General features: G+C 37.7%; 1 protein-coding gene across 2 annotated transcripts; it reads left to right on the top strand.

Annotated features, from left to right (window-relative positions):
* Positions 1 to 14514: 14514 nt before the first annotated feature.
* On the top strand, positions 14515 to 48979 carry Smp_170800.1 (putative cysteinyl-tRNA synthetase; the record flags this gene model as incomplete). 2 transcript variants are annotated; one of them, XM_018793849.1, is made up of 16 exons in its annotated part: positions 14515 to 14644; positions 14686 to 14792; positions 14826 to 14914; positions 14952 to 15048; positions 15090 to 15188; positions 23551 to 23814; positions 25240 to 25328; positions 32093 to 32447; positions 33189 to 33422; positions 37656 to 37797; positions 40441 to 40569; positions 40681 to 40839; positions 42181 to 42273; positions 43973 to 44334; positions 46785 to 46895; positions 48860 to 48979. In XM_018793849.1, exons 1-16 carry the CDS (start codon positions 14563 to 14565, stop codon positions 48977 to 48979), a joined length of 2532 nt encoding a protein of 843 aa, XP_018648321.1. In that variant the 5' UTR covers positions 14515 to 14562. The 2 variants fall into 2 exon arrangements, with proteins under 2 accessions (XP_018648321.1, XP_018648320.1); XM_018793850.1 differs by having other exon boundaries at positions 14515 to 14792.
* Between the last annotated feature and the right edge of the window lie 16390 nt (positions 48980 to 65369).

Here is a 65369-nt window from a genome sequence, read left to right as displayed (position 1 = left end):
TTGTCTCCAATACATAGCCAACCGCATTTCTCTGTGTTGAGCTCTAACCCCCAATGTTTGCACCAGTTGTCTACTTTGTCGAGTTCATGTTGGATTGTTTGCATAGTACTACGTACATCGCCATTGTCAGTTTTATAGATGACTTTTAAGTCATCAGCGTAGAGGTAGGTCTTACCTGTGGTAAATCACTTAGTAGTACTAGTAAGAAGGTCAAATAGTGAATGAATTATTAATTCCCTGTTAGACTGTGGAAAACGAACTGATAGAACCAACATTCCCATAGAAGTCAGTTGTAGGAGGAAGATGATGTAACAATTTAAGTTGTGTGGTTAAGAGTTGGCCAAAAGTATGAGTAACGTCAAAACTTACAGCTTGACTACTTATTTATTTCTCTATGTCGCGTAGGAATTATATTTTTTATTATCCTATATTTAATGCTAAATACTGTGTTTTAAAGCATAACCTTGCACTTCAGTTGTTCTGTTCCACGATCCGAATAAAAACACATTGGTTTCTTTAAAATACAAAACGAGAGGTTACTACCAACCACAGAATTCTATATTCATTATCACGGAATATTTCATTTTCAATTTGGAAGTGGCAAAAGAGTAGATGACTTGTAATGGTCCTAGCAATAGTGGACTCTCATTTTATCTAACTTCCTTTTGAAAGCATCAACAGATGGAGCCTCAGTCACGTAACGAGGTCATCAATTTCATTCACTGATGACTCGAAGGAAAAGTCGATATTCATCTGACAACTGATTTGTTTCGGGCTTGAAATCATTTTTGGAGTGTTTTCTCTGTCTTGAAATACAATAAAATGGAGGCATATGAGATGCAGATTTAACACTAAGTAATTTAAAACTGAAAAATAGATTTACTTTGGCCAGTCGAGGATCATACAGTTGCTTTACGAACCAACTTTTAGGGGCAATCAATAAAGTAGTGAGAGAGGAATAACCTGTTTCAAAGACATGCTGATTTTCCGAAGGAACCCGTTGTTCGTCGAGATACTTGGACAACTCCTTCCGAATAACCTTTTCCAAAATTTTAGCAACCGTGCTAGTTAGACTTACGATTGGATAGTTCTCAGGTTTATGTTTCGTACCTGTTTTGAAGATAGAACTTACTATAGCGTTTTTGATGTTGGTTTGTTCTCTGAGCTAGATGGTTTGGTCGTGGAGCTTTCATCGTCCTTCTGAACGACATCATCAGCACAAGCTTCGAGTAGAAGTGAAGTGCTTGAATTTCTCCACATGTGATTCACAGCTTGTCCTCTGCACCTCGATGTTGATTGGTTCTTATTGACCTTAAATCTGTCATTGTTTATTTCTTTGTTTTGGTTGTATCTCCTATTGATTTGATTTTTGTTCTTATGTTCCTGAATAATTTTCCTGATTGGTTGATAGATTGGATTGATTTCAATATGTTTGTTTATTGCTGATTGACCTGAGTGCCAAGCTTCTAAAAATTCTCTGGTATTTTTGGAATTGCCTCTGTCCAAAATCTGCACATTTTCCCAGTCGAATGTATGTCCGTAGTTGTCCACGTGTATTGATATGAGTGAAGAAATGTCGTGGCGTTTGACTGCTAATTGGTGTTCATGTAGGCGAAGATGCAGGGGGCGTCCGCTTTGTCCAATATAGTGTTTATTGCAGTTGGTACAATTTATCTTGTAGATGATGTTTGTTTTGTCCTCTTTTGCCATTTCATCTTTTGGTTTGCATAAGATTGAGTGGAGGGACTTTGTTGGTTTGTGGGCTACACCTATTCCGAAGGTTTTCAGCAGCCTTGTTGTCGTTTCCGATATGCCCTTTGTGTATGGTAGGGTGATCCTTTTGTTGATTTTTATACTTGATTTCGTTTCTGATGGTGTATGCGACTGGTATTTTTTGATGAAATTGATTGGATAGCCATTCTTTTGAAGAATGGTCTTCAGGTGTTTTTCTTCATTTTTTCGTGCTGTGATTGTATTGCAGTGTGTTCTCGCCCTCTTGAACAAAGTTCGTACACAGTTGATTTTGTGAGTTCTTGGGTTGTTGCTATTGTAGTTGAGGATTTGATCGGTGTGGGTCGGCTTCCTGTGCACTTGAGTCTCTAGTTTTCCTGTGTCAGTTCTGGTGACTAATACATCTAAGAATGGTAACTTGTTGTCCGACTCTTGTTCCATTGTGAACTTGATGTCGTTGTTGATCTGCTTGTAGGTGTTTTCAAATTCCTCCTTTTTGACGATGACGAATGTGTCGTCTACATAACGAATCCAAATTTTTGGTTTGATCACTGGTAGAATCGTGGTTTCTAGTCGTTGCATTACTGCTTCCGCAATGAGTCCTGATATTGGTGATCCCATTGGTGTCCATTTTGTTTGTTTGTAGATTTTGTTATTGAATTGGAAATATGTTGTTAGACATAGATTTATGAGCTCAAGTAGGCTTTGACTTTGAAGTTTCGTGTATTTCGTGAGGTTTTCGTCATTGGTTAGAAGCAAGGACAGAGTTTCTTTTTCTATGTTTGGTTCAATTGAAGTGAATAGTGCTGTTACATCGAAGGATATCATTAGTTCGTCGTCGTTGATTTGAATGTTCCTAATCTGATCAAGGAATTGTGTGGCTGATTTGATGGAGTGGTTCGACGAATCTACTAAATGTTTCAGTATTCTTGAGATTTCTTTTGATAAATTGTACGTTGGTGTTCCTGGTAGTGCTACAATTGGACGTAGTGGGATGTTTGGTTTGTGTATCTTTGGTCTGCCGTAGAACCGAGGGATTACTGGTCCATTAGATTTCATTCTCCATTGATCTTGCTTCGTTATTTCTCCTGCTTTGACGAGTTTGTTTAAAGTTTTTGAAATGCGATTGTCTAGTTTTTTGACTGGATCTATGTCCATCGGTTTGTATGTACTTTTGTCCTCGAGTATTTCCTCGACTTTCTTGATGTATTCTTCTTTGTCCATAATCACCGTGGTGCATCCTTTGTCTGCTGGAACGATGACAATATCTTTTCTGGTTCTGAGTTTCTTCAAAGCTGTTTGTTCCTGTGACGTCAGTTGGTTGTTGCCCTTCATCCGTTGAGTTAGTGATACTATAGATTGTCTTATTTCCTGTTGCGTTTCCTCACTTATTCCTGAAGTTTTGAGTGATGACTCTAGTGCTGCGTAGAATTCTAGTTTTGAGGCATCGCTTGTATTGTAATTTAATCCTTTTCGGAGTAGCTGTTCTTCTGTGTTTGTTAGTGGTTGTTTTGATAAGTTGACCACGCTGTTGTTTGTGTTTTTTTCTATAGTTGGTTTTGAGATTTTGATTATTTTCTTTTTAAGGATGTTTCTTCTTTTTTCTCTGTGTGATTTGCATAATGTTTCGATGGCTGTTGTCAAGGTTTCGAAGTGTTCTGGTGTGAGTGTCTGTTGTAGCTTCCTCTTTTGGTCCTCTATGACATGTTGGTATTTGCGGATCCTGTAATGTGCGTCCGTTATCATTAGATGAACCATTTTTCTTCCACTTTGCTCAGCTATTTTCCATCCTAATGGGCAGTTGATTGCAGGTCTGTATCTTACACTTGTTGGCAGAACATGCTGGCGAATGCACTCGTGGAGAAAATACAGTTGCTCTTGAGTGGAAGCTTGCCTTTTGGCGAAATTCTCCCATTTTCGAACAACGAGAAGCGTACTACGCTCGTAAGATTTTGAGATGGTGGAGAAGATTTGTAGCTCAGGTGGGTGATTTTGATGTTGGTTTGTTCTCTGAGCTGGATGGTTTGGTCGTGGAGCTTTCATCGTCCTTCTGAACGACATCATCAGCACAAACTTCGAGTAGAAGCGAAGTGTTTGAATTTCTCCACATGTCATTCACAGCTTCACAGCTTCTCCACCATCTTACTATAGCGTTCTTCCAGTCTTTTGGTAATCGACCGTGTGTTGCAGATAGATTTAAACACATGCTCAAGGGGTTCACGACGAAATTTAATAGTTCCCTTGCTAACCTATCACACATTTCACCGAGTCCCATAGATTTGTCTACATCAGGATCGTTTAACAGACCAAAGACATCGATTTCTTTAATGGTCACAGTGTCCAGTGTATTTTTGTTTAAAGAAGTATGTATGAACTGAAGGGCAGGGTGTCTCTACGGCATATCTATTGCCCGGGTACTTTGGGAATACCTGAGCTTTACGATGGTCGTCCTCCACCAGTGATAAAGTTCTACTGTCGCCCCATAATGCTGAAATATATTCTCTCATCTTAGTCCTTTTGTTTCTGTGCAAGTATTAGCGTTTAATGTATTCTATAGGTTCCTGAACGAGTTTATCCCCGTACAACCTTCTAGACTCACAGAGGATCGAGGCACGAATATTTGGAGTTTCTCAATATTGAGATTTTGTCTCGTCAGTACACAATTACTTAAATCCCTCCCATATTCTCCTCTTACGGCAAAGATTGCGAACTTACTTTCCGAACTACAGTGGAGAGTTTCTCGGACCTCTTAGTGTTGTGCAAGGGATAGGCGGTGCAGTGGCTATTATGTACAAATTTCTGAAAACATCCCAAGCCGTTTCGATAAAGGATTCTAGTTCTATTGACCAATCTACTGAGGATGTTGAGTGCATGACATCTTGTATATCTGCCTTACAAAAGTTTGATCTGGGTTGGGCCGACACATGCCCGTTATTGAAAACTATATGAAAATCGAAGATTAGGACTGTATAGTCACTTTTACCCGGATGTGACATATAATGGAGGTTTGTGATGTCATTCTTATAACGGGTCAATATGAAATCTAGTAAGAATGATTCACATTTCGGGTCGTACCTGGTTTCTTCCTTCACATGTTGTACTAGAGCACATGTGATAACCGCGTCAACTAGTTTCTGTTGGAAAGAATTTTCTCACTACTCAGTCCCCAGATTTTTCCAGTCTACCGTAGGTTCATTGAAGTTATCTAAGGTTAAATATCGATCACCTTGTGACCAATTATTGAGACCACACTCACCTCACAGTTTGGACTGAGGTAGACCAAACCAATCAGAAGCTCCTGTCATTTGCATTTCACCGGCAACTAAACAATTCGCACGCCCCATTTTCATGGGATATGTTATCAAAAACGACAAATGTGACGGTATTTCTAATTGATAGAGCTACTTCTCCTTTACATTTCTGGATTCTATCGACTCTTATCAACTTGAAACCTTCAAAATCAAGTTCCCTGCTGTTTGTAGACTACATCTTGGAAGTTTCTTTGACTGTGATTACATCCGGCTTGGGAGTGTCAATCTGTGCACCTAGGTCCGACCGCTTATTGAACAAGTTCAGGAATCTGTGCCAAAGATCCAAAGACTATTTGAATAGCCTCGTGCTGCACCAAGTGGAGCCTCGGCATCATTCTCCGTCAAATCATCACCACCCGAAAATTTGCAATCTTTAGGTCCTTCTCTCCAGTATCTAACTTTATTTTTTCTTCTCGTTTTTTTATACGGTCCGTGAGCGGCTAGTCTTTACGTACAAAATTTCCTGACCCCTTTAGTTTATGCCCATTCTGTAGGAAGGTGACTCCGGAGATATCCTGAGGCATTAGCTGGTTAACTAGATTTTTTATCGGCTCAATGTCAACCCCAAAGAGAGTTCTGGGTTCTTAACTCTAACTCTCCTTAACTCTGTGAAGGACAACTGAAATGTTGCTATGATGACCCCTCGGTTTCTCAACTAGTGCTTGAGTGGTTGGCATTTCGTTAACGACACTGGATAGTCTCTTAATCTTCATTATCCCCACTTATTAGAGTAGCGATCACAGTCGCTCTATACACACTGTGGGATCTTAGACAATTATCGCTTACTTGGATGTTTGGGTTATTGCTTTCTTGTTCGAAACAATCCTGTCCCTCCTGCAAGGTTTCTTGGACGTTTCCACCTGCTGCCATTTGAAAAGCAAGAGACAGAAGGAGCTTCCTTTCTCGAGCTACTATTTCCAGTGGACCTTTTAATAGGTCGTCCTTGCTCCCTATGTCCATGTAAGCCAGTCCGCTTTGAGCTTATTTCTAGTAACTTTACATCAACTTGTGTATCGACTATGTGAGTGCTGTTCGATGTGTCTTGATTACGCTTGCTAATGTTCTGTTTAGCAGCATTCATCATTTTAATGGCTTCGGATAGCAAGCTGTTTGCGTCCGAGCAGTACTGCTGACACAATCACTCGCAATCATTTTCACTAAACTACTTGAAAGCTACAGACGTTAGATTCGTGGCACCATCCTTTGTACTCGTTGCACTAAACTCCACTTTCCACAGGGTATCGATTGCCTGAACGTTGATAATTGCTTTCTTTAAACTGTTCAGTTATCAGTCAGAGGTTTTCAAGAGAAACTAGACATAAACAATAACCAGGGACAAGAGAAACTGATGACCATAAAAAGTGAAAAATTTTAAACTGTTAGAACCAAATGTGCAACCAAACACAGAAAGAACCAATGCACTCAAAAGTACCAACGATAAGTTACTTTCGAAAAAGAACGACACTTCAGACGAATATCTTAAGTGAAATAAACTCAGTTAAAGTGAAAGCAGTAGTATTGATGAGTAGTAAAAGGCAAAAAAATTAAAATTAACTCAGTGAGTAGAAATGCCACTGTCCCTTTTAAATGTCGCGCGTGGCTTTCGCTTATTTTTGCGGACTGCATACAAATTAGACTACCGATTGCCCACTAGTTCAATTCATTCAAACTTATGGGTTGATAAGAACATTTAAAATGATATGTAATTCATTGTTATTACTCTAGATGTCGTTTAATTAGTGGTTGATGAATGAATTATTTCACTCCTGTGGTTTTGTTTTTTAATTGGCGGTTAGCAGTCTCGTCAGGTTTCAACAAATGACAGGTAAAGGTATTTCAATGTCACGACAAAAAGTTGTATTGGCGGAAGGAATTACCCTACAATTCAGCTCACAAACCTCAGAAATCTGCCTTGTTTCAAGATGCTATACTTTTCGAAAAGGTTTATGTGTGGGTGCAACAATACAATCAATAAGAAATTTGTGTCGTCCTCGGCATAGTTCAAGTATTGACATTAAATAATCACTTTTTGGCGTCTGAAGTGAAAATTCACCACACCGTTTAAAAATGCAGTAGTTTTTTTCAGTTCTCGAAAAATACGAACATACTCATGATATCGTATGTACCTCGTCTGTATGAACGTTTTACTTGTTTCCTAAGCTATTACAGCTACCTCTTTGTTGTTTATGTTAGGCAGATGGAACTCTACCCGTACTTTTCCAAGTTATGGAACTTAAAACAACTATCAACTAACTTCAAAGGGAGAATCTTCAGTGCGAACGTCAAGACAGTCCTACTGTACGGAGCTTAAACGTGGAGAACTACCACAACCATCGTCAAGAAGGCACAAGTATTTATAAACAGTTGTTTATGCGAAGTACTCAACATTCACTGACCGGATACTATCAGCAACATCGTTTTATGGGAGAGGACAAACCAGCTTCCAGCTGAAGAGGAAATTAGGAAAAGGCGTTGGAAGTGGATCGGACATACATTACGGTAATCAACAAACTGCATCACGTGGCAATCCCTAACTTGGAATCTGGAAGGAAATAGGAGAGGAGGAAGGCCAAAAAGCACATTACGCCGGGAAATAGAAGCAGATATGAAAAGGATGAACAACAACTGGAAAGAACTGGAAAGGATTTCCCAGGACAGAGTTGGATGGAGAATGCTGGTGGTAACAGACGTAAGCAAGTACAGTGAGTAATTGAAATAATATGCGGCGGACGGCGAAAATCAATCAGTCAGGCTTGTTTCTAAATTCAAGATATCAGAAAACATATTATCTGGTGATTTGAAGAGGATTGTGTTCCATAAATCCTGTTTGTCAGGAACACATATACCTTCGCTTAACGTGTCAATAAGCTGGGACAAATTAGTGTTGGAGCCATCATAAAAACTGTTTGGTTATAAATTCTGAAAAATGACAATCCTACTGGTTCTAGTTAAGCACTGCATCTGTTCTACACTCGGTTCTCATTCGCAGTAGTGATGTCAATCAAGTGATCTATCTTCTGCTTAAAGAAAAAGTGGTCACTCGACCATCGTATTTAAACTCATTGCTGGCAAGAGGTAACATATGAACGACAGATATGAAAGGGTGGGGTTGCGAAATCTAACTGGGCGCTAACCGAGTAGCCCGGCAGAAGGATTAATGAGTGCTGAATAATTTACTGATCCTTGTCCAGGTTAAGGACAAGCAAAGCGTGTCAATAAATTGCATGACATGGACAGATGCATGGCTCTACCTTGTACATCTGTTAACTGTTAAAAAAGATATATATTGTTGTAAACTGAGAATATTCGTTCTACACAATCCACTGAGTATCACTAGAGCGTAATCCGGGTTGAGTATAAACGGTGAGGCGTGACTCAGATGTGAGCTAGAAGGTCACACCATTTCCGTCCGACTCGAGCAGACAGCGACCATCCTGATGAAACACCTAAATAAACTGTTCACAAATGCGATCAGCTCTTCAGCTTCTTCTGAGGAGTACAAGTGGCCCGTGAGTCAGTTAAAGGGGCAGGGAAATTTTTCTGGAATTTATACAAACAAATGACTCAACTATTATATCCTAGCTTGTTCCAAATAATAAAAAAATCCTGTCCATCTCTGGACAAACTATGAAATTCGTTGCTTACCACCGCAAAAACAAGAGCTAGAGTGTCATCATCATTATGGGTACGAGGAATACAAAAGATCCTTACAAATGGATCAAGAGTATATATCCAGAAAAGATATATGAAAAACAAGTGACACAAACCATAATCAATAAGCCAAAGGGAATATTTACATATATCATTTGAGGAACGAGAACTCGCATATGGCTTCTCGGGTGGAAAAAAAGGAAATAGTATGTCTCAGATGACGGAGGAAGGCCAAGACAAATCAGAAGCCCCTTCAACTTGTTTAAAGAAGATTCGTACTCGGGGATCATTTAGCTATACAGGATTAGTTAGAGGAAAAGTGTCTCTAAATAGAATCCTCTCGAATTCAACTACAATGTAGCACTAAAACCACGAATATAATAAAATATGGCGATATGCAGAAGCCCAGAAGAACCGCACACAGCAGATGCCTGGGATGACATGCATTGTACCTAACAGTCAGAAATTGTACGAGATGATATTCAGCTGAGTAGGTTGAATTCGGACTGAAAAGATGAGAACGTCATCACGATATATAGGATAGCAACAAAATACACAAAGTTAGGGAGACGTAAACCTCAACAATGATAGTAATAAAACTATAAAAAGAATAGCATAAGAGGACGAAATGAACAACGAAAAAACGATGCAGAATACGGTGAAGAACACAATTTCACAAAAGGCTAATGCATACCAATAAAATTGCTATTAGCAAAGGAAAGATATACAGGGTCCTTTGGTAATAAAAGATCAGTAGGCACTGTCTCCGTGAACATCAGTAGAGCATTTCATAAAGTACAGTATGATGGTGTCCTTTAGAGTTTGTAGATTCTTTCTAAAGTGGGTCAAAAACTTTCTGTTTGACCTTCCACAAAAAATAAGGATAAATTATTAATTATCCTCGTGGAAACCAAAACATTATGGAGTGTTTTGAGGTTTAATTCTAGGTTCCAAACTCTTTATAATTTATGCTAATGGACATCTGCCTATCATTAAGTTTCCGATACTGCTTCACAGTGATCGCTACAAAACTCGGCGTGAGGTAATAGGTGACGATATAGGTATACATGACGCCAACCTAGACATAACCATAAGTGATATTGGAATGTATAAGATGTGTAGGTTGTTGATCAAACTCGTATTGAAAAAAATTATCCACAAATGACAATGCTACACATACAGTGATTTGCAGCGATATTTTACAAAGAAGTACAAGAATCCCCTACACGATGGCAAAATCATGGATCAACAATTATAAAATCCAAACCTATAAGATCCAAACTAGGTTTGGGTGAAGAATAACCGTCGGGTAAAAGTGTAGAACCGCGTGTCACAATCAAAATCGGAACAAGGTGATTGGGGTAACAACGGTTCTAGATTTCACCATAAATGCTTATGTACAATTTTACCTAAACAAATATTACCACTCAGTTATTCCACCAATAATCGTTCTCACAATATTCGACCTAAACTACAATAAATAAACAAATTGATAAGAAATTTAAGAAGATTACCGAACAATCCAAAGAGTAGGTGTTATTCTATCCTTTCTGGATAGATCAAGTAAGAAATCCGCTCTATGTTTCTTTAAAACACAGTGTTTCAAATTCTGGGAAAGTGATCCAATTTACAACCAAAATGCACGATTCCACTCAAATCAAGCAACACAATCAAAGAGGGAACAATTAATATGGCAGTCGCCAGGATAAAATATCAATTAAAACAACATAGATACAGTTCAAGAAGAAACATAGAAACCCAGTGAAAGCGACAGAAAAACCAAAGAGACGATTATGAAATGAAACATTTAAATCTCAAATGGCATCAAAAAGAATAACAGTAATGTACAAATAAAGAAACCATCAAGAAGTTGCAAATGTATACATGGAGGGATTTTCACACACGAAACACACAAAATGGATATTACAACAATCATCAGATAATCCTTCAAAACAAAGAGGAAAACTACAACCAATGTCGTACACGATTACGCGCCCACCATTCATGACTAATTGTACCGTATATATCAGATATATCAGAATATTTCGTCGAAGAACAATGACCAGGAAAACACCTGATCAATCTGATCGAAGACACAGATACTAACGTCAGGACAGACAATGTCAGAAATGAAGGCATCGTAGGAACATATAGACTAGGAAGAAGGAACAATGGTGACGAAAGATCGATGCGTCTATGAGCTTCCAACAAAATAGTCATAGATACGATCATTTCCCCCACAAACGCATACACAAATCTACAAAGCTTTCACTGAACTACACTTCGGAAAACAAGGTCGATCACATCTGCGTCAATAAAACATTCAGAAGGTTCATGCAAAATGTAAGAACAGAGGGAAAGATGTGACACAGCTTTAGATCACCACGTGGTGGTAGCCAAGCGAAAACTGAGGTTAAACGAGCGCTGTACAAACAGCATAGAAATATCTGAAGCATATCTTCTTTTAGGCAACGATGAAGAACAACTGGGAAAAATCAAAACGGCAGTAACCTCCAAACCTCAGGTTCTCTGTCCCAGGAAGCACCAGCATAGAGGGGATCTCTATCGATAACCTGGGCAGGATTCAACAAATAAAAAACAAGACACTAGTCAACAACAGCCGAACAAGAGCAGAGGAAGCCAAAGAGCAGGCTGAATATACAGAAGCAAACAAACGAGTGAAGAGCATCAGAGCTAACAAGTGAGAATATGTAAAAAATCTATCAACTACAACAGGAAAGCCAACCAGTCAATCATATGCAATCTAGAACCTGACACATGCGCACATTGTTTCGAGAAACAACATCCTGTCAGCCCAGTAGGATGAAGTTGTCAAGAAAAACTCCAGAGTATAAGAGGTTGTAACAGTGTTAGTGATTACAGAGATCAGGCATTGAAAATACGATGCCTCACCACCGATAGAAGAAATCGGCAAGATCATCAGAAAAATCAAGAATGGTAAATCAGCAGAACCAAACGGAATAACAGCTGAAGCACCGAAGTCATATATAGAGGCAGCTGCAAAGATGTTCTATGTTTTATTCAGAAACATTTGGGAAAAGGAACAAGAACCAACCAAGTAGAGGGATAACTCATCAACATACCAAAGGAAGAAGAGCTTAATAGGTTTGAAGTATCACACTACTGTCAGTGCCAGTGTTGACGAACCGAATGAAAGACTAAGTAGGCGCTCAACTTTGAGGTTAACAAGCTGGATTTCGTAAAGGTTAGTCATGTACTGAATAAATCGAGACACTGTGGATCATTGGCAAACAATCAACTGAATAGAACTCATCCTTATACATCGACTTCCTTGAATATGAGAAGGTCTTTGACAGCGTGACAGGGAAAACCTCATAAAGTCTTCCCGAACATTATGGAGTAACAGAGATCGCCACATTATACGGAATTATCACAACGGACTACACTCCCAAATCATGCATGAATGGTATCTCACAGATGCAGTCCAGGTGGAGACCGATGTTGGACAAGGCTGATTACCATCGCCTTTTCTCTTTCTTCCGGTGGTTGACTGGACTATGGAGACCTCTATGTCTAAGGAGAAGAAATAAATACAGTGGACACCTTGGACACAGCTACATGATTTGAACTTTGCATACAACTTGGTTCTTCTATTCCATACACAACAACAAATGCAGACGAAGACCGCCAGTGTAGCAACAGCTTCTGTGGCAGTACGCCTTAACATCCACACGGGAAGAAGCAAGGTCCTGAGACACAACATAGTGCGCAACAATCGAGTCACAGTTGATGACGGAGCTCCGGAAGAAGCAGTACCCTTTACATATCTGCGCAGCATTATAGACAAATAAGGAATAATTGATGCATATGTCAAGGCACAATATTAGCAAAGCAAGGGTAAACATCCTTACATTTGAATAACATTTGGAAGTCAAAACAACTACAACCCAACATAAAAGTCAGAATTTTAAACACAAAAATGTACAGGTATTCACAAATAGCTGTATACTCAAGATCCACTAACAGAATGAACCAGCTTTCAGATGAAGAGAAAATTAGAACACACACGAGAGGGATAGAACACACTTTACAAAAGTCATTTAACTACACCACGAGGCAAGTACTAACATGGAATCCTCAATTAAATAAAAAGAGACAAACCAAAGAACATGGAGCCGGAAATCGATCGCAAACATAAGGGCCATGAACATGATTTGGCAGCAACTGACCAAGAAAGCCCAAAATATAGTTGGTTGGAAATCCCTGGTCAGTTATCTATTTCCTGAGAGAGCTAACAGGCTCAAGTAGACTGTGCTTTTGAGGAAAACAAAATCTACCGTGACCCCGTTCTTAATTAAAATGTGTCAATATTCATATTCCTGTCGCTATTTTTACAATGTTATTGCAGTATTATCCATTCTTCAGCTTCTGCGTTGAAGCACTATTTTAAACAATTCTATTATAAAGCACCATAACAAAAATTCCGTTGTTTATTTGGTATCCAAAATCACTAATACTATACTAAACACATTTATAAAATCTAGTTTCTAGGACTTCATATACATGGAATCTCTTATGATTCATGTATATTATTGATGGCTTTAATGTCGTTAAACCTGACTTCAAGTACTTTTGGCCTTGTGTTCGAAGTTATATGGGCATAGTTTTTGCATGAAATAAATAATCGCGCTTGTGCGTCACTTTGCCCCCAAACACCCTGGTACGGCCGAGAGTGGGGAGAGTCTGCTCTCCCTCTCGAAATGCTCTCATATAGCCACGCGAATATATAGCCTCTGCCAGGGAAGTCCTACTCACTGCCTTCTCGTGGCGGGGGTGTTGTTCACAAAAGTGAGAAGACGAAAAGCGAATGTCCGGCGCTTTAACCGGGTTGGTGGATGTGGAGGATCCACCTAGGGGAGTTGGAAAACCCTCATTCCAAACCAATGGTGCACATGGGCTCCAGTATCCTGAAGGAACGAATGGCGTATGAACCAACTGTTGGTCACCGGCTACCATGGGACTGCATCTCCTCACGATGCTCCACTGCCTTGTGGACTAGACCTTTAGGTCAAAGGCTCCAGGTGTGGCCCCCTAAGAAAACCACCTGCTTCAGTTTGGGCACCTGGGCAGTATCACAGCCCTCACACAAATCGAATGAGATTTGTGAGGCGCATATTTATCTGGTGCTTCCTTGTGCCAATATTTATGTGTTTAAATAAATAATAATATAAATAATTTGCATGAAATAATACGAAATTTACTTGTGAAGGTATGAGATGAAATTCAGTATAATTGTAGACGAATGTGTTTGGTCCGTTAACTTTCGGAGGGAAAATTCATGTATTCTTTTGGTACCTTGCAGAATATGTATTCAGTACTTCATGACACTGCTGTGCTAAGAATAACAGCTGAGAAGTTTAACATCCTTTTTTTATACACTACAGACAACCAATGAATACGTTGCCAACTTAGGATCTATGACCTTCGATCCTATTCCAGAGTGAACATCAACTCCGGGATGGAGGTGCATCCATCTGATGAGCCCCGAATAGGACGAAACACGCGTCCTAGATTCCACTGATAGTCATTATCTATTTTTGCTTATAACGTCTTAGTTTTATATTCAAGTCAGTTAATTTTCGTCGACAGACAGACCGTTATCTAGGGCTGCTGTCCAACTGATGCATGTGGTTTATGCACTTTCAGATAACCCATCTAAGATTGAACGTTGGAATAACAGAACTTTGCCAGGACTAGAATAAATCAGACTACTCATCCCTTGTCTTCAAGGCACAAATCTAAAATGTAATGTGAAGCTTTTCACGAATATTGAACTTGAAATTGAAGGAGGGGAATTCTTTGTTTGGGCTACCAACGCCCTTAGTTAATGCTTTGTTATTTAGGTCGTAGTCACTTTCTTAATACACCTATATTACGACCTTATCAATCTCTCTTGCTCCCTTACTATAGTTTGTTCAAAAAAGGTTTATGTAAGTCTATCTTACTTTAGGGAAAATGGAAAAACGGACCCAACCCAAATGGGTCACTCCAGTTCAAAATGTTCAGAACGGACAGCTACCTAATCTCTACCTTTATAACAGCTTAACGTCACAAAAGGTAATGCTCAGCTTTTTATTCCGTATTTCTTAGGATCTATTCATCCCACAAGATGGAAGGCATGTTAAGTGGTATACCTGCGGTCCCACCGTGTATGATGTATCCCATCTGGGCCATGCCAGGTTCTGACTCCGATTCATATTTACTAATGCTCTGAAGGACCTACGTCGCATTTGACGTTATCCGTCGTGTGTTGATGGATTATTTTAATTTTAAGGTTACTTATGTTTTAAATATTACTGATATCGATGACAAGGTACAGAACATATTCTAACCAGAACCTATATGCCTTTGCAGATTATTAAGCGTGCTCGACAAAATCACTTGATCAGTGATTATCAGCTCAAAAATCCCGATCTAGCCACAGTAATCGGTGATATTACCAAAGGAATCCAGGTATAGTTTTAACACGCTCCAAATTTTTCGTAAAGATCAATGTTTGACGAATGCCTTTTAATTTTTAACTTAGTTTACGTTAATGAAAACTTTACCTCCAGATTTCATATTGCTATTAGTACGTAAAATTGGTCAAGTATAAACATTTTGTCAGAATCCTATGGTATTTGAGACAAGCTGTGTAGTTGGTCAGTGTAAAACATATCTTTATAATTATTAGAAACCATACTGACTTAAGAGGAGTTGCATACATTGCATAGCAATGTTCTGTACGAATACTGGGAGTCGTCGAAGTTAAAGTCCACATTAGTGTGACCTTCGATGAGACTATAATTTATGGACGACCTTTGAGCAACGCTAAAGTGACCTTGCTAGTGTCCACATAATAATTAGGACCGAATGGAGGTTATTAACCAGTGTGAGGAATTAGAATCATGATTTACAGTTGATGGTTTGGGTTAGGAATTAGATTTAGGGTTTTCATCACTAACTAACATCAGCTATAATGCCAAGACACTATTTTACCAACTGGATGAATGAATTTTGCGACAAAATCTAGGGTCTGTTATCTTATACCTAATTAGTTCGTACGTAAATTATGGTCTCGCCAACGAGTAAAAAACATTCACCTTTGTGGATATAACGAACCAACCGTACGAATTTGAAAGCTTTCATCATTGTAGATCGTATGGGTAGTTAATTAGTGATAACTAGGAGATTTTCGGATTCGGTCAGTAAATTTTGATGTATGAAATATTTCAGTCTGATTTAGTTGACCTAAACGAAAATTTACTGACTTAAATATAAAACTAAGACGTTATAAGCAAAAATAGATAATGACTATCAGTTATTATTATTATTTATTTAAACACATATATATTGGTACAAAAGGGCACCAGGTACATATGCGCCACACAAAATAATGAAAGTAGGAAGAGAAGGGATGAAAAGATAAGGCGGACTAAAATGTACAACCAGAAGACTCTTTCAAATAGGAAAGTAAGAACCATACTTTATGTAGAAAGTAAAAGAAGGTTGCAGCAGGATCGCCATTGGTTTCTATTCTGAGCCATATCTGATAACGTCTCTAGCCACTGTGTTGCACCATCTCTCGGACCCCAACCAAGGAGTCGTGAAGGACCAACAGAAGCTAGCCCTTTGCAGCTCTCTTTCATGCCACGACACCATGTCATACACTGACCTCCTCTCCGCTTTTTCCAACCAGTCCCAGGGTCGGCAAATAATGCACGACGTGGAAGTCTCTGGGACGACATTCGTAAAACATGTCCAAGCCACCGAAGTCGGTGTTTCAAGATGGTGACACCAATTGAATTGTCGTCTCTGTGCCCGAACACACGATGCCGAACCTCTGCATTACTAACATGGTGTTGCCACTGTATGTCAGCAATCCTTCGGAGACAACGATGATCGAACACAGAGAGACGTCTAACATCCTCAACTCGGAGAGGCCAGGTTTCACAAGCATGGAGCGAAACTGCTCTCACTGACGCGTTGTAGATCCGACTTTTTACAGCCAGACTAACATCACGAAGGCGCCAAAGATGGCCCAGATCGGCATAAGCCGATCTGGCTTTCCTTATACGTGCATCAATCTCATCACTCACGCCACCACCAGCACTTATATAGCTACCTAGATACACGAACTTCTCAACTACTTCGATCTGCTCACCATCCAGGGTGAGTACAGGATTAGAATCCTGCCAGTCTTGTAGAAGTACTTTGCACTTGGAGGGTGCAAAGCACATGCCGTACCTGCGGACACTGATTGCCAACTGATTAAGTGCTGATTGCATGCCTTGGGCATTATCGCACAGTAAGACAATATCATCCGCATACTCAAGGTCGAGAAGTTCTCCAGGCAACATATCCACACCGCCATTACTTACATCCACCAGAGCTGTTTCTAGGATGTCGTCGATGGCAAAGTTGAAGAGGAATGGTGAGATCGGGCAACCCTGCCTAACCCCACTGCTCGAATGGAACAAGGGAGAAAGGTGGTTGTATGCCCTCACTCTGCCTGAGGTGTTCGTGTACAGGGCCTTTAAGATGTTAATGAACTTCTCAGGCACACCCTTCTTCAATAGACAATCCCAGAGAACAGTCCTGTCCAACGAATCGAAGGCAGCCCTGATATCAAGAAACACTACGATTGTTGGCCTGCGATAAGTATGACGGTGTTCTAACATTTGGCGGAGGGTGAAGATGTGATCAATGCATCCTCGACCAGAACGAAAACCAGCCTGCTCCTCGCGAGTCAATCGTTCTCGGGTTTTAAACAACCTACGAAGAATGATAGAAGCCAATAGTTTGGACGCAATCGGAAGTAGACTTATCCCCCGATAGTTATTGCAGGAACAACGCGAACCCTTTTTAAAGATAGGGACGACTATTGACTCATTCCATGATGTTGGAACACTTTCTTGCTCCCAAACCTTTCCAAACAACACAGTCAATTCCTTAGTCAGAAAGTCGCCACCATCTTTAAAAAGAGCCGGAGGTAAGTCATCTGGGCCAGGTGATTTGTAGCGCTTCAAGAGTTGGAGTTCCTTGCGGACTTCCGCCTCGTTTGGTGGATCAGTCGTCACCGACCATGGGGGGCAGGACAAGCTGGTTGATGTTGCCGGAGCAGCAGGCCAGTTGAACTGCCCTTCGAAAAATTCCGCCCATCGTCCAAGACGTCGGGAGATGTTAGTGATTGGCATCCCATCATCCTCGTAGATTGTTTCACTCACACCAGACTTCTTGCTGCCAGTGGCTCGGATGAGTTGGAAGAGCTTCCGGCAGTTACCAGATGCAGCTGCTGCTTCCATCTCATTAGCACGCTCCGACCACCAGGCTTCCCGGTCCTTACGCAAGCTTTGCCCAATTTCATTACGTAACAGCCTTCGTTTGTGGTCAAACTCACGGTCACCCGGAGTAGACCGACGGGCTTCCATCAGTTGTAAGGAGCCAGAAGAAACCCAGTGCTTGTAAGCGGGACGTTTCGCGAAGCCGCAAGCGGCTTTACTCGCCATTTTCATGGCGTCGTGAAGATGCAACCAATGCTCATCTATACTTTTCGGTGGGGTGGTAGCTAGACTAGAGGCTAGCTCCGCTCGATACTTACTTGCAACAGAAGTTGCAGCCAGTTTACTAATATCAATCCGTTGGTGGTGGTCAATCCTTCGGCCACTGAAAAGTAAGGTGAGATTGGCGCAGACCAGGGCATGATCAGACTCCAGATAGGTACTCCAAAAGGAGCGGCAGTCTTGTACACAACCACGCCAGCGGTAGCTGATCGCGATGTGATCAATCTGAGTCCAGGCTTGGGATACAGAGGGAGGACGCCAGGTGGCACACCGGCGATGACTGTGCCGGAAGTTAGTGCTGGCCAGAAACAGGTTGTGGTCTGTGCACAGTTGCAGCAAACGGTCCCCGTTATCTGTCCTGCGACCAACAAGTCCCCATCGGCCACCTAGACGACTCTCTTCTGTGCCTAGACGCCCGACCTGTGCATTCAAGTCTCCGGCTAGTACTACAATATCTGTCGAACGCGCTTTCTGGAGAAGAACTGTTAACTGATGGTAAAACTCATCCTTGATTGCATCCGGGCTGCAATCTGTCGGGGCATAGGCGGAGATGACGAAAAGACACCGTTTCTCACGCCGGTTTCTTCTCAATTTGATGGAACTTTCTAATCTAACAGCACATAACCGACTGTTAATGGGGAACCAATCGATTAGTGCTGCCTCAGCCCTAGCGCTTAGTGCGACACCAACGCCAGCAAGACCAGACGAAGATGCCACAGGGTCCCCGGATAAGCGTATGTGAAGCAAGCTTTTTGAAGCGACAGATGGAGGGCGAATTTGTAGTACTTCACTAGAGTTTTGAATACGGGTCTCGGATAGACAACAATCATCAACATTAAGACCTTCCAAAGACATAGCCAGCCCTATCTGTTGTCTGATATGCATTAGTGTGCGAACGTTGAAGGAAGCCAGCTTGAACGGCGTACGTGGTTTCAGAAAGACTGTTTCAGTATTCATTATCGGTGGAAGCATTCACTTTCAACCAGACAGTGACTGGAGATCGTTTAGATAGGACAGATTTTCCACCAAGAGCGAGCTGATGCATAAGTTGAAGAGTAAGGTTACACAAATTGGGGGTAAAAGGGGGTGAATTAGCGATATGGTAAGTAATAATAATAATAATAGTAATAATAATAATAATGATAATAATAACGTAAATTGTCTTGCTTATAATATGAGCAGGAATAGAATCGTCAATAGAGTTCGTCATTTCATTCATTTGTGTGTGTGCTGTGATACTGCCCGGGTGCCCAAACCGAAGCAGGTGGTTTTCTTAGGGGGCCACACCCGGAGCCTTTGACCTAAAGGTCTGATCCACAAGGCAGTGGAGCATCGTGAGGAGATGCAGTCCCATGGTAGTCGTTGACCAATGACAGGTTCTTCCGCCATTCGTTCCATCAGGAAACTGGAGCCCATGTGCACCATTGGTTTGGAATCAGGGTTTTCCAACTCCCCTAGGTGGACCCTCCGTGTCCACCAATCCGGTTATAGCGCCGGACATTCGCTTTTCGTCCTCTCACTTTCGTAAACAACACCCCTGCCACGAGAAGGCAGTGAGTAGGACTTCCCTGGCAGAGGCTATATATTCGCGTGGCTATATGAGAGCATTTCGAGAGGGAGAGTAGACTCTCCCCACTCTCGGCCGTACCAGGGCATTTGGGGGCATGACTATCAGTGGAATCTAGGACGCGTGTTTCGTCCTATTCGGGGCTCATCAGATGGATGCACCTCCATCCCGGAGTTGATGTTCACTCTGGAATAGGATCGAAGGTCATAGATCCTAAGTTGGCAACGTATTCATTGGTTGTCTGTAGTGTATAAAAAAAGGATGTTAAACTTCTCAGCTGTTATTCTTAGCACAGCAGTGTCATGAAGTACTGAATACATATTCTGCAAGGTACCAAAAGAATACATGAATTTTCCCTCCGAAAGTTAACGGACCAAACACATTCGTCTACAATTATACTGAATTTCATCTCATACCTTCACAAGTAAATTTCGTATTATTTCATGCAAATTATTTATATTATTATTTATTTAAACACATAAATATTGGCACAAGGAAGCACCAGATAAATATGCGCCTCACAAATCTCATTCGATTTGTGTGAGGGCTGTGATACTGCCCAGGTGCCCAAACTGAAGCAGGTGGTTTTCTTAGGGGGCCACACCTGGAGCCTTTGACCTAAAGGTCTAGTCCACAAGGCAGTGGAGCATCGTGAGGAGATGCAGTCCCATGGTAGCCGGTGACCAACAGTTGGTTCATACGCCATTCGTTCCTTCAGGATACTGGAGCCCATGTGCACCATTGGTTTGGAATCAGGGTTTTCCAACTCCCCTAGGTGGATCCTCCACATCCACCAACCCGGTTAAAGCGCCGGACATTCGCTTTTCGTCTTCTCACTTTTGTGAACAACACCCCCGCCACGAGAAGGCAGTGAGTAGGACTTCCCTGGCAGAGGCTATATATTCGCGTGGCTATATGAGAGCATTTCGAGAGGGAGAGTAGACTCTCCCCACTCTCGGCCGTACCAGGGTGTTTGGGGGCAAAGTGACGCACAAGCGCGATTATTTATTTCATGCAAAAACTATGCCCATATAACTTCGAACACAAGGCCAAAAGTACTTGAAGTCAGGTTTAACGACATTAAAGCCATCAATAATATACATGAATCATAAGAGATTCCATGTATATGAAGTCCTAGAAACTAGATTTTATAAATGTGTTTAGTATAGTATTAGTGATTTTGGATACCAAATAAACAACGGAATTTTTGTTATGGTGCTTTATAATAGAATTGTTTAAAATAGTGCTTCAACGCAGAAGCTGAAGAATGGATAATACTGCAATAACATTGTAAAAATAGCGACAGGAATATGAATATTGACACATTTTAATTAAGAACGGGGTCACGGTAGATTTTGTTTTCCTCAAAAGCACAGTCTACTTGAGCCTGTTAGCTCTCTCAGGAAATAGATAACTGACCAGGGATTTCCAACCAACTATATTTTGGGCTTTCTTGGTCAGTTGCTGCCAAATCATGTTCATGGCCCTTATGTTTGCGATCGATTTCCGGCTCCATGTTCTTTGGTTTGTCTCTTTTTATTTAATTGAGGATTCCATGTTAGTACTTGCCTCGTGGTGTAGTTAAATGACTTTTGTAAAGTGTGTTCTATCCCTCTCGTGTGTGTTCTAATTTTCTCTTCATCTGAAAGCTGGTTCATTCTGTTAGTGGATCTTGAGTATACAGCTATTTGTGAATACCTGTACATTTTTGTGTTTAAAATTCTGACTTTTATGTTGGGTTGTAGTTGTTTTGACTTCCAAATGTTATTCAAATGTAAGGATGTTTACCCTTGCTTTGCTAATATTGTGCCTTGACATATGCATCAATTATTCCTTATTTGTCTATAATGCTGCGCAGATATGTAAAGGGTACTGCTTCTTCCGGAGCTCCGTCATCAACTGTGACTCGATTGTTGCGCACTATGTTGTGTCTCAGGACCTTGCTTCTTCCCGTGTGGATGTTAAGGCGTACTGCCACAGAAGCTGTTGCTACACTGGCGGTCTTCGTCTGCATTTGTTGTTGTGTATGGAATAGAAGAACCAAGTTGTATGCAAAGTTCAAATCATGTAGCTGTGTCCAAGGTGTCCACTGTATTTATTTCTTCTCCTTAGACATAGAGGTCTCCATAGTCCAGTCAACCACCGGAAGAAAGAGAAAAGGCGATGGTAATCAGCCTTGTCCAACATCGGTCTCCACCTGGACTGCATCTGTGAGATACCATTCATGCATGATTTGGGAGTGTAGTCCGTTGTGATAATTCCGTATAATGTGGCGATCTCTGTTACTCCATAATGTTCGGGAAGACTTTATGAGGTTTTCCCTGTCACGCTGTCAAAGACCTTCTCATATTCAAGGAAGTCGATGTATAAGGATGAGTTCTATTCAGTTGATTGTTTGCCAATGATCCACAGTGTCTCGATTTATTCAGTACATGACTAACCTTTACGAAATCCAGCTTGTTAACCTCAAAGTTGAGCGCCTACTTAGTCTTTCATTCGGTTCGTCAACACTGGCACTGACAGTAGTGTGATACTTCAAACCTATTAAGCTCTTCTTCCTTTGGTATGTTGATGAGTTATCCCTCTACTTGGTTGGTTCTTGTTCCTTTTCCCAAATGTTTCTGAATAAAACATAGAACATCTTTGCAGCTGCCTCTATATATGACTTCGGTGCTTCAGCTGTTATTCCGTTTGGTTCTGCTGATTTACCATTCTTGATTTTTCTGATGATCTTGCCGATTTCTTCTATCGGTGGTGAGGCATCGTATTTTCAATGCCTGATCTCTGTAATCACTAACACTGTTACAACCTCTTATACTCTGGAGTTTTTCTTGACAACTTCATCCTACTGGGCTGACAGGATGTTGTTTCTCGAAACAATGTGCGCATGTGTCAGGTTCTAGATTGCATATGATTGACTGGTTGGCTTTCCTGTTGTAGTTGATAGATTTTTTACATATTCTCACTTGTTAGCTCTGATGCTCTTCACTCGTTTGTTTGCTTCTGTATATTCAGCCTGCTCTTTGGCTTCCTCTGCTCTTGTTCGGCTGTTGTTGACTAGTGTCTTGTTTTTTATTTGTTGAATCCTGCCCAGGTTATCGATAGAGATCCCCTCTATGCTGGTGCTTCCTGGGACAGAGAACCTGAGGTTTGGAGGTTACTGCCGTTTTGATTTTTCCCAGTTGTTCTTCATCGTTGCCTAAAAGAAGATATGCTTCAGATATTTCTATGCTGTTTGTACAGCGCTCGTTTAACCTCAGTTTTCGCTTGGCTACCACCACGTGGTGATCTAAAGCTGTGTCACATCTTTCCCTCTGTTCTTACATTTTGCATGAACCTTCTGAATGTTTTATTGACGCAGATGTGATCGACCTTGTTTTCCGAAGTGTAGTTCAGTGAAAGCTTTGTAGATTTGTGTATGCGTTTGTGGGGGAAATGATCGTATCTATGACTATTTTGTTGGAAGCTCATAGACGCATCGATCTTTCGTCACCATTGTTCCTTCTTCCTAGTCCATGTGGATTTATCATGTAAATGCGAAATGATGAAAGCTATACCAATTAACCTAATTTCTCTATTTTAGACGTTTTAATGTTGTCAACTTGCTAATTAAATATTGCTAAGACTACTTTCATGTGTCTTATCATCTTGTATTTGTTATTTGCAATATTTATATTTTGTATTTTGTGTTTCTTTTCATTTTAAGCGAATTAAGTCCAAAATTCCATCTGAGACGGATCCAGATAAAAAAGCACACCTAAACAGTGAAGTAGATCGTCTAACATCCCTCCTATCCACTGTGCCTCTTGATGAAGAGAATCCAGCTAATTACTTGATTCTGAATGCTCGTGATGCTATTGCCGATACCTTGGACGCAGCCTACGGTGCTTCTATCAGTGACCACCAAATATTCGAAGCGTTAGCTAGACATTTTGAAAAAGAATATCTTGTTGACATGGAGTGTTTAAACGTATGTTATATATATATATATATATATATATATATATAATGGTTAAATATTATCCATTCTCACCTTAATTTTCCCATTTAACATTCTTATTTCGTGGAATATTTGTACTACCTACATTCCACAAATGTTAATAGGACACTAATTGTACTGTCCTCAGTGGAGTAAATATTCTTCAAACATCAGGAATCACTCTATATAGTGTTACCTATAGTGTATCAGCTACCCATGTAACCTAAACTGTTGAAGGATCTTTTGTTGTATACTAATAGTTAGTCCGTTTTATTCTCTGATCTTTTGTCTTTTGTTACCGTCAAAAAATTTGTAGGTTCCATATCTCGTTCATTGTCTTTTTTTGATTCTGCCCACAAAACTAAATATTTACTTCCTTTGCTTTGTGTGGCTTTTGCATATTGTCCCTTTTAATTTTATAATACTCAGTCATATTTAATGTTATTCATTATTGGCATAAATTATAAAGCCCCTGTGGATAATTATTTCTTTTAGTTACAAAATATGTGTATGTGGATATGTTAGTTTACTGTTTAGTCCGAGAGTGAAAAGCTTCCTAAATTATTTATTTATTATTTATTTAAACACATAAACATTGGTACAAGGAGGCACCAAATAGACATGCACCACATAAGTCATTCGACTTGTGTGAGGGCTGGGATACTTCTCGGGTACCGAGACCAAATCAGGTGGTTTTCTCGGAGAGCCACACCCGGAGCCTTTGACCTAAAGGTCTAATCCACAAGGCAGTGGAGCAACGTCAGGAGATTCAGTCCCATGGTAGCCAGTGACTAATAATTGGTTTATACGCCATTTGTTCCCTCAGGGTCGTGGAACCCATGTTCACCATGGGTTTGGAATCAGGGTTTTTAACTCACCAAGTTGGGTACTCCATATTCACCAACCCAATCGGAGCTCTGGACATTTGTTTTTCGTCCTCTCAATTTCGTAAGCAACAGTAATGCCACAAGAAGGAAATGAGTAGGACTTCACTGACAGTGGTTGTATGCACGTGGCCATGTGAGAGCATTTCGAGAGAGAGAGAGAGAGCTGACTCTCCACTCTCGGCTGTACCAGGGCATTTGGGGACAGCTTCCTAGATAAATTGTGGTCAATGTTCACTCGTGTTTTATTCGGTTAAATGGCACTGCAACACTTATGAAAAACTACCTGTTTTCTCTAGAACTTAACCTTCACCTTTTTTGTTACAAACCATATTAGAGACCACGAACCAATGCCAGTTTTCAGTTTGTAAACACATATATACTAATGCAATTTATTCGCTGTCAGTGACGTCCATATTTAGTTCTCTTCACCATGCACCTATTATTATTATTGTTATTATTATTATTACTATTATCATTATTGCTCACTGAAAAATCCTTAAAAAAATTCTCTAAATCCTTTTACTTGCAGATCATTCCTCCATCAGTACTTGTTCGAGTTACGGAGTATATAGATCCAATAATAAAATACGTGAAACAAATTATAGATAATGGCTTCGCGTAAGTGTTTTTGGTGTTCTTGTAGAAAGTGGAGTTTCATTAACTAATCTTTCTATAGTTGGTTTAAATAATACTCAATATTTTTTTAGGCGTTTTATTCTTGATTTTGTAGTCTCTATGAAAAAGGTTCGTAGTAATACTGTGTGTACATGGAATATTTAACTCTTCCATAGGAGTTTCTCACTTCTATTTCAGTTAAATAAAAATATATCTTTCAAGTTATTTTCATAAATTCACTGCTGTGAATTAGTTATATATTGTCATTTATCAAAAAAAGATGAACTACTTTCAAGTAATCCGAATATCCAACTATAAATTTATTTGGTGAAACTATCATTTATGAACAGCCTTTGAGCTGTGCCGAAGTGACCTCGAGAAGATTCACCTATTTATTAGGGTCAAAAGAAGGTTGTAAAATAGTTAAGAAATTAGTATTAGGATTTATAGTTAGACGCTTGTGTTAGGAATTAGAGTTGGTTTTTCACCATGGACTGACTTCAACTATAATGTTAAAGTACTATTTAGCCATACGGATGAATGAGTTTCACGCCGAAATTCAAGACTTTCTTAATCTGTTTGGTTCATTCGTAAACTATAGTCTCACCATTTGTGTTTATAGAAACTCTCAATAATCGAAATCAAATAGTTCCAACATTTCGCTCAACAATCTTGTCAGAGTCTATTTAGGGAAATAATCTAAATTACCAAATCTAAATAGAACTAAAGACAACTCCGCACTAATATATCAATCTAAATACTCGGGATCTATTGAGTGTGGTGAGTTGGATCGCAAAAATTATTGATAAGTGATTGAGGAACGATATCATACTGGACTCTTGTCTGTTCTGTACTTCGGACGCTATAGCCATCGTTAAGAACACATTAGTTATTTATGTTGTTTGGATGTGCTTTCAACTACTATTAACTACTAATATATCAATGTATACTTTGATAGAGTCTGTTCACTTCTATCTGTGTTTAATATTATAATAATTGGGATGACTAGTATAATTCTGTCCATAGCTGGAATCCTATTTATAATCACTAGATTTCCATATAAATAATGTACATAACACTAACCACAATTTGGACATAACGTATATTAAATGACTCAGAGTCATGGAACCGAATAAAATCAACATTTGAACTGTAATAGTTGGAGAAATAGTCTTTATTATTTATTTATTTGATTTATTTGAACACATAAATATTGGTACACAGGGGCAGCAGATACATATGCGCCACACAATAACAATGAGAATGTGGAGAGATAAAGAATGTAAGGTGCGTATAAGAAAAAGGGGCACGATAACGAACAGAAATTAGTGTATAATAGTGAAATAATAATAATGGGAGAAGCAGTTAAGTTAGCAAAGGTACAACTAAAAAGAATTCTTCCAGTTAAAGAAGTTACTTCCGTTTTTTATAAAGAAAGTAAAATAAAGTTACAGCAGGATGGCCACTGGCTTCTATTATGAGTCATGTCTAATAATGTCTCAATCCCCTGTGTTGCACCATCTCTAGGACCCCAACCAGGAAGTAGTGAAGGACTAACAGAAGCCAGTCCTGTACTGCTTTCTTTCATACCACGACAACATATCATACAGTGACCACCTCTCCGCTTTTAACAACCAGTCCCAGAGTCGGCAAATAATGCACGACGAGAAGTTCTCTGGAACGACGTTCGTAGAACATATCCAAGCCACTGAAGTCGATGCTTCAGGATGGTGACATTAATTGAATTATCGTCGTTGTGCCCGAACACACGATGCCGAACCTCTGCATTACTAACATGGTGTTGCCACTGTATGTCAGCAATCCTTCGGAGACAAGGATGATCAAACACAGAGAGTCGTCTAACATCCTCAACTCAGAGAGGCTAGGTTTCACAAGCATAGAGCAAAACTGCTCTCACCGACGCATTGTTGATCCGACCTTTTACAGCCAGATTAACATCACGAAGACAATGTCATCCGCATATTCAAGGTCGAGAAATCTTTCTCCAGGCAACAGATCTACATCACCATAACTTGCATCCATCAGAGCTGTTTCCAGAACGTCATCGATGGTAAAGTTGAAGAGGAATGGTGAGATCGGGCAACCATGTTTAACCCCATTGCTTGAATAGAACGTTGGAGAGAGGTGGTTGTATGCCCTCACTCTGTTTGAGGTGTTTGTATATAGGGCTTTTAAGATGTTAATAAACTTCTCAGGCACACCCTTCTTCAACAGACAATCCCAGAGAACAGTTCTGTCCAACGAATCGAAGGCAGCCCTGATATCAAGAAACACTACGATTGTTGGCCAGTGATAAGTATGATGGTGTTCTAACATTTGCTGGAGGATGAAGATGTGATCAATACATCTTCGACCAGAACGAAAACCAGCCTGCTCTTCGCGAGTCAATCTTTCTCGGGTTTTGAACAATCTACGAAGTATGACAGAAGCCAATAGTTCGGACGCAATCGGAAGTAGTGCAGTCAATCACAACGTAGAACTTCGTACTACGTACATCAGTTGGATTTTCCATACCATCAGTTGTTACGATCTCGCGGATCCCAGCCAGGTAGTCTACACCTACCAACATGGCTCAGTCCACTTGTCAGTGACTTCATGGATTTGTGCCATGTTTTGGTCTGGCTGCCCCTAGCGTTCTTCCAACCTACTCCTACACCATAAAACATTGCACGTCGGGGCAGTCAGGGGTTGGGTATACGTAACACGTGTCCCAGCCATCTCAACTGACGAAGTTTCACTACTTCGTCAGTCAATTTGCCATCCTTACCTAGTACCCGTTTCCTAACAACTACATTACTTACTCGGTGGTCCTAGGATATACGAGCAATGCTTCGAAGACACTTATGATCGAAAGCTAGTAGCCTACGAATATCCTCTACTCTTACCGGCCATGTTTCACTGCCATAAAGTAGGACGGAACGAACTGCTGCACAGTGAACCCGTCCATTGGTTGCTAGACGGACATCTCGCCTACGCCATAAATGACGCAAGATGGCGGAAACTAGACTAGCCTTCTGTATCCGTGCTGAGATTTCGCCAAACACGAGACCACAAGGGTTGATGAGACTCCCCAGATAAATGAAGCGATCAACACGCTCAACTACTTCACTCCCTATCAGTAGTTCAGGTGTTGATGCAGCCCAATCGTGAAGCAAAATTTTGCACTTCGAGGGAGAGAATCGCATCCCGAACACGCCTACATAGTTGCTTATAGTGGTCAGAAGACTCTGCATTTTGTCAGCGTCTTCACCAAATAAAACTATGTCGTCGGCGTATTCCAGGTCAACAAGTGATCCTCCCGGTAAAAGTTCAACTCCTGGAGATTGAGATGATGAAAGTGTTATTTCTAATAACACGTCAACGATAAAGTTAAACAAGAATGGAGAGACTGGACAGTCCTGGCGAACACCACTTGAGGTAATCAGTTCTGATGACAGTTCGCCATAGGCTCTAACTCGACCAGTTGTGTTCGAGTAGAGAGCCTTTATAAGGTTAATGTACTTCTTTGGTACTTCTTTCAGTGACAAACACTGCCATAGAACCTCACGATCAACGGGGTCCAATGCCGCCTTAAGGTCAAGAAATACTACTATCGTGGGACGTCTGAATGTGTGTCTATGTTCTAGGACCTGACGTAGGGTGAGTATCTGGTCTACACAGCCACGTCCAGGTCGAAAACCAGCCTGGTTTTTTCTAGTCTGCTCTTCACGAGCTTTGGTTAGGCGCTTAAGTATTATTGAAGCTAATATTTTAGACACTATATTAGTCAAACTGATTCCTCTGTGATTGTCACAAGAGGACTTTTGTCCTTTCTTATAGACTGGCACAATCAGTTATTGGGACCAGTCAGATGAAATTACGTCTAGTTCCCAGATTGTACCTAAGACCTCAGTCAATCTCGCTGCTAGTACTGGACCGCCATCCTTAAAAATCTCAGGGGTAAACCTGCCAGGACCTGCTGCTCTCCCTCGCTTCAGATTTCCTATAGCTTTTCCAACCTCGTAGAGAATTGGAGGACTTACATCAATTTGCCATTCAGGACGACTGGGGATCGTGGGTAACTGAAGTGTGGTTGAAGGCCAGTTGAACTGATCATTAAAGTGTTCTGCCCATCGATCCAATCTCCTGGATTGAGAATGAATGATATGTCCATCTTTTTCCGAAATAGTTTCGCTGATAGTTGGATTCCAATACTAGTTTCTTTAACAAGTCTGAATAGTTGTCTGCTGTTACCTATTGTCACTTCCTTTTCCATCTCTCTTGCTTTCGCTACCCACAACTGCTTGCGCTTAAGTTGACTCCGCTCTTCATTATGTTCAGAGCCAGGTGGCCAGGGGCGGCCAAACCAAAACATGGCATCAGTGCTTGAAGTCACTAACTTCTAGTCTGAGCCATGTTGGCAGATGCAAACTACCTGGTTGGGGTCCGCGTGACTATCGTAACCAATGGTTGGAGACTCTAGGTGACATGGCTCAGAATCGATCACAATGGCGTAGGTGTATACATTCATTGTCTTCCCTTAAACCTTGAGATTAAAATTGCTTCATAACTTCTTTCCTTCCCATACTATATCCCTATATACAACCTTTCTTTATATACTACCACCACTAAATTAACTACTTCTATGAATCCGGTGTTGATCTTTTTGTGCTAACGAGGTATGGCAACTTGGACCGATGCATATATGTGCCTGGTCCTACGTTGTAGCTGACTGACTCACTGAGGTGGGATGAGTTTTCGAGTATCTATCAGTGCGGTAGATGCTGCCGAGATCCATTGTTTCTCCCTAACCTTATGGTTTACTGTACTAGCGGATATCACTGCTGTTTCCACAGCATTACGGATGTCATTCCACGCTGCCTCGGGGTGGGCACAACTTACATGTCTGCCTAACTGTTTTTCCAGTTGTTCCTGAAATATATTCTTGTCTTGCCTATCATTAAGTGGAACCCGGAGTTCCTTGCGGACTTCTGCGTCGTTTGGTGGATCGGTTGTCATAGGCCATGATCAGAGTCCAGATAGGTATCCAAAAAGGAGCGGATGTCTTGTACACAACCACGCCAGCGGTAGCTGGTCGCGATGTGATCAATCTGAGATGCAGAGGGAGTACACCAGGTGGCACATCGGCGATGACTATGCAGGAAGTTAGTGCTAGCCAGAAAGAGGTTGTAGTCCGTGCACAGTTGCAGTACACAGTCCACGTTATCTGATCTGTGACCATCAAGTCCCCATCGGCCACCTAAACGACTCTCTTCTGTGCCTAGACGTCCGACCTAAACATTCAAGTCTCCGGTTAGTACTACAATGTCTGTCGAACGCACTTCCTGGAGAAAAATCAGTTAACTGGCGATAGAACTCATCCTTGATTGCATCCGGGCTGCAATCTGTCGGGGCATAGGCGGAGATGACGAAAAGACACCGTTTCTCACGCCGATTTCTCATTTTGATGGAACTTTCTAATCTAACAGCACATAACCGACTGTTAATGGGGATCCAATCGATCAGTGCTACCTCAGCTCTAGTGCTTAGTGCGACACCAACGCCAGCAAGACCAGACGAAGATGCCACAGGGTCCCCGGATAAGCGTATGTGAAGCAAGCTTTTTGAAGCGACAGATGGAGGGCGAATTTGTAGTACTTCACTAGAGTTTTGAATACGGGTCTCGGATAGACAACAAACATCAACATTAAGACTTTCTAAAGACATAGCCAGTCCGATCTGCATTAGTGTGCGAACGTTGAAGGAAGCCAGTTTGAATGGCATACTTGGTTTCAGAAAGTCTGTCTCAGTATTCGTATTCGGTGCTAACATTCAATTTTCGACCAGACAGTTACTCGAGATCGTTTAGATAGGACAGGGTTTCCATCATAGACGAACTGCTGTATACGTTGGAAAATAAGAATACACAAAAGTGAGAATGGGAGAGAGTAGATAAGTGATGTATTATATAAAAAATAGAAATGAATGTTATCAAATCTATGTGGATTATCCGAATTTGAATTGAAGCTAAAATAGTATTTCCAGTAGTAACTGTCATTTGACTTGATTTGTATGCGGGCTGTGATACTGCCCGGGCACCGAGACCAAATCAGGTGGTTGTCTTGGGGGGCCACGCCCGGAGCTTTTGACCCAAAGGTCTAATGCACAAGGCAGTGGAGCAACGTCAGGAGATTCAGTCCCATGGTAGCCAGTGACTAATAATTGGTTTATACGCCATTTGTTCCCTCAGGGTCGTGGAACCCATGTTCACCATGGGTTTGGAATCAGGGTTTTCTAACTCCCCAAGTTGGGTACTCCATATTCACCAACCCAATCGGAGCTCTGGACATTCTCTTTTCGTCCTCTCAATTTCGTAAGCAACAATAATGCCGCGAGAAGGTAGTGAGTAGGACTTCACTGACAGTGGTTGTATGCACGTGGCCATGTGAGAGCATTTCGAGAGAGAGAGAGAGAGCTGACTCTCTCTACTCTCGGCTGTACCAGGGCATTTAGGAGCCAAAATTGTTTTTTCTAATCAAATTTTTTTAAATTTCAAATATTTTCTTGCGTTAACTCAGACCAGATTGACTATGAAAACGGTGAAACTATTTGATTTCAATCGCCGAAAATTTTTCATATGTAATCTCACATTTCATTGTTGGTCAGTTGTTAGTTTCTGTTAGGCTATTTGTTTATAATGCTGTCGAATGTGTCTACAAACTAGATTAAAATGCTTACTTTCAGCTTTTTTTTCTTGTTATTGTCAGATATGTTGTTCCATCTGGATCGGTGTATTTTGATACAAATCGATTTGCAAGTTCTCCTATGCATTTCTATGCTAAGCTTGTGCCAACTGCATATGGGGATACTAGTCAACTGGAATCTGGAGAAGGTGAACTGTGTATAACAGGAGAGAAAAAGTCATCGAATGATTTCGCTCTATGGAAGGCATCCAAACCCGGCGAACCCTCTTGGCCTAGTCCTTGGGGTAAAGGCAGACCTGGATGGCACATAGAATGCTCGGTTATGGCTAGCGATATTCTTGGGGATACTCTCGATATACATAGTGGTGGGGTCGATCTGAAGTTCCCACATCATGATAATGAACTGGCACAGTCTGAAGTAAATCTCAGAAGCACTTGTAATATTATCAATTTATTACTATGACTAGTTATAGTACGGTTTATAATATTACAGAAGCAGAAGTTTGACACAATAAGGGATCAAGAAATGCTCCACTCTCAGCTAGATGATATCACAGTCTGAGTAAGAACACAACTAAGATAGAATCTGTTCAGTTAGAGGTCTTGAGATCTCATTGAACATAAAGTATGTGATAATAAGCCACGACAGACAAGCCACTGACTTCTATTATGAATAGTATCGGAAGTCTGAAACAACTGAGTTGCACGATGTTTAGTACTTCATGACTCAGGAGGTCATGATAAGCTTACATAATTTAATCCAACACAACCATCCTTAATTCTAAGACACCATATCATAAACTGAACACCTGTTCTCTCTTTTTACCTCGTTACAACGTAGATGATTAATAAATCACTGAAATGATTGAAAGTGGACCTACTTATACGTTTGTTCCCATGTGTATGATGTTCGTTACTAATTATTTAATGATTAATGTTTATTATGTTTTCTTTTGATGTCTCTCTACAGCATTTATTTTGATATGCTTGTGACGTCATGCTTAAGTTTTATGTTACTAAGTTATTTCTGCTTTCAAATTAAGTACTCATCAAATGATCTGAGAGGAACAATGTCTTATAAACTGTAATACAAACGCTATTAATTGTTCATATATCATCTAATCTAGTTTTCATAATTTTCTAAATTTTTTCTACTTAGGCCTACTTTGGACATTCCCACTGGGTTAATTATTTCCTTCATTCTGGTCATTTAACTATATCCGGTTGTAAAATGTCAAAATCTTTAAAAAATTTCATAACCATTCGTGATGCGCTTAAAACTCATACATCTCGACAAATTCGTTTGATATTTCTTTTACATTCCTGGCGTGATACTATGGATTATAGTGTTGACACATTAGCTGAAGCTGTTGGCTTTGAGAAACAGTTAATTGTAAGCAGATTTTATTTTACAAGTTGAATGCTTTTCTTTTCTTTGAACAAATGACTTGTAAAATATTATTTTTATTAGAAGGGGTTTTGTGGAGATTTCAGTATTTTCATAGTTGAAAGCATGAGTCAATTGAAGCTAGACCACCTCAATTGACACATGCTTTCAACTATGAAAATATTATCTGATAAATTTAAAACAGGTCCCAAGCCCGGGTAAAGGAGGAGGGTTGGGCATGGGGTTAGCGACCCCATCCCGTAGAAAAGCTAACTCGCTAAAAAAAACGCTCACCAGAAAAAATAATTCAAACCATTTAAACTCTGCCCTCCCAGTTGAAGGAATAATTATGACGTCTCATGATGAAAGCCGAAATTCTTCGGAAGTCACGAGACCGATGCACCTTCTAACAACCAGAGCAACACTCTTTATAGGTACATGGAACGTCCGGACAATGTGGGAGACAGGAAAGACCAGTCAAATAGCAATGGAAATGAGGAGATACAACTTGGCAGTACTCGGAATTAGCGAAACCCATTGGACACTAACTGGACAACTAAGGCTAGGTACAGGAGAGATGCTGCTGTACTCCGATCACGAAGGGGAAAATGCTCCACACACTCAGGGAGTTGCTCTAATGCTGTCCAAAGAAGCACGAAATGCACTTGTAGGATGGGAATCTCATGGACCCAGGATAATCAAAGCGTCATTCAGAACAAAGAAGCAAGGGATCACAATGAACGTTATCCAATGTTATGCACCCACCAATGATAGCAACGATGATGATAAAGATCAGTTCTATGAAAGGCTTCAATCAATTATAGAGAAGTGCTCACGAAAGGACCTGACCATCCTGATGGGAGATCTAAATGCTAAAGTTGGAGTGAACAACACAGGATATGAAAATGTAATCGGACGACATGGACTAGGAGAGAGAAATGAAAATGGGGAGAGACTTGCAAACCTATGTGCATTCAACAAATTGGTTATAGGCGGCACAATATTCCCACACAAGCGCATACACAAAGCTACATGGATCTCACCGGACCAAACCACAGAGAACCAGATAGATCACATCTGTATCAACAAAAAATTCCGAAGATCAATGGAAGATGTGAGAACCCGGAGAGGAGCTGACATAGTTTCAGATCACCACCTGGTTGTGGCCAAGATGAGACTGAAGCTAAAGAAAGACTGGACAACTGGACAAACAGCACTACAAAGGTTCAATACAGCCTTCCTTCGAGATACTGACAAGCTCCATGAATTCAAGATAACTCTCAACAACAGGTTCCAGGCTCTACAGGACCTACTGAAAGAACAAGAAACTACTTTGGAGGACAACTGGAAAGGGATAAAAGAAGCACTAACTTCAACGTGTCAGGAGGTTCTTGGTCCTAAGAAGCATCATCACAAGGAATGGATCTCTATGGGAACCCTGGAAAAAATTCAAGAAAGGAAGAACAAGAAACTAGCAATTAACAATAGCCGAACACGAGCAGAGAAAGTCAAAGCACAAGCAGACTACGCGGAAGCAAACACGGAAGTGAAGAAAAGCATTAAAGCCGACAAGCAGAAATACATGGGAGAACTAGCAACGACGGCGGACAAAGCTGCAAGAGAAGGGAATATGAAACAACTATATGATACAACGAAGAAATTGGCAGGGAGATATAGCAAACCAGAGAGACCAGTCAAGGACAAAGAAGGAAAGACAATCACTGAGATTCAAGAACAGAGAAAAAGATGGACAGAATACTTCGAGGAACTGCTGAATAGACCAGCCCCATTGAATCCATCGAACATCGAAGCAGCCCACACAGACCTTCCTATAGATGTCACTCCACCAACGATCGAATAAGTCAAGATGGCCATCAGACAAATCAAAAGTGGGAAGGCGGCAGAACCTGACAATATACCAGCAGAAGCACTGAAGTCAGACATTGAAATAACTGCAAATATGCTTCACCTTCTATTCAAGAAGATTTGGGAAGAGGAACAAGTGCCAATGAACTGGAAAGAAGGATATCTCATCAAGATACCAAAGAAAGGAGATCTGAGCAAATGTGAGAACTACAGAGGCATCAGTTTGTTATCAGTACCAGGAAAAGTTTTCAACAGAGTGCTGCTGAATCGGATGAAAGACGCAGTGGACGCCGAACTTAGGGATCATCAGGCTGGATTCCGTAAGGATCGGTCGTGCACAGACCAGATTGCGACACTACGGATCATCGTGGAACAATCAGTTGAGTGGAACTCATCACTATACGTCAACTTCATCGACTATGAGAAGGCGTTTGACAGCGTGGATAGGAGAACATTATGGAAACTTTTCCGACACTATGGAGTTCCTGAAAAGATTGTCAACATTATCCAAAACTCATACGATGGACTGCAGTGCAAAGTGGTGCATGGAGGACAGCTGACAGATGCATTTCCGGTAAGGACCGGAGTCAGACAAGGCTGTCTACTCTCCCCATTCCTCTTCCTTCTAGTGATTGACTGGATTATGAAGAATTCGACATCTGACGGGAAATACGGAATACAATGGACTTCTCAGAATCAATTAGATGATTTGGACTTCGCAGATGACCTAGACCTCCTCTCTCATACACACGAACAAATGCAGATGAAGACCGCAAATGTAGCAGCAGCCTCTGCATCGATAGGCCTCCACATTCACAAAGGAAAAAGCAAGATTCTCAAATGCAACACGGAGAACACTAACCCAATCACACTTGATGGCGAAACCCTGGAAGAGGTGGAAACATTCAAGTACCTGGGGAGCATCGTTGATAAACAAGGAGGATCGGATGCAGATGTGAAGGAGAGGATTGGCAAAGCAAGGGCAGCATTTCTACAATTGAAGAACATATGGAACTCAAAACAACTCTCAACCAATTTCAAGGTCAGAATCTTTAATACGAACGTCAAGACAGTCCTACTGTATGGAGCTGAAACGTGGAGAACTACTACGGCCATCATCAGGAAGGTACAAGTATTTATAAACAGTTGTTTACGCAAAATACTTAACATTCATTGGCCGGATACTATCAGCAACAGCGTTTTATGGGATAGAACAAACCAGCTTCCAGTTGAAGAGGAAATTAGGAAAAGACGTTGGAAGTGGATCGGACATACATTAAGGAAATCACCAATGTGCATCACGACTCAATCCCTAACTTGGAATCCGGAAGGGAGGCGGAAAAGAGGAAGGCCAAAGAACACACTACGCCGGGAAATAGAAGCCGATATGAAAAGGATGAATAGCAACTGGAAAGGAAGGCTCAGGACAGAGTTGGATGGAGAATGCTGGTGAGCGGCCTATGCTCCTCGACGAGGGGTAACAGGCGTAAGTAAGTAAGTAAGTAAGTTAAAACAGGTTTACTGAGATATTTTGTACTTTTATTTTTATTTCTATGGTTGTTTTATGTAAATCCACTGCTAGCCACCATCCATCATCTCTGCTTACAGTACTTGTGAATTGAAGCAATATTGAGGCAATCCGCACAGGATTCACATATGTCAACATGAAAGTGAACTATTACAGTCCTAAATACCAATGGGAAGATTCAAACAACCAATACAGAGATGAACTTATGTAAATAATTGTTTAGGTTTATGGGGAATGAAAACAAAAATACTAGAAATATTCATTCGATTGATGCATATCTTGTATGGTGACAGCTTAGTTTACATAAATTGTTTTAAGTCATTTTGAGCACCATGCGTGATAGTTTATACATGATGATAATTTCATTTGTAGCTATTTACTAGTAGTTTTATATGTACATAATTAGATGAAACACATGTACTGGACAAATATTAGTGTTAATTATAGAAGGGGTTTTGTGGAGATTTAGTATTTATTATAGTTGACTCACGCTTTCAACTATAATAAATATTAGTGTACTTGACTTTGAGCAGAATTCGAATTGTGTGGACTGGTAATGCTACTCATTTGCCCAGACCAAGATAATTGGAGCTTGTTTCAAACCCGAGGATTACTGACTTAAAGTCAAACGTCCTAACCACTGAGTCACCTATCCACTTTATCGTTGTTCAAATCACCGTTATAACTGGTTCTAACCCTAACACAATGGCTATTAGACCTGGTAAGATTCAATTTTACGAAATTTTCATTCTACTGTTTCCTGTTGTACGTTGTAACGTTTTCGATTTATTAATTACTCCATAGTGTTATTCTATAGACTCATTTGGAGCTGTTATTTGTTTTAGGATTTTTTGTACACCTGTTCAAATATTCAGTTTCTGGCAAAACAATCTTTGTCGAATAAACAATATTTGGAGGAAACTGAAGATAGTGACTTTAAACAGACTCTTGTGGATATACAACATAAAGTATATGACGCATTATGCGGTAATTGGAAATATAAATTGTGTTCATACTTATTTATTTATTATAAACGCTATAAGCGAATTTTACATGTCGCGGTAATTGTGTTCTCCTACTTATATGTTAGATATTTCTTTTGTATTGATAGTCATAAAAACTTAAAATGATAAATTATTCTTTGAGTTTGACTTCCAAGCTGAATAAGAGAAGTCATATGCAACGGATTAAACTAAGGTAATAAGGTGGTGGCACAGCGGTTAAGCTGTTCGATTCTCATAAACTAATTCATGTATTTGAACCCCGTTCTATTTAATTCGGTTAGGGCAACCAAATAGTATCATTAGCCTCTACATTTAGAGTATGACTCATAATCGATTGCATAATCTGTACCTCGTAAATGAATTACGAGTTAATTAATAAGCTGTTTCATATTGATTCACTCAAATGTGTCACCTATAAGTATTTTTCATCTTTTCTCCTCGTTGATGAAAATATCTCACGAAGAAAAGAGGCTACGCTTATTCTAATTTGTATATTTTTTATTATCTCAAATCAAGTGGTTAACAACTTAGCAATAAAATTTCCTTCATTAAAATTCTTGTAAATTTGTGAAAGTCCTGAGTCAGAACAACCAATAAAGGTATTGATATAATGTTATGGGAAATTCTTGGCAAAAATACACGTGACAAATACAAATGCACTACAGGTATTTGTTATGAACCAACTTGATTCCGTCAACATTCTCCAGTTTATTGGACATCTGTAAAGTATTCTCACCTTTGAAGTCCAGTGATTCCATAATGCTGCCGAGAGCTATTTTGAACTTGTTGACTTTGTTACGTCTGGAAAGAATGGTATTCTAAACATTTTTGTGCTGTTTGACCAGTTATCTAGTGCTTGTTTAGCCTCAGTTTTCGCTTGGCTACCACCACGCGGTGATCTAAAGCTGTGTCACATCTTTCCCTCTGTTCTTACATTTTGCATGAACCTTCTGAATGTTTTATTGACGCAGATGTGATCGACCTTGTTTTCCGAAGTGTAGTTCAGTGAAAGCTTTGTAGATTTGTGTATGCGTTTGTGGGGGAAATGATCGTATCTATGACTATTTTGTTGGAAGCTCATAGACGCATCGATCTTTCGTCACTATTGCTCCTTCTTCCTAGTCCATGTGGCCCTATGATGCATTCATTTCTGATATTGTCGATCCTGATGTTAGTGTTTGTGTCTCCGATCCGAACGGTCAGGTGTTTTCCTGGTCATTTGTCTACGACGAATTCCAGAGTCTGATAAAACTGATATTTACGGTTCAAGGTGTCATGAATGGTGGGCGCGTAGTTGTGGACGATATTGGTTGTAATGGTTTTCTTCTTTGTTTTGAAGGATTCTTTGATGATTGTGGATCCATGAGTTTGCCATCGTGTAGAGGGTTCTTGTACTTTGTAGAGCGTTGTTGTGATTCGTTGTGTGTGTATAGGAGCATTTTCCTTTTCATCGTTAGAATACAATAACCGTTTTTTTGAGTTTCGTCTTTTCTGTGCAGATTGTGTCCAATATGTTTCACTTATTCTAAGCATCGCTTAGATTATGTCTTCGCATTTCTGTCGCTGTTTGAATGGTCTTTCCGATCTCCCATCGCCCAGGCATTCCTTGCATCTATATTAATTGTTGCTATGGTTGTCAGATTTGTCATTGACCTCACTATGTGCGATGAATCTTTCATCATGAGGTGTCATAACTTCTCTGTGAAGGCTCTTCAACTCTCAGGGGAGAGTTTAAATAGGTTTTTCTGGCTGTTATTTTATCAGGGTACTTACTAGCAGGATGGGGTTACTAGCCCTACTCCTAATTTTCCTCCTTCAAACGGGCTTGGGATTGGAGGTTTCATGAGTGTTACATATCCGCGATGTAGTTAATCAGAATTAATATTGTTGACTTCCTGTCTAAGGAAGTACGGTTTTTCATGGATTCTGTTTGTAATTTTCTATATACTTTTAGCTATAATCTATCCCTGCCACTATAATTATAAAAATTGACCTTATGATACGGTACCCAAAGACTAAGCCTAACAATCAAGCCTCAGTTGATTGGAAAATGAATGACCTACAAGCCAATTTCCTCCAATCGTCTAAGACATTTGATCATATCTATTTTGTGTTTATATTTTACACGTAAATATGTTTTATTACGTAACGAAAACTTATTCGTCCAACTATTGGTCTTTGGTTTCTAAACTTTTGGGAGCCTGAGACAATAATACGGTCTCGTGAGAAGCCCTTACTCGCTCACATTGTATCATTGAGTTCATCTATTGGTTAGCATTCCAACAATCAAAATTTCGTTTAATCAAATCATGTCGGGAAACCTCTGAGCTGGATGGTTTGGTCGTAGAGCTTTCATCGTCCTTCTGAATGACATCATCAGCACAAACTTCAGGTAAAAGTCTGCCAAATCATCCAGCTCAGAGAACAAAACTCCATCAGAATCATTCACCTGAGCTACAAATCTTCACCATTTCAAAACCTCCGTAACACCCTAATTGTGTATAGGGGAATTCTTTAGAATCGTATAGTTATATCTGAATTGTAAATGCTGGTTTCAGCTCTAAATATTATTAAAATGTATACTAACTTAGTAAGTTACAATGGTTCTTTATCTTTTTTTTGCTAGATTCCTGTGATACTCGATCAGTTCTGGATTGTATCAAAGTTTTAATGTCTGAGGCTGACTCAAGAATATTCAGTCGTATTGAACCAAACAAGCGTATTTCCAATCTGGCTGATGATGCTTTTGCTACAGGTCGTTTTATTCTTCAACTGTTGCGTATTTTTGGAGTTGCTGATCACACTGCTGTCGCTGCTGGATCCCCGGTACCATCTGGAGCTACCATAGCCGGTGGTAAGGTTCCAGAACATCATGAAAACATTCCTTTAAGAGAAGCTGATGAAAGTGCATTTGGTTTTCGTAGTTGGCTTTCTCTCGATAGGCTAACTGAAGAACGTCTTATATCCAGTGTACATAAATCATTGGAAGCTAGTTCCATTTTTATCCAAGCTATTATTCATGAAGGTTAGTTTTATTACTTTATAGTATAACGAAGAAATGATGAACCATTTGTTATGAGATTATACGATATGATATAATGCTACCCGTACGAAACAGTTAGACTTGACCACTAGGTTATGTTACGTGACACAAACAATTCTAGCTAACAGTTGCAAACTAGATTATGGAGACGGAATAATTCATTCACTTGAAATACAGTCAACAACAGTTTAGTCTAAATGGAAATCTCGAGTGAATCAGAGTTGATATACGAGCATCACTTTATTATTAATTACTAAGGTGGATGTCTATCTTTACTAAATAACCGATTACTTCTCACATCACTTCATTAAAACATCCAAGTTTTTTCAGCTGGTCAGTAATATAAGGATTTTATATTCATTCCAAACTACTGTTCTTGACTAAAAATCTACAATTTATTTCGTAGTCTAACTCAGTTTTCATCACTTTGGCTGAATATAATACTATTGTGGGTTAGATAGACCACCCTACATAGTGTTGGACATGATGTCCCTTATTGGTTTAATCACATTACTTCCGACTAGCAGTTTATCAGTCTTAATCATACTTCTTTCAATATAGTTTATTCGATTGAACAGCATCGTTCGTCCCTAATTTGCGCGGTTGATTTGACGCTAATCATCATTTGGTTGCCAAATTTGATTATTTTTAGCTAGGGATACCTGAAATCTTAAGAAAACGGATATTCCTCGCATGATTCAAACTTATATCACCCAGTTTCACAATCTGAGACGTTTTCATTGAGCTATTTAGGTATTGAAAGTCTTCTAACTGCCTAAAAAATAAGCTGAAACTAATGACATAGAAAAAACAGTCTGTCTTTACGAACTAGTTATGTGGTATGTTCTTAGTATGTGAGGCCTTTGTTGGTCGTTTTAACCTATTCATTATCTGAGTGGTTACTCCTTGACAAAACCATGCTCCATGTTTCAACTGAAGATATATATTTTCGAGATAATGGAAATTTTTAGCACAGGATGAGCACATATCTCTAGCATATATGTCTTCGAATGTCTATTGTTGTTGGGGTCGCCACATCAGCACTTATTGTTACCTATTCACCTCAACTGTGGAACGTAGTTATGCCATGTAATTGACGCTTGTTCTCATTGGTCATTCTGTCCTGTAAACTGGAATTCAATTACTGAAATTATGTATACTACCCTTTAATGTGTAAAAAAGTTCTTTACTGTCAATCGTTTGTATTCATAGATAAGAATGAAGAAATCTCTTTTATTGATTCAATATTTTGAAAGGTGGTTAATTAAATAACACTAGAAAAATATTTTTTCGTGAAGCAAATATTTTATATGAATTTCCTAGGTGACACATTTAAGGAGATTGTGGATACTTTCGCTTGTGAAATGCAGAAACAGTATGGAATTGATTTATTCAATGTGGAATCAGATGGGAGGCGTAAGTTTTCAGTCATATGTTCCTATGTATATTTTTAACATTTCGCTTGTCCGTTAATGATATTTTGAGTTTATTGTTACGTAAGATTATATTAATGATGTTTTTTGTATAAAATTTAAGAATTATCTCTTTTGGCTTATAGCTAATTAATTAAACATAACCATAGTTGTTATTGTAGAATGTTGTGAAGGTACATCCGGCTGATCAGTCTCAAATAGTTCGAAGCGCGCGTCCTGGATTCTATTGTTAGCCACCATCCATCTCTGCTTAAGAAATGCTTGTAACTTAATGACAATATCCAGGCAATCCGCGCAGAATGCAAATATGCCAACAACAGATTGATTCACTGGTTATAATAATCACCCATACCTCAATTAGGTAGTCTAAACTTACATACACGGTTCAGTCCGGCAGTCAATATCTTCATAGACTGATGCCATGTCTTGGTCTGGACGCCTCTATCTTTCTTCCACTCTACTGTTTCACCGGCCATCATCACACGTTGAGGTAGTCAGGGAATGAGCATACTCAATACATATCTTTACCATTTCAGTCAATAAAGTTTCACTACTTTATCAATCGATTTGCCATCCCTACCTAATGCTCCGTGTATAACCTGAAGATTGCTGACTTCGTGGTCCCAAACGACACAAACTCTAGTTTGAATACACCCATAATAACATACCAGTTACAAGTGTTTAAGAACCCTTAATCAATATAAATATTTCCTGTTTGTAGATTACTATTGTTCAATCTACGTCATCTTCAATGCATTCATCATATATGTTGATACTGCAAAATTAGTAATCCCAAAGCTAAATTGGTATATAGTTGAAATACATCACTGTATTAATTTATTAGTTTTCATTAAATAATGAGCTTATAACTACCAAATATTTTCATTGGATTTTAATAGTGAAAAGCTGTATCCATTATGATCCTTGAAATACTTCAACAATCATGTCCAATTTTTATAAAACTCTGTTCCAACTAATTAAACCTAATCTGTCTAGTTCTGTGTTATATAATGATCAATGTTGTTGTTGTTGTTAATAGAACCTTATTTTTTTAAAAGAATTATATCTAGTTCTAAAAAGTATCTTCATGTTTAATGACATTCACTATTCATTCTTTATTGAGTTAATTTGTATATATATTTTTATATAGTTAAGATCACGAGTCAATTGAAGCTAGACCACCATGGAAAACCTGGAAGCACTGGACGGCCATTTCGTCCCATTGTGGGACTCCTCGGCAGTGCGCATCCACGATCCCGCCTCGCGCCAGAGCACTTAACCTCTAGACCACTGAGCCGGCATCCAGCGGTGTTGATGTTTAACCTTAGGATTTATTATGTCATCTCAATTTATATATCCCTGTAATGTTCAAAATATTAGACACTTTTAGCAATAAAATATTGTTATTAAATTAAAATTAGTTGATAAAATGCTTATCAGTTTAATAGTATACACAATTGCTAATCGGTTATGAATATAGATTAATACAAACTGACTAACTGACTGATAATTCCTCATGAGACTAAATCATTGACATAAAGTCTCCATTGGTTTTAATTCAACAAATAAAGACAATTACCCAGTTGAATAGGTTTCTTCATCTAAAAAAGTAACATGTTTATATATATATACGATATTCTGAATAGATACTTATTGTTATGTTACTCTTTTCTCTTTAATAGAGTCTTTGGAATGCATTTTGAAAACTACCAATCAAACTAGTCTTTCTGAATCAACGTGTATACCACATGGATTAGAAATTAATGTTTGGCCAGTTGTTCTTAATTTTCTTCATATACTTGTTTCTGTAAGAAATACAATAAGAAAGATACTATCCTCAGGCTCAATAACTGATTCTTCGTGCAAAAAACGGTTATACGAAGCATGTGATCGTTTCCGTGATATTGATCTTGTTAATTCTGGAATTCGGCTTCAGGATCGAGCTACAGCAATCGATCTTAGTCGTGGTTTAGATATTTCACCTTTCATTGGATTGGTTGATAAGAAATTTTTGATAAGCGAGCATTCAGAAAGTAAAACAAAGGTAATTACGAAAAGTCATGTATTATTAGTGTTTATTTAAGTTTTCTACTTTTGTTCACTTAAAAATCTCAGATTCTTATCGATTTGTTCATACATTGTTCAGTTCAACTTTTTAAATTCATTAGTTGGCGGTATGATAAACATACCAAGTGTCAGATATGTTTAGATTAGACATACACTTCCAAGTAGAAGGTGAACTAATCAGTGTGATTTCAGTGTTACATCAACCGAACATGTGCTACATTACCCTATTTAATGCTTGAGTTGATATTAGTTATTGATTGATATACTTATTTACTTACTCATGTTACCCTCTCCCCATGGAGGAGCATAGGCTGGTCACCAGCATTCTCCATCCAACTCTGTCTTGAGAAATCATTTCCAGTTCTTCTCAGTCGCTATTCATCCTTTTCATGTCTGCTTCCAATTTTTGGTGCAGTGTGTTCTTTGACCTTCATCTTTTCCGTTTCCATTCAGGGTCCCAAGTTAGGGATTGCCTCATGATGCAGTTTGATGATTCCCGAAATGTGTGTCCTATCCACTTCCAACGTCTTTTCCTAGTTTCCTCTTTAGATGGAAATTTATATCTTCTCTGCCACAGTAGATTATTGCTGATGGTATCCGGCCAACGGACATTCAGTATTTTACATAAACAACTGTTTATAAATACTTGTACCTTTTTGATGATGGTTGTAGTAGTTCTCGAAGTTTCAGCTCCATACAGTAGGACTGTCTTGACGTTCATATTGAAGATTCTCACTTTGATATTGGTTGAGAGTTGTTTTGAGTTCCATATGTTCTTCAATTGTAGAAATGCTGCCCTTGCTTTGCCAATCCTCGTTTTCACACCTGCATCAGATCCTCCACATTCATCGATGATGCTACCCCGATATGTGAATGTTTCCATATCTTCCAGAGTTTCTCCATCAAGTGTTATTGCATTGGTGTTCTCTGTGTTGTATTTGAAAATCTTGCTTTTTTCTTTGTGTATGTTGAGACCCACTGATGTAGAGGCTGCTGCCACACTAGTTGTCTTGACTTGCATTTGTTGATGCGTATGCGATTGAAGGACCAGGTCATCTGCAAAGTTCAAATCGTCTAGCTGCATCCAACCTGTCCATCGTATTTTGTACTTGCCTTCAGATGTGGATATCTTCATAATCCAGTCAATCACCAGAAGAAAGAGAAAGGGCAAGAGTAAGCAGCCTTGTCTGACTCCGATCCTTACTTGGAATGCATCTGTTAGCTGTCCTTTAATTGATGTGCAATCAAGATAATTGGAAAATGTGGTTAGATAAATGAAGTTGCCATTGTACCAGTGTTATTTTTCCCCTTTTACTTCATCTTCTCTCTTCCACGACAATTCATTTATTCTGTAAATTATTCGTTTCCCTCCTTTGATGATGTAACACAGGCTTTCTGGTCTCGTCCTCTGAGTTAACATATCAACATTTTATTATTATCTAATGGATTTGTCCAAAAACGAAAAAGATGTTTCTTGTTTTACTTTCTCACTCTTTTATCTTCTAAATTGTATTAGTACTCACTGAATTCATTTCAATTATTCACTGTATTTTAACATGAATTAAATCTTTACCAACTTATGTTTAACTGAGAATCATTGATGTGTAATTTACACTCTGAGGATTAATTTAACAGTATCCTAGGTCACATCCAATTGTATTTTACGTGTTTCTTCCAGACTGATATTATATCCACTTGTGTCTCATAGGTTCTGTTTTAGCATTTCATCGATCTTCATTTATTCGTTAAAAACCATATTATTTAGGTTTCAATATGTATTTCATAGTTTTTAATTAGGCATAGGATAATTAGTACGTTTTCTGTTTGTCCCATTAATTTTTGCATTGTACTGCATTATGTAAACAAATGATGGTTTATATACTTTGTATGGATTTCATAGATTCTATTATTAATAATTACCATTAAGCCTTTGCTTTGTAATTTAAATCTTTTCATTTACACAACAAAAGTATTCCATGGACAAAAAGTCCGTATATTCCTCCCAATAACCTTTGTTTTTCCATTATCAGCTGTTTGGCGCCTTGTGTTTTATTCACCGATGGACCAATTATAAAGATTAGTTGTATCTTATCGTTACCTTTGAACAGATAATAAACGCTCCGTTCTTCTGCTTCGGTATTTCGTACTTTAGACCAAACAAACTTGAAGTATTGTGGTTGTTGTATTATAGGATTAAAAAACATTAGGAAAAACTAAGGAAAATCCACTTACATTCACACCATAAAATTTACTTATCACCACAATACATGTAACTTAATAATAGTAATACATGTAACTTGATAAAGGGACAGTTTATCACTCACTAACTTGGGGCATATTTTGTTGAATTTTATCATCATAAAACCGATCAGTTTTAATAACTAATTATCAGTAAATTGCTCTCTGTTTTATATTTTCTTCGTTTAGCGTGTTGAAACGAAAGTTATAAAAGAGATTGTTAAACAAGAGACTGGTCATATACCACCTTGGGAACTTTTTCTATCTGAAGTGGATAAATATTCGAAGTTCGATTCTAAGGTAAATACGGTTATTTGCCTATCTTTGATTAAAGTTGTTCAGAATGTTACTAACTAGACTAAAAATTGTCATTCATGTGAACAAGTGCATTTCTGTATAAAACCATCCAATCCCTACTTTAATACTAAACTTTACGCTGATTTTGTATGTATATGTGCTTATACAAATTTAATGGGCTTCATAACAATTTGTTTTTTGCTCGATCCAGTCAGTTTCTGCTCGTACAGTTTTCGTGTGTCACTGTTCCCTTCGATAATTCGCTGCTCTCTGATTGGCGGTCCTATCACGTCACATATTAGCAAGTCATCCACTCGGCCACAAGATATAACAGTTTCGCGCACCTATACTACTCTAACGTATTAAGTTTAAGTATTCATTAATTAAATTATTCTTTCGAATTTCATGTCTTTTATTGACATGAGTTTGTGGAGATTGCTGAATGTTACCGAGATTATAAACCGATCTGGTTTAGACAACCATTTTAAACCAGGAAGCTCTGAACAGCTGTTTCATCTCTGTACAGGGCTCTTCATGAGTGGAAATGTACGACCTCGCCACTGCCGATCGAACCCAGGACTCCTGACTTCTAGGCCACTGAGCAGGAATCCAACTGTGCATATGTTTAACTACAATCAGTTCTTCATATTGCGAGACTATCTCCCACTGTCTTCGGTGGGTGACTATCTCATATTCGACATGATTGAAATCCACTGATCATGGTTTGTCACTAGAATCTCGGAATCATCTCCTGAAATCAGTCTTTCTTTTCGATGGCCAGTCTAAAAATGTCTTTTAAAGAATTCTTGATCCAGATGCTCTCTAATTTAACTATTAATACTTTTGATATCTTGTTTTCTATTTGAATATTCTTTAGTCTCGAACAGTGCTATAAATTGAAAGTGTGTTTATTACGTACAAACAGTTTATTCTCATGTTAATATCTTATGCACCTTCATGAATGTTTCTTTTCTCCCTTCCGGTTTCAGTGTAGGAAAAGTTACTAGGTGTGTAATGTGTTAAAATTTGTATGTCTTCTAAAGTTATCAGAAGTCATATCATTCTCACAATGTTTAATGCTGCAAAGCACACTGTCATTGTATAACGCAAAATTTAAATATTCTTTTGCGAAGTCAACTGTAGTGCCATTTTTTATATCCGAATGTGTGATCAATGTTAGACACTTTAGTCATTCTAATCAATAAAGTGCAAGGGAAACCTTATTGTACGCATCTCCAATATAAATATGTACGTAGTATGTCCAGTGAATACACAAAATGATTTAAGGAAATTTCATTTTACAAAATTAAAGGTACATCAATCTTAATGATTTTAAAATACATCCTATTTGTATTAATACAATCATCTTAACTTCATCTTGATTGTCGAAAACATTCATTAATATAAAGTAGTGATCAATCTCTTATTAAGCTTCTTCAATTTACGTTTTATCATCTTTAAATGTTGGAAACAAAGTGATCTCAATGAGTTGTTTGGTTAATAAAGGGGGTGAGTGGTTTTGACTAATGATCAAAATATGAACTAGAAACTCAGATGAGACTATAATCTATGGACGACCTTTGAGCAACGCTTAAATGATTTAGGAATGTTCGCTCACTTCCTAGGGTTATGTGTGGGTTATAGATTATTGTGGAGAATTAGGATTATAATTTACAGTTGAACGTTAATGTTAGGTATTAGATTTAATGTTTTCATCACTAACTGACATCAGCTATAATGCCAAAATAGTGAATGAACTTCGCGCTAAAATCTATGACCTGCTATCCTAAATCTGATTGGTTCGTCCATAAATTATAGTCTCACCAAAATATTTATCAGTTACACTATCTCCATCTGTTTTTCTTTGCTTTCAATATCATAAGTTTTCTATGATTAATTTTTGATTCATAAAAAAAACTTTAATCTACATTGTCTATTTTATTGTCTTCAATTGTTAATACATATAGGGTATGCCTACACATGATGCATCAGGAAATGAATTAACTAAAAGTGCTTTGAAAAAATTACAAAAATTGTATATTGCACAAGAGAAACGTCATGCAGCATTTTTAAAAAGTAAAGAATAATTTAAACGTTTAAAAAACAAATAAAACTTTGTCACCTTAGCTACCAGCCGTGTGTGTGGTGTGTTGCTCTTGTCTCCCTTTATTTAAAATCTTCAAAAAAAAACATATTGTTACATCTTCATTTCATGTGTATATTCAATTGTGAATGATATTTATCTTCGACATGCTTGAGGATTTCAATGTAGTTTTGATTTTGGTTGTTTTGTATATTTGAGACGGTTATTTTGTATGTTCTTTTTTTCTAGTTAACAGTTTGTAAAAATAAAACCAACTTCAAAGGATTCTGTTTACACTGTGTATCTATATTTACTATCTATGATAATACAATTAAGATGCTATTCGTTGGTATATATTGATGCTTTGATATATTATTATTATTATTGTTATATCGATTGAGTGTGCGTTTTTGCCCAGTTGATATATACGATTGAGTGCGTATGTGCCCTGTTTAATATGCGAACGTGCTGATTCCCGCCAATGAGAGAGGAGTGACTTATCGATCGGGTCAATAACACACACGTTATATAATAATATACACGTTATAAGACTGCCAATTAGAGAGCAGAGAATTTATTGATCGCCCAATGATACACAAAAGCCGTATGAGCAGTCTTGAGTACTTATCAGTCCTGCTTTCTGCCTAGCCCAGCCAGTTATGTCCAGAACACCGATAACAGCCTCTGTAATATGAATCATTATTCACAAACATACTGGGTTTATATACCAATCAAACAGAGCACATCGTACCATAAAATAGAAAATAACATTTGTACAAGATTTGGCCAAATGTGGTTGTGAATAGGGGGAACAGTAATTAATGGACTAGGGATAACTCAGGAATGGTAAATCGTATAATAATAGTCTATAAATCAAAATGAAGCTTATAATAAGAGGGATACGAATATGAATAGTTTAGTTGTTTAACAATTATACAATAAGAAATATACATATCACATTGGTCCATAAATAGTTCTCAAAGTTACCATTCATAATTCTCCACGGGATATAACAATTTTCCACGTAAATATCATTGTTGAAAGTATGAAATATGTTTTGTTTTCTTCATTTAACATTAATAATTGTTATACATGTATAGTTGTGTAAGGAAATGAGAAGCAAATTAAGACGAAGTAACCAAGAAACGAAACAATTGGTGATGTTGAATTGATTATTTCAATTTGAAAGCAAGTGAATGAAAACAAAATACCAATTCAATCATAATTTATATTATATCAATCGTATTCCCCTTTAAAATATTGTCCATTAGTGGGAATATGTTTGTCCCACTCATCTATGCTTTCATTTTTCCGAAAAGCCCTAGACATCTCCAGAAGTTAGACTTAATATTGTACTCATGGTGACCCTTCCAACCAAACTTAGTTGGTAGGTCCTTCTTGACAAGAGGCATACATTGAAGCATGGCATGACTACCGGGCGGCAATAGTTGTTAGAAAATATTTTTGTCTTATTTCCTGCTCAGTGATCGCTAACCATCGGCGTACCACATAGTGATTGATTATTCCTTTTCTTGTTGGAAGCATCTTACATCCATTGGAGGATTCTGTAGTTTGTATGTTTCGTTTTGTGCGCTATGTTGTGTTTCGAGTATTGGTGTTCATGTGGTTTGTCGTTTGGATATTTTGTATGTCTTGTGTGTGTGTGTTGGGTAGCATAATCGAAAATGTTGCTTTGGTCATCCTGCAGTCTTATACATTTTGCTGCGATCAGCTAGTGGAGATTTGTTCAGTTTTGTTTATATGGTGATTGTGATATTTAATTTGTAATCGTCTCTGAAATGTTTATTTATCTCCTTAACAGTAGCAAATAGTCAGTGACGATATTCATTTAGATACTTGTGTATGAGCTGCCTTTGTTTGATTGGTTTAGGTATGTGTCCATTTTTATTTATTTCGAACTTACTGGGGTTCTCCATCCAGCTTGTTGATAGTTTGCCTCGTACTTCTTCGATGTCGAGGCTAAGTTGTTTCGGTCAGTTTTGTGTGTAAACCCTCCTGTTGTTGTTTGGGTCACTTATTCAGCTTTTTAAGACCTCATTATTAGGTTATTTGGTCTTCTGTGCTCAGTATACCGCAGGTTAAGCTTGTTCTGCAGCTTTTTCGTAGCTACATTTGATAATGTTATTTTACTGTGCAGTTGATCTATCGTCTTTGATTTCAGTCGTTTAGGCATAAGATCATACGTCTTGATGTGCTTAGAACTGCTTCTGGCCGGATCCAGTTTTTTTTCTTAGTACTACGGTCTCAAGCCCATAGGTTGGTATTAGAATTATCGAAGAATCCATCGTATTGTCATTCTTGTCACCATTTTTGACTGTTCCTAGAAAACGAGGAAACTTTTCAGATGATTCATCATTTGGCTTATTTTAGCTTTATGTCAATTACATCCAGTCCCCTATGGCACTGTACTTTCAATATGAAGTTTTATATCAGGGATTTCTTAGGTGTGTTCCACATGTATCATTATTTGTAAGGGTTTGATTTATTTCATTCTTCATATTCAGGACTGATGTTCAATCAGTTTCCGTTGCAATAACTGAAAACCTTACTAATTATCGAGTAAATAGCATACCCGTTGAATATACCAGTGATTATCTGAACTAAGTGGCTCAGTAGGATGCGCGTTGAAGTTTGATGCTGAAGGTACAGGGCTCAATTACAAAGCTTACGTCAATTCTAAGATTCAAATGCACCCAGTTGGCGAGTCTCGAGTAGGACGGAATAAGTGTCCTGAATTTCACTGCTAATCATAACCCAACTATTCTAAATTATGTTCCAACTTGTAGTGAGTTTTTTTTCACGTCAATCATAATTGTTATCGTTTCCCATATTCAGCACGTTAGAAGAAAGGAGACCGATCAATTTCAGTCCTAAACATCAATGGAAAGATTTAAACAATCAATACAAATGAATTAGAATGCTAGTGTTTTGAGTAATTAAAGTTTCTCAGTTGAGGTACCGCCATAATAATCACGACTTTAAGTTATGTTTAAATGATGGCAATTTTAGTAACATATTTTTCTGGCTTCAGAAAGTATCTTACAACTAATTTTCCAAATCGGTAGCATAGAGAACGTAAATTTCCTAGTGGATACATTACACTAATAATAGTAATGGGAGCTGCCAATGATGAGAAAGTAACTGGTTGTATAATTCCGTGTTTTTATAACCACTCGAGTTCTTCATCAACTTTATCAATAGAGGCATAAGTTACTTGTCGTTTCGGGCGGAGAACTGATTACATGTTGTAGGTACAATTTAGTTTTCCCAATAGTTCAACATCCCAATGTGTTCTGGAACAAACTTGGATGTCTTACAAAAAGATCTGCCGTTGTCAGAGCCTTAAGGCTGGATGTTAAATTTAGTACAGTTGAATTATTAAGAATGAAGGAATCATTTAGTGTACATACTGTAGCCAATGGGATATTTAAGGGATTATGTTTACCAATCCAATCAATACCGACAAGGTCTAAATAGTGTCTATTTGTTAAATAACAGGTTCCATCAAAACAATAATCTTTAAATTGAACAATACATTCGATCATCCTGACGAGTCTTAGAATATCGCCAGATGTGTTAAGAACCGTATGTTTTGTAGGTAATATTGAAAGACAGTCCAATAGTTTCCATGCCTTTATAGAAATGAATATAATATCGGATGCTGTATCAGATTGTTGACGAATCGGATCATTATTTATGAATATATCCACGTATCACTTTTCAACCTTATTGCATGCATTTGTTGAATATATACTACGAATGTACTTCCTGTAACTCTATGAAAACTTCATTCGTGATTTGGAATTTAAATAATTCCATTGTTGACATAAAGGCTCTTTATGACCAAATTTATAACATATCTTACATTGATGATTGGCAAAATGCCATCCACCTCAAAACCAGCATTTCGTAGGTTTCTTTAGTTTAGCTGGGTAGTGTTTGTGGGCAGTAGCATTATTTTCTCTACTGGATTTTACGGAATGGGTATTACAATTTCTCGGGATTTTTCATCTAGTTTCTACCATTGTAGTGTCATGCTATGAAGTTAGAGGGCGTTAGCACTATGCAGTAACCATTTGTAATATCATTTCATCATCTTGTTCAATACGGGATAATAACCGAGTTCGAACATTGGCATGTGTGGAAGATTGTAATCCAGAAACGAATAGTAAGCATTTAAGTTGGTTATTTGATAATGCATTTGGTTTGAAACGTTCAGCTTATAGATTAATCCTGCTTGTGTACGTCAGATAATCTTCATTGGAGTCCTTTTTTAACTGGAGGCATTTATAACTAATATGGAATAACAATACTTGTTCAAAATACCGACGGTTTCATCAAAGCTTAACTCCCTTGATTGTTTTGACAGGATAAAATTTTCATGTTTAGATTATTTTTGTGGGCCAAGTTTCCGCTTCAGAAATCTTACTTTCTTTGATTCCTTTATACCTTAATATTCCTTTTGAAAACGATCTTCGATCCCAGCAAAACATGATTTAAACGTGTGACCGTTTTTTTCATCAAAAACATTCTGGGACCGAATTAAGCGATGTGTCTGTTCCTTGATATTCTGGACAGCATTTGTACTGGATTGAAAATTTTGACTTAAGTGACATAAGCATCTGTTCTTGAGAAGCTAACAATTGACTTAACAGTTTTTGAAGAAATAATTTCATTTGCTCTAATATTAGTTGACATATTGATATTCTCTTTCTGAATGATTCAGGGCAGTAATAGAATAAACTGAATGACCAATTAGTAAACAATGTCACGCAAGGACACGAACGACAACTGTACGTTGATTGGTCAAATAATCACATTGATTCTCGTCCAATTACTAGATGATGTTATTTTTCTATGAAGGTTGAGGTCACAGAATACTCACACCGTCGCCAAATTGTCCTATGGACCGTCAAATATCATGTGACAAGGTCATCAATCAAGACAACGACCCATATGACCTTGTCCCTGTGCTAAACCAGCGATACATTAACCAGCACGATCTTCCTTAAGTTCGAACTTTAATTGGTCCTCTGTATAGTGGCTTCTCGTCTAACTCAGCCCGTTCAGTCCAGAACACAAATATCGGCGTCCGCCAGATGAATCGTACGTTTCAGACATAAGCAGTTTATATGCAAGCAGACCAGGCCCAATCACATCATAAGATGAAAAATAATAATTATGCAAGATCAAGTCAAATGTGGCTGTGAATGTGGGATACTATAACTGATAAATTAGGAATAAGTTAATGACGGTACATCGTATGACAGTGGTCGACAATTCAAATGAAAGCTTATGATAAAAGGAATATGAATATATATAATTTAGTTACTTAGTGATTGCCCCATAACAGTCCGCAAATAATTCATAGTAGTTACCATTTATTTATTTTTAGTTCGGATATAACAGATCGGTGTCATGGTCATTTTTCAATTTACTAAGCTTATAAGCTCAGTTTTACACTTTATATAGTATGGACTACATTTTGAGCTGTCATACTTACTGTTAGTATTGACATGATGAATTGTAAACAAATATACACCGTGTTCTCAAAATCGATTACCTTCATTGTTTATAGGACATAAGAGTTGAGAAACATTGCGACAGGTAAAATCTCTGTGTTTTTGATTAATCTTCATTTGTTGCTTTTGTAAATTACCACTTATCGTAATTGTGTAGTAGTAAAATCATAAAATATTTCTACATTTTACAAATTATTGCAATGAGGTGAACTCTAGCTCGAAACAAATATTGGATCCCCTTCAATTATTTAGATACCTCCTAGTGTGTTTTTGATATCGATTTAATCTAAACCATTCTATAAATCTATTTTACACTCATTAGATTCTGAGCATTAATTGGTGAAAAGTTATTCATTTCACGATGACAATTTAATTTGCTCGATTAGTCTTGGAATGATGTGGTTTGAAGTGATCCACTGGTGATCTTGTACCTAGATGTGTGCTGATCAAAACTTTTCAACAGGTCAGTCTGTTGCGACTTTAAGCCCGGTTAATTATCACGTGATTTATTCGCCAATTAAAATACGATTTATACAATCTTAGTACTGTGCCAAACCAATGACGTTCGACTGATATGAACAGCCTAGAGTCATTATTCGTCCTTTGTCCTCCTAGCCCTTCCAGTTTAGTCCAGAACACCAATATCAGCTTCTAATATTTGAATCATTTAGTTCACACACACTTGATTTATACACAAACCAAACAGACCACATCAAACCGTAAAATAGGAAATAAAATTTACACAAGATCAAGCCAAAAAGTGGCTATGAATGTAGGAGACTTTCGTTAATAAACTGGGTATAACTTAAGAATAATGAATCGTATCATGATAGTGTATAGGTCAAAATGAAGCTTATAATAAGAGGAATATAGATGTATATAATGTTAGTCCATTAATAGTTCTCAGAAGTTACCTATAATCTGATCTTCATTAGGATATAACACAGTCCTTGACTAAATATAGCCTAATGGATACGTTTCTGAATGTGCGATTCTGTAATGACGGTTAAGATATCTCAGTAGACTTTAGTTTTCTTAGAATTCCTAGCCAATACATAGGTTAATTTCGAATTCTCTTATAGATTTTCATTAGTTATCGAACACGAATTCAGTTTAATATGTCCTTAAGGTCAAACTGTTTATTGTCAATCAAGTGTTATATCCCGTGGAAATTTATGAATGGTAAATTTGAGAACTATTTATGAACCAATATGATATGTATATTTCCTATTGTATAATTGTTAAGTAACTAAACTATTCATATTTGTGTCCCTCTTATTATAAGCTTTATTTTGACCTATAGACTATTACTATACGACTTACCATTCTTGAATTATCCCTAGTCTATTAATTACTGTTCCCCCTAGTGGTGATTAGATGGAATGTCTTCAGCTCTTTCTGGACTTCTTGAGGCTTCCTTGAGTTTGCCAACGAGTCATCCTTACATTAAGTTATTTCAGTTAAGTTTTTCTGAAATTTTATAATTACAAATCCGTAATATTTACACATTCAATATGACATTCAATACTCAAATAAAAATTTATCTTCATATCATATTGGTTAATGGAAAAGACACATCTTGTATAATGGAAAACCTAATGACGAGAGAACAAGAATACACTTACCTTTTGTCACTAAAGTTTTAATTGCCTAATTTAAATTAAATGTATAGTAAATTACTATTAAAATGAAACCTACCGCTGTATTCAATTCACTTAGTATTACTTGTTTGAATCTTCCCATTGATGTTTAGGACTGTAACTGGTCAGTCTCTGTATTATTACTACTACTAATAATCTCACTACATACCTTCAATTTTAGATAATAACAAAGAATCTTAAAAGATATCTAAAATTTTTTTGGCCATAATCATAATTTTTATAAATTAGTTACTTTTAATATAGGCCACCTAAGCAGAGAAAAACATTTTAAAAGTTACGTCATATTAGGTTTTCTATGCAATAAATACAGAAGTATATCCCTTTTTAAAAGTTCTGCCATTTTGTAAATGGTATTATTCGTGTGTGTGTGTGTGATTTTTCTTCTCATCAAATTATTGTAATTTTCAACTGACAAGTGTTATTCTTTCAACAATACTACATCATATCATTGCGGTAGGCCACTTAACACCGCTTTGATTTGTGGTAGGTCTAATATTGTACCACCACCCCTCCCAAAAAAAAAAGTTTTTAGCCGGGCAAATTTTTCTCTAAAACATTATAGATAATACAATATGAGGATTTAAATTTAGTTTTTTTTGATTGTTCATATAATACCTGCCATACTTTATTATTTAAAATAAAGAAGTAGGATGCGGGGGGGAGGCTTAGGATCGGGTTGAAGAATATGAAACTATATTCAAGGCTCCTGTCAACCTTTACAAAATCTAACCAACCTACCACATAGATGTTAAGTGCTGGCGATTAGGATTTTCTTTCTTATATGAATAAATCAAAAGATTGTAGAAGAGTAAGAAAATATGTTTTTTTAAGAATAGTAAAGAGTTTTCACCTTTGATAAGTAAATTCGGTGGAGTGAATAGATACATGTATATGAAAAAGTATATTTTCATTTTGATAAAATCTGGAAATTATTATTGTAAAAATTGGCACTTGATTTATGGCGCCAATTCATACTTATGCATCAATTACATTTTCATGAATACTTCATATGATTATCCTTAAGATTATTAAGATTATTATAGTAGTAAGACCACACAAATATCATAGATTTATATAATCAGTCTAATCATTTATAACAATAACTTAGATACACGTTGATTATGCGTTTTAGGCTAATGAGTATTGTAACTTGGTAATTTTTTTCTTTTCATGGGTGAAGTAAAATAGAAATGAATAGTAAAGGAGGTGAATGCGAATCATCTATAGTACAATAAACTTGATAAGCGATTACTATAAAGATTAAGGCTCGAAAATATAATCTATATATGTTATGCAACAGGAATGATAGGTCGTGGGTTCGAATCTCGCGGGGTGGGATCGTGGATGCGTACTGTTGAGGAGTCCCATAGTAGGATGAAACGGCCGTCCACTGCTTCCAGGTTTTCCATGGTGGTCTAGCTTCAATTGACTCATGATTTCAACTATGAAAATCTTTATTCTATTATGAAAATCATCAGTCTCTCCAATTAAGCCTATTTCGTTTTAAATTGTAAGAAACACTTTGTGTTGTGTAGTAATGGTACACCGCTTTACAAATTAAATCCATATATTGTTTACTGTTGTAGTTAAGAAAGAATAGGATCCAAATCGATAAACGAAACGATATCAGTCGAGTGATGGCTGCTCAACAGACGGAATTATTGAAGTAAGCTGCAGAACAGTTTGAGGTCAAGTGTAAGTCACTAGTCAGAAAGACAATTAATATAAATCATAAATTAACTTGTTTATGTACAAAATATTAACACAAAATAAACATGATGAAATGTCATATTCTATCGAAGGAAATTGGTTTACACGCTACTCACCTACTAATCAATCATCATCTGGTTGTTAAGACTAATTCATGGAGATCATATCATTTCCTCTGATGAAATAATGTAGGATCTTCTTGTGACAACACTGGTGTATTATTTCGTTTAATCAAAATTAAGTTCCTCTAACATCTGTGAACAATAACTGCTTGATTGATATAAATTTCAAAAGACTCATCTTTCACTTTTGTTTACAAACTGGAGGATGGAATAAATCCTTAATCTTAATTCATCCATTCTCTATAAACAGAATATTTATATCAACGATGCGGTTATTGTATTAATTGAATTCGTTAAGAATAAACCAATCATTCCTCCACAGTACAAAAGGAACCTGATTAAGACATTACACTATAGAATCAAGACCATATGCTCTCGAGATAGGGTCGAAGATGAAACAAAAGCATTATACACGACCGTGAGAGAAAACGGATACCCGGAGAAATTTATAAATAAAAACAGCTAGTAAAAGAGAGCATAAAGAATTTTTAACTGTGAATAAAAAGCCTCTGTATATACGTCTACAATTCAAAGGCGATGCACCTAGTGAAATGTTAAGACTGAAGCTACGAAGATCAATCCAAAGGACTTTTAATGCAGGTAAACTACAACTAATGTTTTCCACACGTCCAATGATCATGCCGATGTTGAAAGATAAATTGCCTAGATTAGCCACTTCTTTCTGTATCTATCAATTCAACTGCTCCTGTGGGGCAAGTTATATAGGCAGATGTTCTAGGAATTTGTATACTCGGGCTCGTGAGCACCTCCCAGTGTGGTTAAGCAAAGGTGTAGTGAAAACGTATAACAGCTCTATTTTAGCCCATTTAGTTCAGACGGGATATAGAGCGAACATCGAGCAATCTTTCACAATAATATATCGTGTTAACAACAGTCTACCTAATTCCATCAAACTGAGAATCCTGCAGACGGCTGAGGCAATTGCTATTCGGATCAAAAAGCCAGAGCTTTGCATCCAAAAGAAATATGTCCAGCCACTCCTTTTACCCTGGCCAACTTCAGGGTCAACTTATTAATAATCAATTTTATAATATGGTGACATTAATTTGATTAATGTTCATTTTTATATCCTAAACTTATTTTATCTACACATCTTATCAGTCATTATTATCTTTATTATTATCACACTTGCTAACCTTTTAGAGAAATTTATCATCCACCCCCAATCTACCACATCTGACCTAATTCATATTATTCTACATATTACGTAATTTCTGATTTGTAATCCCATTATTCTCTCTCGTACCCCATGTCAACTATATATATTCTGATTATTTATCTTACGATTTTATTTCACTTATAAACTGATTCAAGTTAACACTACATGTTAGTCATCCCAACATTAACGATTTGATTTGATAACACAAACACTTCTTGATTCACATGTTACAGTTTCTTAAATGATCTTCTCTGTCTTAAACTTGGCCAATTTCTTTTTATGGATTATTAATTTGGATTTATAATTGTAGAACCTAATGAGAAATTATTGAAAAGTATATTCTTCGTTCATATAATTGTGTTTTAATATGATGGGAATTTTACAGCAATCATTAAAGGACGATTGTTTAACTTGAGTTCCCGTTCAATATTATTATGGAAAAATAAACGAAACTATAATTCTCATTTTGATTCTCATTCAACTGACTCATATTATCCTGTTTACAAAAATTTCGACATCTAAATATGATTGGATTAAAAAATAGTAGAGATTTTGATATGATTGTTAAAAAAAACACTATATATTTCTTTGATGATTTTGATTATTTCCCTGAAGAAGTTCAGACAAGTTAGGTGGATGAAACGTTGGAATTATTTAAATTTCAATCGCTGAGACTATTTCATATATAATTTTTTCCACATATAATGACTTCTTTATACTTGGCGCCCAATTATTGTCAAACTATTCGTTCTAACCTTGATGAAACTATGATTTGATTAGAATAACATTGATTTTGTTTCATTACATCTTTATATATCCTTCAATCAAAATGATAGTCATGTATTATCTCTTTAAAATGCTAATCGATTTTTTATTATCAACAACCTTTAGTCAACCTTGAAAAATTGATTATTCATGTCAAAAAGTCAAATAGGCATGTTAATTTTACATGTTTTGAATTATTTTTTCCATTCAAAGCTCAACATCACTTCTTATCATCTTATTGGCTAAAAATGTAATAATAATGTTAAAAGGTCACTTTGAATATTACTCTAGTTTATCACTATAGACTTATGAATGAATTTACTCTTCTCTATAAAACAATTTGTACTATGAAAAATTTAAAATGAGTAATAAATAGCAGTATTCGTTGTAGTGCATTGAATAAGGAAACTAGTGGGGACAATCGAATGTATTTGTCACGAAAATTACAGACTTTGTCAATAAAATCTGACAACCATACAGTAAACACTTAATTTGCAAACTACCAAAAATTGTTTCAATCTTGACCATTCCTACTCTAAATATCAGTTCATAGTCTCCAATCATTATTGTTCATGCATTTTCATACCAATTGCGTTTATTAACAGTTGTCTACACAAAATACTTCCGATCCGTTGGCCAGACACTATCAGCAACAACCTAGTGTGGGAGACAACAAACCAGATCGCATCCAGTGGAGGAAGAAATCAGGAAGAAGCTCTGGGAGTGGATAGGGCACACTTTGAGGAAATCACCCAACTACGCCACAAGACAAGCCCTCACATGAAATCCTGAAGGTCAAAGGAGAAGAGGAAGACCAGAGGACACGTTACGCCGAGAAATGGAGACAGACATGAGAAGAATGAACAAAAGTTGGATAGAACTAGAAAAGAATGTCCAGGACAGAGTGGGTTGGAGAATGCTGGTCGGTGGCCTATGCTTCGTTGGGAGTAACAGGCGTAAGTAATTAAGTAAGTAAGTAAGCATTTCGTTTCCGTTCTTTCCTTATCGATCTTCTAGTAAAAGACATTCAATGCCCGACCATCGTTATATACTACTTGTGTGGATATAAATAGCTCACACCACAGTAGTATTGAATGTTATACATGAACTAGAGTTTCACAGTTTTGTTTTCAAAACCTACTTCTGTGGTCATAAATACACCAGAACTAAAATAAGAAATAAGACCGTATACACATGTAAATGTATTGTATTGAAAGTAAAATTACGCAGTCAATAATGTACAAATCAATAATCACTATACACAGGAATCACAATAATCCTGTTTTTCTATTCATAATACCTCTTTTATTTGATCTGAATACCGAAAAAAAATGTATAGCCTTAAAAATTATTACCTTGACTATTAAACACGCATTCTATATGGTTGTCTATGGTAATAATAAACTCAATCGAATGGGGCTCATGAAATTATACAGTATTCTGTATAGTTAAATCGTTATATACATAAAATGTAATCAATCCACCTTGGCGAAAAAATATCCGGAAACACAATGTGTCAAAGATTAAATCGTTTACACTTACTTCAATAAAGTATAGTAACCAAGCCAATTACAGTGAAAATTAGGAAAAAAAAATTCACAAATAAAATCCAATATTTCTAGTTGACATACTCAACACTTTTTGTGCATAATTTGGAGCTCCAAACATTTTTACTTTACTTAATAAATTGTAGTTTGGTTAATGATATATATATATATAAGTACATAAAAATGTGATTCGGCTTAGCCAAACAAACTTCCTGTCTCAATTTCAGCCTTTTCTCCTCATGGAGGAGCATAGGCCGCCCGCTAGCACTCTCCGTACAACCTTGTCCTGGGAGGTTATATATAAGTAATCGGATATTGCAAAATTTCAGATTATCGTTGGTACTAAATGATAATAAGTCTATTAACAATAATATTTTTTTGTTTTTTATAATAATAATATACCGAAAATAACAAAAAGCTTGGACCAGATTGCCAGGCGAAACGCTGGATTTACTTCAAATTCATTAGCTGAGATTTTACAAATATATTATTCCTATTTAATATCTTACATCAACTCGACGCCTTAAATACTGTGAAACTATTCGCTCTAATTTAGATGAAAGTTCTTATAAATATCATACCAGTTTACAACCATGATCAGATTGATATAAATAGTAACATTAAATGTAGAGGACAGATATTGGATTGTTCGAAGTGTTCTGGTTCAAAAATCGTCTAGTTAGTGTGTTTTTCACATGTATTATAACAATGAAAGGCATCAGATGGGAACTTTTTATTTCTTTTATTTGGACATGTAGTGGACGAAAACTTAGGTGGAGAAAGCCGGTTTATTGTTTAATGTAAAATTACACGGTGGCTTAGTAAAATATGGAAACTATGCATTAAATACATTATTTGCACATCTTATTTGGATCTTCCTCTACCTACTCCGTTATTCCTCTAATTCAGTTATTAGTTTGACTACTCTGAGATTTTCTTTCTCATCTATTCAATTCAATCTTCTGCTGCTAGACAATTTACTTCAGAATGCTTCTGCCTACTATTTATATCTGTCAGCATAAGTAGCATACTCCTGTTGGTCTATAAACGGTGCTCTCAAGGTCATTTCCTTCACCGTAACGAATTGATTATAATTATCTACAACTATAGAAAATAAGACGGAAAAAAATAACATCGAACAATAAAAGCAATAATTGCCACGATAGATCAGCCATGTTTACCATAATAAATGTGCCAGGTTATTTTATCGTCTACTGATCGGTTAGATAAGGTTGCCAGAGACAGTGTTAGTATAAAGCAACCGTAGGTAGGTAGTTTTGCTTAGTGAGCTCAGTAATGAAAACGACTAGACACTTAAAGTTCCTTTAATCTCACTTGTGGTTTGGGATATACTTAAGGTGTAAGCACACATTTAAGACATTTTCAGCGGAGAAGTAAGCATCAATGCAAAGAACATAGCATGCGAGTGATTTTATTTCATGGATAGATTGTTATAAACTTTCCTAGAGTCTGGAAAAGTTACTGGTAAATTAATTTATATATAGAGAAGATTTAGGATGTGACTGTTTCACTAATGATAAAGAGTTACGGATGCTGTAACCAGGACTTTCTGTGTGCTGAATTACTTCATAGGATGTAAAAGACTGCTTAAGTATTTTTAAAAGAAAATTATATTCAATTTGGCCATCCTCTTCTATTTAGGGTCAAGTCCAAGTTTATTAAGTCTGGACTTATAACTTAAGGTAAAATCAGTCTCAAGAATGCGAAGTGTAAATCATTTGTGAACGGATTTCGAACCCTTATTTATCCTTTATAAGTTCAGTACAATGAATACCGTTGAACCTTAGTTTCAATTCTGTTAGATAAATAAATTGAGAATAGATTGGAACATATAGACGATGTTATTATTGTTTTTTAAATGCTTATAATAATATCCTCCCTGTATTTTACATTTATTGTATAATGAGTACTGGACTTAGTTTTTGACATGTATTTAATCTTATTCTATTTAGCCCAAAAAGTTCGGTTTGTTATTGATAGTATATATTTTCATTGACTTTTTCAATTTTCTAGGCTAATGATCGAATCAAATGTTATATAATTCTCAATGATTGAACAATTAAGATCATATTGTAGTGAACAAGAAGATGAGTGGGGACAATCGAATATAATTAAGCACTAATTACAGACTATCGCACTAAAATCTGACGACCATACAGTAGACAGTTAATTTGCAAAATAACAATCAATTTTCTCAGTCTTGACTGTTTCTTCTGCAAATATCAGTCCATCTTCTCTGATTTCGTTGTTCATGCATTTTCATACCGATTGAGATTCGTTCCTGTTAATTCTTTATCAATCTTCTGCCAAAGTACATTCCATGCCTGACCATAGTTTTATATTACTTATGTGGATATAATTAACTCACACTACACTCGTCTCCCCTTTAAAGCATTCGTTCTCACCGTGCCACTTTCTTTTTTACCTCAGTCTGTGCCACGCTCTCCGTCAAAATGTCGAGTCTGCGGCGCGCTGACCTCCATAGCTCCGTCGGCCTGCTGGGGCACCAACATCCGACATCCACCCGGCACCTGGGACGTTCAACAACCGTACTCTACCGGCCTGCTGAGTCATCTACATTCGATGTCCGCCCAGCGGCCGCACGTGGATATAATTAACCCACACCACAATATAATTAGGCGTTACAGTGTGAAAATTTTATTATGACACTGTTAAACTACTGAAAAATACTTGCTTAAAGAATGACATTTTGATTAAATGGTTCGTAACATAAACTTATTAACAGAATTATATGTATGTATTGCATAGAATGAAGCAATCATTCATCAGCTAACCGAAATAAACCATCAACTATTACGCAATTTACAGATAGAAATAATGAGTACTCATTTGAAAATAATTGATATGAATATTCGTCAATATTAGAACGAATAGTTTGACAAAAATTGGGCACTGAGTATAAAGAGGCCATTCCTATGATGCTAGCAAACGTCATCAATAAAATAAGCCCAGAAATTATAAACAGAGACAGATGGTGGCTGGCAGTGGAATCTAGAACTCGCGATTCGTTCTATTTAGGACTCTTCAGTTGGATGTACTTGCGTCTCAGAGTTGATGTTCACTCTGAAACTCGAGCCTATTACCGTTCACTTCAAACGCCATCGCGTTATCTACTTAGCTACTGAGTCCTAATGGTCACTAGCTTATTCAATAAGAGACTGATCAATTACAGTCGTAAACATCAATGAGAAGATTCAAACAAACAATACAAAATGAAAAAAAACTAGGAAGTTGACAAATTTTACAAAATAAATTCAGAACATGATTAAACATCAGTTCATTGTTAAATATAAGTGTCAACTGATACGCTGAACTACAATAATAGTACCTTTACTGATTAATAGAGATTTTGTTACGAGAAGGAATTCTCAACTCCAGGAAATATCTCTTGAAGACAGTCACTAGTGAGCATATGATTATTATCAGAAGGGGTTTTGTGGAGATTTCAGTAACGGCCGTACAGTGCTTCCAGGTTTTAGATGGTGGTCTAGCTTCAATTGACTCATGATCTCAAGTCTATAAAATTCTCAACATTAATTGTACAATATTATGAAAAGTTTCACTTTAACTTAGATTCAAATTGTGACTATTCAAAAATTATACTTTCCAGTTTATCTTCAATGTAGAAAGTTCATATTTAGTTTCTGTTCTATAACTATATTTTTATCACTCATCAGATATAAAATAGATGCAATACGATAACCTTGTCTCTCACTTTTCCAAAGGTTAAACAAGGAGAAGAATATCCCACCAAGTGTAGTGTTTCAGTGTGAAATTTCCAGTATTTAGCATCGTGATAGATTTTAAGCCCTGGATAGTACTGC

Source organism: Schistosoma mansoni, chromosome 1 (genome assembly GCF_000237925.1).
Source record: "Schistosoma mansoni strain Puerto Rico chromosome 1, complete genome".
In the NCBI taxonomy this organism is placed as follows: Eukaryota; Metazoa; Platyhelminthes; class Trematoda; order Strigeidida; family Schistosomatidae; genus Schistosoma; species Schistosoma mansoni.
This window is presented reverse-complemented; position numbering and strand designations above follow the sequence as displayed.